Source organism: Hypanus sabinus, unplaced genomic scaffold, assembly GCF_030144855.1.
Source record: "Hypanus sabinus isolate sHypSab1 unplaced genomic scaffold, sHypSab1.hap1 scaffold_687, whole genome shotgun sequence".
NCBI classification, from domain to species: domain Eukaryota; kingdom Metazoa; phylum Chordata; class Chondrichthyes; order Myliobatiformes; family Dasyatidae; genus Hypanus; species Hypanus sabinus.
Genome location: NW_026781540.1, coordinates 18,793 through 90,881, shown reverse-complemented (window position 1 = coordinate 90,881; position 72,089 = coordinate 18,793).

Here is a 72,089-nt window from a genome sequence, read left to right as displayed (position 1 = left end):
GTACCGCGTGACGCATTTGGACAGACCGCAGTTTCCCCGGCTGAGAATGATGATCGCCACAAGGTTAACTGCAGTGAGACAAAAAAGACCAAAATTAAGAATTTATTAAAAAAATCAACCACATTTTGCGTGGAGATACAACCATGATCTGTTCGCTGGAAATAAAATCTGTTGTTCATCTCTGCTGGACATTATCAGTGGAAGAAAAGAATATCTATGTTTTTGCGGTTTGTTTGAAAGCCTGACCGCAGCACAAAGCGCTTTACAGGAGCACCTGCTGCTTTGTCTCCTCACGTTCACCGATGCAGCAGCGATGAGTAGAGTCCAAGAATGATAGATCACAGAAACGCTCCCTTCGGCCCATATCTCCATGCTGACCGGCACGGCCATCTGAGCTGCTCGCGTTCGTTCGCGTTTGGATCACATCTCTCTAAGGCTTTCGCATTTCTCAAACTGTCCAGGTGTATCTTAAATATTGTTAACGACTCTGTATCGCCCATTTCCTTTGTCAGGCTGTTCAAAACACAGAGCAACTTCTGTGTGAGAAAACGTCGCTCGGAATCCAGCTACATTTCTGCCCTCTGATCTTAAATCTACCCCCCTTTGTTCACGATTACCCAACCACACGGAGATGAATGACTGTATCTGTACATTATCATAGCTTTATGCATCTTCAATAAGCCATCCGCGAATTGCCTGCCTCAAAGAATAAAATGCCACTCGGCCGAAACTTTCCATGAAACTCAAGCCCTGGAGTTCCGGCAGCATCTTTGTAAATATTCTTTACATTCCGTTCAGCGTACAACTGCCTTTCCTATAACAGGGCGACCAAGACTGTTCACAGAACTACAAGCGAGGTATCTCCATGGAGAGGGGTAGTGTAATTGAAGTGCGCATCTACGTTTCTTTCTGGAGGCTTTAGTTATTATTCGATTGCAAGGTCAGATTCTGAAACCAAGATCTCGCACCCCAGCAACCTTCTATCTATTTTCTTTTACTGATTCGGGGACAAACCATTGCTCTGAGCAGAATATTTTTACACGGTTTGCAAAGTGCACGGCACTTTAAATGTATTTTTATATATGTAATATCCATGTGGAACAATGATAAAACACAACACAACACAGGTAAATGCTGTCAGCACCGCTAACAAGGAGCATGCATAAGTGAAATGTTCTGACTGAACGGCGTAGGTGGTTTCTGTCTTTATTGTGACCATTTTTGACAGTGTTGCAACCTGAAACAATGACAACGCAAATACGTTGAAGCTCAAAAACGTTCCAACGTAAATATGGTACTTTTAGTATTTAGCACATTTATGGATTATATTGTGTAATACAGTTAATTTCACGGCATTTCATAATTATGTTAACGATGATTTCAAAAATAATATTTACAAAGTGACCCATTTCAGTTCTGGCGCAGCTGCGTACCCGCGCATCTGCGAGGGAACAATGCTGACACCAAGAAATATAGATCAGAATTTGTGAATGGAAAAACCTAGGAATTGTCCAAGAGTAGAAAATGGATCGTCCTTTAATTGAACAGCTCTGGGAGGGGAAAAGTAGAAGGGGAAAAGATTAGTTTCCCTTTCAGAAAGAGGGAAGAGAATTTTTTTTAGTGGAAATGGGTAAATTTCCAGTTGGGCGCTAGACGCTGGAAGATGCGTGCGCGAGTGTTTGAGGAGCGACAAGAGTCTCTGGATCACAGCCGTGGCGGCGGATCGCTTGTGGAGAAATGGAGCCCGACCGCACGGCCGCGCCGTTGGAATTCCTGTCTTTAGACGAGTCCCTTCCACCCTTCCCTAACAAGCTGGCCTCGGTGACGAAGCACACGGCACTACCAAGTTGCTGTAAAATCTCATTTGTTTCACAAATGTCCTTTAGGGATGGAGAATATATTCGGCTTTATCTGGATCTTATGTGACTGTAGACCCAAGAATCCTGTGTATTGTTACATTAATCCTCAGATTGGGAAAACTGGAGAGCCAGTAATAATATCAGAATTGCCTGTGATGCTCACTTCCCGTGAGTCCGAACAGGAAAAGGGAACAGAATTCCACAAGCTGATATCAAAGCTATTTCATGTGCGTATAAGCGCTAATCTACTGCTCACGTGACAGGGTTGGAAGGAATGCGGTCCGCTCATGACGGGAGGTTTCGATAGACATGGACTGTGTGTGTTACGTCCGTGCAGCTCGAGGTCTCACGTCACAACTGAGAAGACTACGGGCTGTTCCAGTGACAAGTCTGCATGAACCAGGTTAAAGTATTAACAGGGCAGGAGACTGAGAGGAACGAGACGGCATATTTGGGATGTTTAATAAACACCGATTAAAATCACATCAGCTGTAGCTGAGAGCGGCGGGAGGTCTCTGTTTCTGTATAAGTAATCGAAAGGCACTTACCCGGGATACCGACAATTACAATCACTGTGTAATAAATAGCACTCTCTTCAAGCATTGTTAATCCAAGGCTGTTAGTATTTACAGTTCTGTTCGGAATGTTCCCAATTTCTAAATGTCATAAAAGTTGTAAAAAGCCAGTAAATGAATTCAAGCAGTTATAACAAAGCCCAGAGAGGACATTTCTTTTGCGCCTACTGGGTAAAACTCTTCACGGATCACACGTTGTTGAGAGTCCACCGCGTCTGGATGTTTCCGTCCTCAATGTAGCTGAAGCACAGAATGACATTCTTTTATAGACTAATCGGTTACCAGTAATGATAACAATTTGTACATTGACGGGTGGCAATTACTGCTAATTAGCAATTACTTCTCTGATTTAGCGAACCGTAATGCCAATGGGGAAATAACAAGCCTTATTTCATTGAACTGAACGCAACACCAGTCTTGAAGCCACAAGAGACGGCCGATGCTGAAATTATAACTCCAAATGCGATGTTGTCAAACTACTCCGTGCCCACCTCATCAGCGCTGATTCCACTCTCACATTGAGCACAACCAAAACCAGTTTCTCCCTGGATTGAATTCCGGCAAAATTTAAAAAAATATTTTCTGCCATCTATAGATTCCATTCCGATTCCCCTCATGGTTGAACATAAAAATGCCTGTGTTATTGGTATTACCTTCGCAGTACCCTGCAAAAATAAATGTAGGACCGACAATTAGGACCACAGCATCACAGAAAGCGATACTAAAAACCATTATTAGCAGACGCACACACAAACACACACACACACACGCACACACACACACACACACACACACGCACACAGCACACACTCGCACAATACATACACGCACAAACATACTCTCTCTCCCTCACACACGCGCGCGCACAAACACGGGCACGCAGGCAAATGAACGTCAGTACATGTATTAAATTCTTTATTAAATTCATGTCGTAAATTCTTTGTCGATCTCCCAGTTCATGGCTTTCTCTTCCCAACGCGTTGAACACGATATTTCACGGTGGAGTCAGCGTATCGATTAAGGGGTTGAAGAAACAAAGGCGACATTGTGAGTGTGTGGGTTTCATTCTGTATCTGTCAGTCTCTGTTACAGTGTGAGAGTGTGGATTTCTTTCTATTTCTGTCAGTCTCTGCTGCAGTCTGAGAGGGTGGGTGTTACGTATTCAGGCCTCAATGAATATATGAGTTAGGCGGGGGTTTATATAACAAATAACACGTTCATGAATCACTGAAAACAAACTCCCCAAAAGTAAATAAACACTAACGTAACCGGAAACAGCTGCTGTGCGGTAGCTCAAACAGTTCTTAAAGCGATGTTGCAAAAACAGTTCTTTAAAGTAGTATTGTCAAAAGTTCGATTTGCTCACAGTTCATTTAAAAGGAGAGACTTTATAAGACGATTTAATTTCTCTTTCACGTCACTTTACTTCGATCCCCGACGTCGAACTTTTCCCACGACGATTTTAACGAAACGGCTTAAAGGCACTGACCTTTCCTTTATCACACTGTCCTCAATCTCCTGCTATCCCGCAGAGATTAACACCAGGGCAGTCCACGAATTCCTTTCGGATAAGGATCACATAAAGTCGAAACCCGTTTCACCGTCGTAAATAGATTCTCCTCGATCTTTAACTCCCAATCTCCGATCTTCTCTCTCCACTGATTCCTCAAACTAGCAGCATTGTTAAGAACCTGCTGGCAATGACCTTTTAAACTTTAGGCATTAGATAAATCTTCACCCTTCAACTAAACTCCGTCATCACATTAAATCACGCAGTGGCATGAATTCAACTTGCCAAATCCAGCCACGAACTGCTCCACCTCACAGGGTGGGGTCTTCCTTTCATAACCTGTTAAAAAAACCTGTCACATGATCTCTACTGGTGGGAATATGACATCGTTCCACCATCACAAGACCATTACCTCAAGTCCAGTATAGCTTCAACCCCAGTCACGTGTCAAGGGTACCACTGTCATGTCACGAGTACGTAACAGTGGGTTTCATTCTGTATCTGTCGGTCTCCGCTACAATGTGAGAGTGTCGGTTTCATTCTATATCTGTCAGTGTCTGTTACAGTGTGAGAGTGTGGGTTTCATTCTGTATCTGTCAGTCTCTGTTACAGTGTGAGACTGTGGGTATCATTCTGTATCTGTCAGTGTCTGTTACAGTGTGAGAGTGTGGGTTTCATTCTGTATCTGTCAGTCTCTGTTACAGTGTGAGAGTGTGGGTATCATGCTGTATCTGTCAGTGTCTGTTACAGTGTGAGAGTGTGGGTTTCATTCTGTATCTGTCAGTCTCTGTCTCAGTGTGCGAATGTGGGTTTCATTCTGTATCTGTCAGTCTCTGTTACCCTGTGAGAGTGTGGGTTTCATTCTGTATCTGTCAGTCTCTGTTACAGTGTGAGAGTGTGGGTTTCATTCTGTATCTGTCAGTCTCTGTCTCAGTGTGCGAATGTGGGTTTCATTCTGTATCTGTCAGTCTCTGTTACACTGTGAGAGTGTGGGTTTCATTCTGTATCTGTCAGTCTCTGTTACAGTGTGAGAGTGTGGGTTTCATTCTGTATCTGTCAGTCACTGCTACAGTGTGAGAGTGTGGGTTTCATTCTGTATCTGTCAGTCTCTGTTACACTGTGAGAGTGTGGGTTTCATTCTGTGTCTGTCAGTCTCTGTTGCACTGTGAGAGTGTGGGTTTCATTCTGTATCAGCAGTCTCTGTTACAGTGTGAGAGTGTGGGTTTCATTCTGTATCTGTCAGTCTCTGCTGAAGTGTGAGAGTGTGGGTTCATTCCGTAACTGTCAGTCTCTGCTGCAGGGTGAGAGTGTGGGGTTCATTCTGTAACTGTCAGTCTCTGCTACAGTGTGAGAGTGTAGTTTTCATTCTGTGTCTGCCAGTTTCTGTTACAGCGAGAGAGTGTAGGTTTCATTCTGTACCTATCAGGCTCTGTTACAGTGTGAGAGTGTGGGTTTCATTCTGTATCAGTCAGTCTGTGTTACAGTGTGAGAGTGTGGGTTTCATTCTGTATCTGTCGGTCTCTGCTACAGTGTGAAAGTGTGGGTTCATTCTGTATCTGTCAGTCTCTGTTACACTGTGAGAGTGTGGGTTCATTCTGTATCTGTCAGTCTCTGTTACACTGTGAGAATGTGGGTTTCATTCCGTATCTGTCAGTCTCTGTTTCAGTGTGAGAGTGTGGGTTTCATTCTGTATCTGTCAGTGTCTGTTTCAGTGTGAGAGTGTGGGTTCATTCTGTATCAGTCAGTCTCTACTACAGTGTGAGATTGTGGGTTTCATTCTGTATCTGTCGGTCTCTGCTACAGTGTGAAAGTGTGGGTTCATTCTGTATCTGTCAGTCTCTGTTACACTGTGAGAGTGTGGGTTCATTCTGTATCTGTCAGTCTCTGTTTCAGTGTGAGAGTGTGGATTTCATTCTATTTCTGTCAGTCTCTGCTGCAGTCTGAGAGGGTGGGTGTTACGTATTCAGGCCTCAATGAATATATGAGTTAGGCGGGGGTTTATATAACAAATAACACGTTCATTAATCACTGAAAACAAACCCCCCAAAAGTAAATAAACACTAACGTAACCGGAAACAGCTGCTGTGCGGTAGCTCAAACAGTTCTTAAAGCGATGTTGCAAAAACAGTTATTTAAAGTAGTATTGTCAAAAGTTCGATTTGCTCACAGTTCATTTAAAAGGAGAGACTTTATAAGACGATTTAATTTCTCTTTCACGTCACTTTACTTCGATCCCCGACGTCAAACTTTTCCCACGACGATTTTAACGAAACGGCTTAAAGGCACTGACCTTTCCTTTATCACACTGTCCTCAATCTCCTGCTATCCCGCAGAGATTAACACCAGGGCAGTCCACGAATTCCTTTCGGATAAGGATCACATAAAGTCGAAACCCGTTTCACCGTCGTAAATAGATTCTCCTCGATCTTTAACTCCCAATCTCCGATCTTCTCTCTCCACTGATTCCTCAAACTAGCAGCATTGTTAAGAACCTGCTGGCAATGACCTTTTAAACTTTAGGCATTAGATAAATCTTCACCCTTCAACTAAACTCCGTCATCACATTAAATCACGCAGTGGCATGAATTCAACTTGCCAAATCCAGCCACGAACTGCTCCACCTCACAGGGTGGGGTCTTCCTTTCATAACCTGTTAAAAAAACCTGTCACATGATCTCTACTGGTGGGAATATGACATCGTTCCACCATCACAAGACCATTACCTCAAGTCCAGTATAGCTTCAACCCCAGTCACGTGTCAAGGGTACCACTGTCATGTCACGAGTACGTAACAGTGGGTTTCATTCTGTATCTGTCGGTCTCCGCTACAATGTGAGAGTGTCGGTTTCATTCTATATCTGTCAGTGTCTGTTACAGTGTGAGAGTGTGGGTTTCATTCTGTATCTGTCAGTCTCTGTTACAGTGTGAGACTGTGGGTATCATTCTGTATCTGTCAGTGTCTGTTACAGTGTGAGAGTGTGGGTTTCATTCTGTATCTGTCAGTCTCTGTTACAGTGTGAGAGTGTGGGTATCATGCTGTATCTGTCAGTGTCTGTTACAGTGTGAGAGTGTGGGTTTCATTCTGTATCTGTCAGTCTCTGTCTCAGTGTGCGAATGTGGGTTTCATTCTGTATCTGTCAGTCTCTGTTACCCTGTGAGAGTGTGGGTTTCATTCTGTATCTGTCAGTCTCTGTTACAGTGTGAGAGTGTGGGTTTCATTCTGTATCTGTCAGTCTCTGTCTCAGTGTGCGAATGTGGGTTTCATTCTGTATCTGTCAGTCTCTGTTACACTGTGAGAGTGTGGGTTTCATTCTGTATCTGTCAGTCTCTGTTACAGTGTGAGAGTGTGGGTTTCATTCTGTATCTGTCAGTCACTGCTACAGTGTGAGAGTGTGGGTTTCATTCTGTATCTGTCAGTCTCTGTTACACTGTGAGAGTGTGGGTTTCATTCTGTATCTGTCAGTCTCTGTTGCACTGTGAGAGTGTGGGTTTCATTCTGTATCAGCAGTCTCTGTTACAGTGTGAGAGTGTGGGTTTCATTCTGTATCTGTCAGTCTCTGCTGAAGTGTGAGAGTGTGGGTTCATTCCGTAACTGTCAGTCTCTGCTGCAGGGTGAGAGTGTGGGGTTCATTCTGTAACTGTCAGTCTCTGCTACAGTGTGAGAGTGTAGTTTTCATTCTGTGTCTGCCAGTTTCTGTTACAGCGAGAGAGTGTAGGTTTCATTCTGTACCTATCAGGCTCTGTTACAGTGTGAGAGTGTGGGTTTCATTCTGTATCAGTCAGTCTGTGTTACAGTGTGAGAGTGTGGGTTTCATTCTGTATCTGTCGGTCTCTGCTACAGTGTGAAAGTGTGGGTTCATTCTGTATCTGTCAGTCTCTGTTACACTGTGAGAGTGTGGGTTCATTCTGTATCTGTCAGTCTCTGTTACACTGTGAGAATGTGGGTTTCATTCCGTATCTGTCAGTCTCTGTTTCAGTGTGAGAGTGTGGGTTTCATTCTGTATCTGTCAGTGTCTGTTTCAGTGTGAGAGTGTGGGTTCATTCTGTATCAGTCAGTCTCTACTACAGTGTGAGATTGTGGGTTTCATTCTGTATCTGTCGGTCTCTGCTACAGTGTGAAAGTGTGGGTTCATTCTGTATCTGTCAGTCTCTGTTACACTGTGAGAGTGTGGGTTCATTCTGTATCTGTCAGTCTCTGTTTCAGTGTGAGAGTGTGGATTTCATTCTATTTCTGTCAGTCTCTGCTGCAGTCTGAGAGGGTGGGTGTTACGTATTCAGGCCTCAATGAATATATGAGTTAGGCGGGGGTTTATATAACAAATAACACGTTCATTAATCACTGAAAACAAACCCCCCAAAAGTAAATAAACACTAACGTAACCGGAAACAGCTGCTGTGCGGTAGCTCAAACAGTTCTTAAAGCGATGTTGCAAAAACAGTTATTTAAAGTAGTATTGTCAAAAGTTCGATTTGCTCACAGTTCATTTAAAAGGAGAGACTTTATAAGACGATTTAATTTCTCTTTCACGTCACTTTACTTCGATCCCCGACGTCAAACTTTTCCCACGACGATTTTAACGTAACGGCTTAAAGGCACTGACCTTTCCTTTATCACACTGTCCTCAATCTCCTGCTATCCCGCAGAGATTAACACCAGGGCAGTCCACGAATTCCTTTCGGATAAGGATCACATAAAGTCGAAACCCGTTTCACCGTCGTAAATAGATTCTCCTCGATCTTTAACTCCCAATCTCCGATCTTCTCTCTCCACTGATTCCTCAAACTAGCAGCATTGTTAAGAACCTGCTGGCAATGACCTTTTAAACTTTAGGCATTAGATGAATCTTCACCCTTCAACTAAACTCCGTCATCACATTAAATCACGCAGTGGCATGAATTCAACTTGCCAAATCCAGCCACGAACTGCTCCTCCTCACAGGGTGGGGTCTTCCTTTTATAACCTGTTAAAAAAACCTGTCACATGATCTCTACTGGTGGGAATATGACATCGTTCCACCATCACAAGACCATTACCTCAAGTCCAGTATAGCTTCAACTCCAGTCACGTGTCAAGGGTACCACTGTCATGTCACGAGTACGTAACAGTGGGTTTCATTCTGTATCTGTCGGTCTCCGCTACAGTGTGAGAGTGTGGGTTTCATTCTATATCTGTCAGTTTATGCTACAGTGTGACAATGTGGGTTTCATTCTGTATCTGTCAGTCTCTGTTATAGTGTGAGATTGTGGAGTTCATTCTGTATGTGTCAGTCTCTGTTACAGTGTGGGAGTGTGGGCTTCATTCTGTATCTGTCAGTCTTTGCTATAGTGTGAGACTGTGGGTTTCATTCTGTATGTGTCAGTCTCTGTTACAGTGTGAGAGTGTGGGCATCATTCAGTATCTGTCAGTCTCTGCTGCAGTGTGAGACTGTGGGTTTCATTCTGTGTCTGCCAGTCTCTTTTACACTGTGAGAGTGTGGGTTTCATTCTGTACCTGAGTCTCTGCCACAGTCTGAGAGGTTGGGTTTCAATCTGTATCTGTCAGTCTCTCCTACAGTGTGAGAGTGTAGGTTTCATTCTTTATCAGTCAGTCTCTGTTCGAGTATTTCGTGTGGCGTCTCAGTCCTGCACCCGTGAGACTCTAATTCAATGTGAGCGGGTCTATTTTTCCTCCTTCTTTCTCGCTGTTCCTCAAATTCAGAAAATACTCTGAAAATAGATATTGTATTCCCAGAGCTATTTTTAGAACAAGAGTCTCCGGCATTTGGTTTATGTTAAAATTGTGAGAAAGACAGTGAACTGATGAATGATCACGGCTGTATGGAGCAGTACATCCTGTTTAATAGAGTCATACGGCAAACAGACCGTTCGGCCCAGCATTACTCGGCATGCGATTCTTGCTAAAACACATAGAGCCAATGGAATAGCACTCGATCTGTAAAATGGTCCCCTCCTACATTTACACACTTAGTCCAGCGGTCGTGAAGCATCCGGATTCCTTCTTTGTAGAAGTTGCCGTCCTGGACCTCCAGAAGTGGTCCACAGCAGGGGTGATTGATAAGTTCGAAGGAGATGAATTATACAGTTCATGTTACATGCACGTGCATTTCAGCACTTTGAGTGATTATTCAGAAAGTTTGAAGTTGATAACTCATCATAACTCATTGAAAAATAAATGCTCCAGGTTTGTAAAGTTGACGGCTTCGACCTCAGGCGACGAATTTATCAATCACCCCCCCGCTATAGTCATTTCTCTCACAGTTCTAAATTGCTCCTTCACCGTGTATTCGCAACTCTTATGCTTGCCGATTCTGTCACAGATTCCTCAATGTGCACCAGACCATGAATTATCCAGAGTTACTTTCCACTGATAAATAATATAATATTCATTTCGATTTACTTATGACAGCCTCAGACTGCTCTGCAGTATGCCATGCATTTTTCATTGATAAAATTGTGACAGCCTTGTTCCGTGCAGCACTGAAAGTGTTTGTGAGTGGGAATGCGAGGGGAGATCAAGATTCTCATTCGGATTCATCCAAAGCTGCTCATTGCAGCACGCGGTTGATGGAAGAATCTTGAGAATTTGGCGTCACTGATTACGTCACTGCACAGACGGGAATGTTCCCCCCGTCAGGGACATGATGCGCGGAAGAGTTGCTCCTGTGTTGCCGGATGCAGTGTCCTATATTACACCCATCAGTGCAGAAGACCGAGACGAATGAGGGTGAATGGACTTAAGATGCTGAACAGACTGATGTCACAATGTAAACACATGACCTGGACATGTTGGGATCATGGAACAGCAGAGAACAGGAACAAGCCCTGTGACTACTGCTCCTGTGCTGAACACGATACCGAATGAGACTAAACTCTGATGACCGTACCTGACCCATCTCCATTCATTCACTGCATTTTCTTGTGCTACGCCAACAACGTCGTAAACAACAATGTATTACCGACTGCCACAATTGACAGATTTCACAGGCACCCAGCATTATCAGTGAAACAAACAAACTTGTCCCGCGCATCTGAGCTACTCTCCTCTCGTGTTAAATACAGAACTTCGCCCACTAGATATTTCTACCTTTGTGTGAAAGAATTTAAAACTCTCTAGACATGCGGGGGTTAACCTAATCGCATAGGAATGCTCCTAAGATTTACCTGAGGTCTGAGTTGCAAGTCATAGAATCTAATCCTTGCTAAAGTCTAAACTAGAATGCTACGGCATCATATTGACGTCATGCTCTTATTTGTTGAAAATTTGTCCGAAGTTGAAAGTCACGTTATTATCTAGTACTAATTTCCCAGTCAAGCAACGTTATTCTTCAGTGTTTTTAGTTACCTACGCTGGGTCTATATAATGAAGCGGGTCTGCAGGATAAGCAGAGACCCTGAGCACCGCTTTTAGGTGTCCGAGCTCTCCATAATATCATGCAATAAAGTCCTTTAGTCTGAAACAATTCTCTGAGTCGGCCTGATTTAATCTGTCTGCTGCTCCTGAGATTTATCCGCAGCACTTGTCCGCAACAATTCACCTTCTAGGCCTCTCATAACTCTATCAGGTTCTGCCGGATCTCCCCCTCAGCCTCTGTGCCCAGGAAGGGGAGGTAGAGGGACCATCCGACAGTCCTCTTTTTGACGGACCGGAAGTGGAAGGAGTGAGCAGTTTCAATTTCATTGGTGTTAACTTCTTTGAGGATCCATCCCGGGCCCAATATATTGATGCAATCTCAAAGAGAGCACCACTGTGGCGATTCGTCATTCAGAGTTTAAGAGGAATCTGTCTGTCACGCAGGACTCTCGCACATTTCGACAGATGTACCGTGGAGAGCATTCTAACTGAAAGCATCACCGTCCGCCATGGAGGGGCCACGGCACAGGATCAGAACAGTCTGCTGGAAGATGTTTTCTCAGAAGGCTGCATCATATGCGCTAGCCTCCCAAGCACCCAAGACACCTTCAAAAGACGATGCCTCAAAATGCTGCGTCCATCAGTAAAGAGCTCACCCCACCCACCTCGATCGCCGAGAGGGCACAGGGGCCCGACCACACACACTCAGGGTTTCGGAAGCAGCTTCTTCACATCCGCAATCAGATATGAGAATGGAGATCGATCCGCTGATGAAATCTCCCTTTGTATTTTTCCCTTTCGTTCTGCACGATATATTTAATTTATTTCTGTACAGCCTGCAGTCATTGTAATTTGTAGCTGTATTATTCTGTAATGCAATGTGCGGTTACCGCATGACGACAAAAGCACGTGACACGCATACGGGTCCTGTCTGACTGCAGCTGTGACAGACGGAATGACCTGAGTGACGGGACCTTTGATGACGACGTTGCTTTTTTGAGGAGGCGCCTGCAGTAGATACATCTCACTCCGAGAAGCGACGTGATTGTGATGCGTTGGCAGCTTCACTGCTTCCTTGAGAGAGTGGGGAGTGAGGGACATCGGACACTTCGAAGCCCAGAGGCAGAAGCAGGAAGATGTTGGAGCAGGGCAGGGTACTGCTGGACTGTGGCTCCTAATCCTGGTCCCGTCAATTTAGGATAGATGTGGACGTCTCCATCATGTAGCCGAGAATATTCCTGGGAATACTTCCTTGGGTAAGGATGCTCAGACCCAGGTGAGACTGGAAAAGCTGTTATTACTCGTCCTGGAGCAGAGAAGCCGAAGAAGTGTACAAAGGCTCTGGTAAATCTAGTCAAAAAGAAAAGAAGAGATGACGAAAGGTTTAAAAAGCTAGGTACTGATAGAGAGCTGGAAGGTTATAAGGCCAGCAGGAAGGAGCTCAAGAAAGAAATTAGGAGAGCTGGATGTGGCCTTGAGAAGGCCTTGGCGGGCAGGATTAAGGAAAACCGCAAGGCATGCTACAGGTATGTGAAGTGGAAGAGGATAGGAAGTGAGAGAATAGGACCAATCAAGTGTGACAGTGGAAAAGAGTGTACAGAACCGGGGGTGATAGCGGAGGTACTTAATGAGTACTTCGCTTCAGTATACATTACGGAGAAAGGATGTTGGCAATTGTAGGCATAACCTACAGCGGACGGAAAAGCTTGAGCATGTAGATATTACGGAAGTGGATGTGCCGGAGCTTTGGGGAACACATCAGTTTGGGTAAGTCACCGTGTATTGCACAGAGCCTACAGCAGCAAAAAATCACTGGATATTGTTCAAAGCCGACAGCAGCAACGTTCCCCATATCATCCAATGCTACATCGACGATTGTTGCTGCTCCCTGCATGGTGCTGACCTCCTCGATTTATTCAACTTTGCCTCCAACTTCCACCCTGCCCTCAGATTTCGCTGGTCCATTTCCGACTCCTCCCTTCTCTTTTTCCATCTCTGTCTCCATCTCCGGAGACAGTCTATCCACTGGTATATTTAATAAACCTAATGCCTCACGGCAGTCCGGACGGTGCCACTTTCCACTCTTTCATTTGTAAATAATGCCACCCCTTCAATCAGATTCTCCGTCCTGTCTGTTTCTGCTCTCAGGCTGAGGCTTTTTCATTCCAGAGCAACTGATTCTACTTCCGGTTCCCATTCTGACATGTCAGTCCGTGTCCTCCTCTACAGCCAAGGCGGCGACACACAGGATCGTGTACTGACACCTTGTATTCCGTCAGGGTAGCCTCCAGTATCCTGGCATGAACATAGATTTCTCTAATGGCTGGTCATTGCCCACACTCACCCCCACAACCTCTTCACCATTCCGCATTCATGTCTTCCTTTCACAACTTCTCTTCTCACCTGATTTTCCGCACCCTCTGGTGCTCTACCCTAACCAATCCCACCTCCCCTCCCCACACTCTTCCCTTTTTTCTGTGGACTTGATTCTGATTCAACCTTCTCCAGACATTTATTTCTTTCATCAATCAGCTTCCCATCTTTTTATTTCACCCCTCCCTCTACCACAGTTGCATCTATCAACTTCCACCTAAACTTATCTTCCCCTGTCAGAGGTTTCTAACCACACTTCTTACATTCTTTTCCGGTACCGATGAAGGGTCTCGGCCCGAAAAACAATGATTGTTTACTCTTTTCCGGAGATGCTGCCTGGCCTGCTTAGTTACTCTAGCATTTTGCGTGCGTTGCTTTGGATTTCCAGTATCTGCAGACTTTCTGGTGTTTGGTATATCTGTCCGAATTTATTTACCCGCGCCTCCACGGAGCCGGCAAAAAGGCAGGCATAGCTGGGCCGCCTTGCGAGTGCTCATGGGTTAGGTTTTGTCTGAGGAAGTGGGAGGATATAAAGGAGAAAGTATTGAGAGTGAGGACAAGCTACGCCAGTCGGAGGAGAGTGATGGTGGAATGCAACTCGTTGGGTTTGGTGTCCAGATAGAAACGGGAAGCTTTGGGAAATTCTTGCTCAGGGATGGGGGTGTATAGGGACTGGGCATGGATGTTATGTACAATATGATATGTGTCAGGGCACCAGACAATATTGAAAAGATGCAAAGCGTGTGTGCTGTCATGGATGTGTATGGGAAGGGAATGAACCATGGCGAATGAAACGGAGTCAAAGAATACAAATATGATTTTAGTGGGGCAGAACAATCTGTAACGAAGTATTTACCTGAACAAGGACGACTGTGGGAATTGGGTATGAGGTAGAAACGGGAGACGCCGGTTGCGGGAACTATGAGGGTGCTGCAGTGGAATTTGATCCCCAGAGCTAGTCGTGTTGGGGACAAAGGTCTGATGCTCCGTGGTGGGTCCTTTTCGAGGAGTAAGAAGGAGAAGATGTCTGAGAGCTGACGCTGGGCCTCCGGAAGGTAGTTCTGTCTGAGCGCAAATTAATCTGTCTGGACTTTAGAGCAATAATCAAGCACTGATTGCACCTAAAATTAGTGGTGAATTCCTGATTTCGCTACTTAAGTTATAAACATTCTAATCGCGAAAAGTAAACTGAAACTACAGCTAACCTAACTGTTATGAAACTTTATTTTTGGAGAGGGCAACGTGAAGCAAATCGGCACGGCATATTGAGGAATTTCGAGATAAGTTTTCTATTCAGGAAATTGCTACCGACTTGTTACTAGCTCAATGTTTCTGAAGTGAGATAGCCACTCTGTATTGCACAGTGTGTTTCCAGAAATTCCGAATTACACACAGGGGCAATTTTACCGTCGGGGCTCGATCATAATATGTTGCTCTACTGATTGGGATGTTTATGAAAAGTGATTTGGAATGGCATTAAATTGTCCGTTTAAGTGGGCACTGTTCACTGTCAGCGCGTCACTTTAATTTTGAGAATACTGGGTAGACAGCCTTAAGAAAAGTTAACTGAATTGAATTGAATATATTTTTGACATCCTTCATATAATGAGCAAAAATCTCTACTTTTTCCGTCTAAATGTGCAAAGTGCAGTTACAGTAATTTATGATAAATCGTGTTTAGTACTACTTCTTAGACAATTTGTACCGCTCTTTCTTATTTTAATATAACGGCAGTCAGTATCTTACCGGAACAAGGACAGACGTCTGGATTTCCAGACATATTACGCTCTTTTCACCATAGCCTGATCAGACATGCAGCGTGACAGAGAGTGACCGGAGTGAATGTGATCGGATGAGAAACAGGCATAGATCTTTTGGCAATACAATGTGAATTTCGTGTCACGCACGAGCACAAAGAAATATTTCAATAACTTGTTAAGGAAAATTCGGATAAGAAAAAAACAATTGGGAATGAGGTCTTTGATTATACATTTACAGTTTAAAATCTAAGAGCAGGTGTTGCGGACTTGACAAACTGACGTCATGTGACGTGGGGTCAAAACAAGTTCCAGTGGATCATCAGACTACAGGAGCAGAATTAGCCACTCAGTCAATCGAGTCACTTATATCGTGAGCTTCTCCGTTTGCTGAAACTGGAAAGATTCAGCCAGACAGAGAATAGATCGAAAAATCTCCCGATCACATGCTGGTAAAGGAGGCACACTGGAACATTAAATAAAATGAAAACTCCAAACAAAATGTAAAGAGAATGGATGTCGGGATGGCAAACACGGCCGGGTCACTGCACAGATTTAGATAAGGACAATTCGAGAATAAATCACTTTGTTTTCAACACCGGATATTAGAGGGACTGATGTGCAAGTTAAAATTCATTTTACTGAACGGAAATATCTAAGCAATCTGATCTATATAAACCAATGCTTCACTTCCTGAAATAATGGAAAGGCAGAACTGCTGGGACAACGACGTTTTCAGGAAGTTCAATTTATTAATACGCTTGTAGAGCAGGTGTAGATTTATTTTCGAAATGGGAGAACGACTTGACCCTTTCAGCTGAGCGGTATAGACATCTAAAATGTTTCCAAACTGAAATAGCGGGGGAGATCAAATGAACTTTCAACTGTTCTCTGAATCTGGTCTGGGTCATTCCATCAATAAATTTATTCGTGCAGCTGCTGAAATTCTGAAACACAGAACCCCAAAACGGTGCCTGAAAAAGCCGAATGGACGTTTCCATGTCGGTGTAGAGGCATCGCATGAGAATGAAGACCAGAGTGGTTATCACCCAACACAGAAGGAAACTCGCCGTCAGGCTGAAGAGTAGATTGATGGATTGTCTCCGACTCTCCATCTCCGGATCTCGCTGTTTCCCGCAATTTCTCCGCCCCTTCAGCCCCCTGCGGACTCTGCTCGCCGCCAGTATCTGTCTGACGGTCAGAGCATTGAGAGTCAAAATGAGGAAGAAAGGAAGTAGCGGATTCAACAGACGGTCCACCCAATAAAACCACTCAAACGATTCTGTGAAAGGAAGTGCGGGCCTATTGGTACAGACCCAGTTACCATTTTCCAACAACGCGGCTCCATTCATATACAGGAAATAAAATGGAATGTTTCTTGAAAGGAAACCGACAGATACTGTGCCTATCACCAATCCTGCAACTTTGGATATGCAGCACTTCGCTTTAAATTCAGCGGAGCAAATGACCACAAAGCGATCGAAAGTGAAAGCGACAGTAAACTACACGGAACAGTCAACGGCCACGTGACACAGGACATAGTGGACAAGGCAGAACGGAGCGTTGTACAGGACTCCGTAGTGAATCCGTATGAAGTATCCGTAGAACTTAAAGTTTCGAAAGTGATATAGCTATTCCGGATTGCGCAATGTGTTTCCAGAAATTCCGAATAAGAGGAAAGGGCAAATTCAAAGTGGGGGCTCAATCAATAGATGAAGTTGCTCCACTGGGGCGTTTTCCGTAAAGTGTTTTTCAACGCTATTACATCATTCAGTTAACTGGGCAGAGTTTACAAGCAGCAGGTCAGTTTTATTTTGAGATAATTCTGGGCAGGTCGATATAAGAACAGTTAATTGATTACTATTTCTCAGATCCATTGTGCTGTACAAGCATATTTTGATGTAATGGTGGTCAATGTCTGACGAGGACGCGGGCAGACGGCTGGTTTTCCAGTCGTATTCGCGATAGCCTGTTGATGCATGGAACATGATGCACAGTGATCGGAGAGAATGTGATTGGTTGAGCGGGAGGAATAGGGCCTTGGAACACGCATAATGTTGTTTATGTGTCACACTAGCATACATGGATATTTAGTTAATTTGTTAACGAAAAAATCGTGCAAGAATTGGAGTATGTGTATCTTCAGTTCAGGTGGAACGTCAGATCGAAGGACACCAGGCGTTTGTGATTTTGGATTTACAGCTTTACCTGCTCCAGTGCTGAAGCCTCGAGAAACTGGTGATATGTTGTTAAGTGAGAACGAATTCCATAAACCAGAAGACGCTAGAAGAGGAATTAGGTCATTCGGTCAGTCGAAGCCGCCATCATGGCTGATTTATTAACCCTTTCAACGCTATTCTCCTGCTCTTCCAGAACCTTTGAAGCCCTGATTAACCAGAATGCTCTAAAACTTGGCCTTAACTGTAGTCAGTGACTTGACCTACACAACCGACTGTGCCTGTCGTGTCCACGGATTTACCGACCTCTGGTTAAAGATACTTTCCCCTCTCGCCTGTGTTCAAAGGGGAGTCGCTTAATTCTGAGGCTGTCATCTCTGGTTCTACACTCCTTCACTGCAGGAAACGTCCGCTCTACATCTTCTTTATGCAGACCTTCCGAATTTTTAGATCTCCTCTCATTATCATAAACTGCCGCGATTACAGATTCGGAGCTATCATTTCACAGTCATTGGTCACAACGCAGCTCCTTGCGACACGTGACACCGCAGAGAGGCCGCAGTTCAATCCCATCACGCGCAACATCTTGGAAAAATTAATAAAAAAACGGAAATGTATAAAACAGGAATACAGCTTCCATGACCGGCATTATAATGGCTCGCACTCAATGTAGGAATTGAGAAAATATATTCTATGAAATTAGTTGAATGTATAAAATGGCGAATCTAAATTGCTTATAGCTTTCCTCATGTTCGACATTATTACCGTGAAGGGGCTGAAATCGTGCTATTTCAAGGGCAATTTGTATTTACTTTATGAAGTTGGGAAGGTGAACTTACGCGACGTCAAAACAGAGCGAAGTTTTGCCGAAACAAAATTATAATTCATTTATATTGTGGGCTTCCATTTGCGCTGAAACCAGTAAGCTTCCGCCAGACAGAACAAGGACAACAAACTTCCTAGTAGCATGCTGGTAGAGCAGCCGAACTGGAACATTAATTACAGTGAAAGCACGGGCCAAGAGGGAAAGAGAATGGATGTCGGGATCGGCCGCCATTGTATCATCGCTCCAAATGTGGAGGTAATGGACAATTAGAGAATGGATCGATCAGTTCTCTGTATTGGATACCCGGGTGATTTAAAGTGCGAGGTAAAACACATTTGACAGAAGGAAAATTACCAAACAATTTTACAGGAAAGCAGAGTATTTTACTGAAATAAAGGCAAAGCACATCTGTTAGAAACACAGGTACTGCTTGAAAATGGAAACGTTTTCAGGGAGTTTCGTTTATTAATTTTCTCCGCAAAGCAATTGTGGGTTTATCTCCATAATTGTAAATTTATTCGACGCTTTCATCTGAGCAGAGTAGTTTTCTAAAACAGTTCAAAACTAAGGTCGGGGGGAGAGCAGAAGAACTTTCACCTGCTCTCTGAATCTGGTCTGGGTCACTCCGTAGATAAAAGTATTTGTGCAGCTGCTGAAATTCTGAATCACAGAACCCGCAAACTGTGCCTGAAAAAGCCGAATGGACGTTTCCAGGTCTGTGTAGAGGCATCGCATGAGAATGAAGATCAGAGTGGTTGTCGCCCAACAGAGAAGGAAACTCGCCGACAGGCTGAAGAGCAGAATGATGTATTATCTCCGACTCTCCATCTCCGGATCTCGCTGTTTCCCGCAATTTCCCTGTCCCTTCAGTCCCCTGCGGACTCTGCTCGCCGCCAGTATCTGTCTGACGGTCAGAACATTGAGGGTCAAAATGAGGAAGAAAGGAAGTAGCGGATTCAACAGACGGTCCACCCAATAAAACCCCTCAAACGATGGCGAGAAAGGCACTACAGGTCTACTGAAACAAATCCAATTACCCCTCACCAACAACGCTATTCTTTCCATATACATGAAATAAAATGGTATGTTTTTAAAAAAGAAGCCGAGAGATAGTGCGCCCATCACCGTACCCGCAATTCTGGGGGTGCAGTATTTTGCTTTAAAAGTAGGCGAGCAAATGGCCACAAAGCGATCGAAAGTGAAAGCGACAGTAAACCACACGGAACAGTCAACGGCCACGTGACACAGGGCGTAGTGGACAAGGCAGAACGGAGCGTTGCCCAGGACTCCGTAATTAAATCCGTATGCTCGACCCATCTGGTAGAACAGGACTTCGATAATCACCACCATTAGATCCGCCGCGGCCATCGCCACCAGGTACCGCGTGACGCATTTGGAAAGACCACAGTTTCCCCGGCTGAGAATGATGATCGCCACAAGGTTAACTGCAGTGACAAAAAAGACCAAAAATTAGAATTTTAAAAAATCTAACACATTTTACGTGGAGATACAGCCATGATCTGTTCCCTTGAAGTAAAATCCGTTGTTCGTCTCTGCTGGACATTATCAGTGGAAGTAAAGAATACCTGTGTTTTTGCGGTTTGTTTGAAAGCCTGACCGCAGCACAGAGCGCTTTACAGGAGCACCTGCTGCTTTGTCTCCTCACGTTCACCGATGCAGTAGCGATGAGTAGAGTCCAAGAATGAGAGATCACAGAAACGCTCCCTTCGGCCCATATCTCCATGCCGACCGGCACGGCCATTTGAGCTGCTCGCGTTCGTTAGCGTTTGGATCACATCTCTCTGAGGCTTCCGCATTTCTCAAACTGTCCACGTGTATTTTAAATACTGTTAACGACTCTGTATCGGCCAATTCCTTTCTCAGGCTCTTCAACACACAGAGTAACTTCTGTGTGAGAAAATGTCGCTCGGAATCCAGCTGCATTTCTGCCCTCTGATCTTAAATCTACCCCCTCTTGTTCACGATTACCCAACCACGTGGAGATGAATGACTGTATCTATACATTATCATGGCTTTCTGCACCTCTATTAAGCCATCCGCGAATTGCGTGCCTCAAGGAGTAAAATGCCTTCTGCCGAACCTTTCCCTGTAACTCAAGCCCTGGAGTTCCGGCAGCATCTTTGTAAATATTTTTACATTCCGTTCAGCGTACATCTGCCTTTCCTATAACAGGGCGACCAAGACTGTTCACAGAACTAGAAGCGCGGTATCTTCAAGGAGAGGGGTAGTGTAATTGAATTGCAATTATTCGATTGCAAGGTCAGATTCTGAAACCAAAGTCTCGCACCCTAGCAACCTCTGTTTTATTTTACTGATTCAGGGACAAACCATTTCTCTGAGCAGAACATAGTTAACCGGTTCGAAAAGTGCTCGGCACTTGTAATGTTTGTTTTATATGTAATATCCATGTCAAACAATGAGAAAACGCAACACAACACAGGTAAAGGCTGTCAGGCAGTCACCTCTGACAGGGGGTATGTCAAAGTGAAATGTTCTGACTGAACGGCGTTGGTGGTTTCTGTCTTTATTGTGACCATTTTTGACAGTGTTGCAACCTGAAATAATGACAATGCAAATAGGTTGAAGCTCTAAAATGTTCCGATGTAAATGTGTTACGTTTAGTATTTAGCACATTTATAGATTATATTCAGTAATACAGTTAATTTCACGGTGTTTCATAATTACATCAACAATGATTTCAAAAAAAAATATTTACAGAGTGACCCATTTCAGTTCTGGCGCAGCTGCGTACACGCACATCTGCGAGGGAACAGTGCTGACTCCGAGGAACACAGATCAGAATTTGAGACTGGAAAAACTTGGGAATTGTCAAAGAGTATAAAATGGAGCGTCCTTTAATTGAACAGCGCTGGGAGGGGAAAATAGAAGGGGAAAATGAGTTTACCTTTCAGAAAGATGGAAGAGAAATTTTTGGTGGAAATTGGTAAATTTGAAACTGGGCGCTCAGTTGCTGGAAGATGCGTGCGGGAGTGTTTGAGGAGCGACAAGAGTCTCTGGATCACAGCCGTGGCGGCGCATCGTTTATGGTGAAATGAAATCCTACCGCACGGCCGCGCCGTTGGAATCCCTGTCTTTAGACGAGTCTCTTTCACCCTTCCCTAACAAGCCGGCCTCGGAGACGAAGCACACGACACTACTGACTTGCTGTAAAGCCTCATTTGTTTCACAAATGTCCTTTAGGGATGGAGAATATTCGCCTTTATCTGGATCTTATGTGACTGTAGACCCAAGATTGCGGTGGATTGTTACGTTAATCATCCTTTGATCGGGAAAATTAGAGAGACGGTAATAATATCAGAATTGCCTGTGATGCTCACTTCCCGTGAACCTGAACCAGAAAAGGGAACAGAATTTCACAATTTGAAATCAAAGATATTTACTGCCAGTGTAAACTTTAATCCACTGCTCACGTGACAGGGTTGGAATGAATGAGGTCCGCTAATGACGGGAGGTTTTGCTGGACATGGGTTGTTTGTGTTGTGTCTGTACAGTTCGAGGTCTCACGTCACAAATCAGAAGACTACAGGCAGTTACAGTGACAAGACTGCATGAACCAGGCTAACATATTAACAGGACAGGAGATTGAGAGGAACGAGACAGCATTTTAGGGATTTTTATTAAACACCGATTAAAATCAAATCAGCAGTAGCTGAGAGCGGCGGGAGGTCTCTGTTTCTGTATAAGTAACGAAAGGCACTTACCCGGGATACCGACAATTATAATCACTGTGTAACGAATAGCCCTCTCTTCAAGCATTGTTAATCCAAGGGTGTTAGTATTTGCAATTCTTTTCGGAATATTTCCAATTTCTAAATATCATAAAAGTTGTAAATAGCCACTAAGTAAACTCAAACAGCTAAAAACAACGCCCAGAGAGGAAATTTCTTTTACGCCTGCAGAGTAAAACTCTTCACCGATCACACGTTGTTGAGAGTCCACCGCGTCTGGATATTTCCGTCCTCAATGTAGCTGAAGCACAGAATGACATTCTTTTATAGAATAATAGGTTACTAATGATGAAAACAACTTGTACATTACTGCTATTTACTACTAATAATTGCTACTAATTAGCAATTATTTCTCTGTTTTAGCGAACCGTAATGCCAATGGGGAAATAATACGCCTTATTTCATTGAACTGAAAACAACACCAGTCTTGTAGTCTCAAGGGACGGCTAACGCTGGGACCACATCACCTTTGCCCAGTAACTCGTTTTATTGCACATGTTAAATACAGCAAAATAATACAGAAAGACGTGGCAAAAGTAAAGGCAAACAAAATGAGGTAACAGTAAATTTCACTTTTGCCCAGTAACAAGTCTTATTGCATTTCGTTGTAGCTGTCGTCCCTTTCATCGGTGAAGACACAGTGGATGTAGGAACTGTTTCCAGCGTCACCTCTCTGTGGGAGTGGGGAAGATGTTGTGCAGTGGTGCACTGAGGCCACCCTGTGGTCTGTGTGTCCGTATGTGTTGCTATTGGAGTGGCTGTGAAGCTGGTATTGTGGCGGTGAAAAGTACTCGGGGTGAGCCATCATATTACTCATCATTGCAGATCCCTCTGCAACAGAGTTAGTCAGCTTTTCAATGTTCGTCATCAGTCGGGTCATACTATCCGTGAACTCCCTGTCAGGTGCCTCCATACGCTCCAGTGTTTGCTTTTTTTAACTCCTCCTGCGCGAGAGCCAACAGCTGTCCATCGTTTGGCAATTTCCTTTTAGGTTTTTCTAGTCGGACCAACGCGCAGCAAATCCTTCACGGCGAGGTTCGACACCAAACATGTCGCTGGATTTCGGTAAATGTGGCCTGCGCATGCCCAGTAGGAGGAGATTCGCCTGAATAACCATTTTAATGTTGACGGAGGTACTTTCAAATACGCCTGGTGTGGACGCCTATCGTTTTTACGCGAAAAAGGCGTTTTCAAAATTATCCAGTATAATGTGGACGTAGCCTATGATTCACTTACTTTGCTCCAGTGACTTTTTCCCGGATATGACACATTGACATTAATGTTTTGTTTTTTGCCGCAAAACCTCACTGTTTTCATTGTTACAGAATCAGTCACAAACACAGATGTTGGCAAGTATGCGGCGCGAAATGTAAACCAATGACACCAGCATTACAGACATTATCCGCTGCTGTACCAGAGATAGAGAAAAAACAGAACATATTGTGTCAACACCGGTTTTAATGCAAATAAGCACCAATAACGATATTACAGAGTCACCAGGTTGGATTTCAGAAGGAGATTGTTTGAGGGGAAAAGTGCGTATTAAGCGGCTAAAGTTACGTATATAAGTGTGTACCTCCAATATATCTTAAAATGTATCTGTATAAAATTTCCCACTCGTTCTCTGGATTTTCAAACGGTGAAGTAACGGACAAAGCCGATGATGAATCCACCCGAGAAACAGTGAGATGCTGAACTTCTGCGGCGCGCAATTCGCTGTAGGAATACAATGAGCTGATAAGGCTGCCATTCACTGCCCTGTGGGTTACGAGCACAACCATCCATCCCTGGTGTGAATACGGGCATAATTTAACAAACTACGTTCAGCCAACCCGATTCTTCTCATGGTTGAACGTAAAAATGCCCGTATTCTTGGCATTACCTTCGCAATGCCGTGCGGAAATAAATGCAGGACCGACAAGTAGGGCCACACGATCACATAAAGTCATATTAAAAGCGATCATTAACAGACAGACAGACACACACACACACACACACACACAGACACACGCACACACACACACACACACACACACACACACACACACACGTACTCAGTACACACACACAGACACAACACACACACAAACACACACGTTCTCCATCTCAGCGTGAGAGTGTGGGTTTCATTCTGTATCTGTCAGTCTCTGTTACAGTGTCAGAGTGTGGGTTTCATTCTGTACCTGTCAGTCTCTGTTACAGTACGAGAGTGTGGGTTTCATTCTGTACCTGTCAGTCTCTGTTACAGTGTGAGAGTGTGGCGTTCATTCTGTATCTGTCAGTCTCTGTTACAGTGTCAGAGTGTGGGTTTCATTCTGTACCTGTCAGTCTCTGTTACAGTACGAGAGTGTGAGGTTCATTCTGTATCTGTCAGTCTCTGTTACAGGGTGAGAGTGTGGGTTTAATTCTGTATCTGTCAGTCTCTGTTACAGTGTGAGAGTGTGGGTTTCATTCTGTATCTGTCAGTATCTGTTACAGTGTGAGAGTCCGTGTTTAATTCTGTATCTGTCAGTCTCTGCTACAGTGTGAGAGTGTGGGTATCATTCTGTATCTGTCAGTCTCTGTACAGCGTGAGAGTGAGGGTTTCATTCTGTATCTGTCTGTCTCTGTCACAGCGTGAGAGTGTGGGTTTCATTCTGTATCTGTTAGTCTCTGTTACAGTGTGAGAGTGTGGGTTTCATTCTGTATCTATCAGTCTCTGCTACAGTGTCAGAGTGTAGGTTTCATTCTGTATCTGTCAGTCTCTGCTACAGTGTGAGAGAATGGGTTCAATTCTGTATCTGTCAGTCTCTGCTACAGTGTGAGAGTGTGGGTTTCATTCTGTATCTGTCAGTCTCTGCTACAGTGTGAGAGAATGGATTCAATTCTCTATCTGTCAGTCTCTGTTACAGTGTGAGAGTGTGGGTTTCATTCTGTATCAGTCAGTCTCTGTTACAATGTGAGAGTGTGGGATTCATTCTGTATCAGTCAGTCTCTGTTACAGTGCGAGAGTGTGTGTTTCATTCTGTATCTGTCAGTCTCTGTTACAGTGTGAGAGTGTGGGGTTAATTCTGCATCTGTCAGTCTCCGGTACAGTGTGAAAGTGTAGTTTTCAGTGACGGGCTAATTATTGGAGAACATTCTTAGAAACAGCATTGAAGGGAATTTCCTGAAGCAGTTTTCAGTTAGATTTGGGAGTATCAGCGTGGCTTTTTGAGGGGCAGATCATCTCTCACGGCCCAGGTTCAATTCTGTGAGGATCTGACGATCATCCTTCGGTTACCCATGCTACGACCTTCCAGAAGGCTTGGTATCCTGCAAAAGTTGGCTTGTGGATTCAGGACTGACGCCCAAGAAGGCAGAGAATAAATGTGGATTGAGTGTTTTCCCCTTGGATGCTGGTGCCAGTGGTGTCCTGTGCGATCTGTTCTGTGTTCCCCGGATTTAAAATGATGTGAATAAGGAAGTGGAATGGTGAGTTATTGTACTTTTAATGATGTTGAAGTTGGTGGAATTATGGATAGTATAGAAGAGAGTGAGAGTTTATAACAGGACAGTGACAGGACACAGAGCAGCGCTAAGATGTTACAGATGGTGCTCAACCCGGATGTCATAAAGGGACCTGGAATGGACCCAAATGCATGACGCAGGCACTGAAGTATTAGGGGAATGACGGGGACGACTAAAGGATAGAACATGGTGAGGTGACCGTGGAGTGAAGGAAGTGGCATTCAAAGGTGATCCTGGGGTTTAGAGGGAGTTCATGGCAAGGCAGGGTCTTGGAGATCATGGGAAGGCAGGGTCTTTGCTAGGCTAGAGGATGGGTCTTGGGGACAAGGAATGCAGGGCAGACAACCCGCTGAGCGGACCGCATAATTGCTTGGCAGGGCCGCGTCCCAGGCATGAACTAGACCTGGGCAAAACGCGGGACACCTGGGCAGTTGTGATACTTTTTCGAGCCAACCGAGGGCCTCACATTAGTACGAGTTCCACAATGGAATCAGAGTGATGAGACTCAATCCAATAAACCGAGGGCCGCTCATCAGTACGAGAACCACAATCAGCACAGAGCGGTGCACAACAGGAGCAGAAGGAAGTGTGATTGACAGGTGAGCTTGAACACTTCCGCTGTTCTGCACATACTGATAGTGACGCTCGAAAGGCAATATACCTGACAGTAAATCAGGGGGAAAAATACAACTTCGTTACAAGTAATAGAACAGCTTAGGAACCTGCGGATAGTTTACTGATTTCACTTGCTACTTTTGTTCAAAGACCGAATGGATGGAGAAATAGTGGCAGAATTATTGTTGGTTTGAGATTAACTTTAAAGTGAAATATACTGCATGGCACGTCACGGGTGTGGGGTGTCAAGTCATTCACTGACAGAGGTCATGTTCCCAAAAGCCCCATGTGTGTGCTGGGACAGCCCTCGCTAATTTCCTGAAGAAACGCTCCCTTTTTGATCAAAGGTCTCTGGAATATCGCTGTGGTACTTTCAAAGTGTTTGGAGGAATATGTGCAGTGTGTTTTACTGTAACCCATGTCAGCTGTCACTGTGATCCCCCGGAATGACTGGAACGTACGAAACAAAAGAATGAACGAATGCTCCCCTTTAATAAAGAAGTGTTCTCCATTTCACCCGCCAGAACAAACTCCTTCCCTCAATTTCAGAAGAGAAGGTGCAGGGTCAAATATTACAAAATGACTCGACTTCAATATGAATGCCTGTTTTAAAGCAACAATGATATAAAATATGCGAATTAAATAGCTGAAGACACGTATCATGGGAAATAACAGGGGAAAAAAGCACATCATATTTTGCTTTAAATTAATAGACTCCCTTGAGGAGTCAAATTCATGACAAGGTGATAGAGTGAATATAAATAGTTTAACGTAAGTGTTTGTGCAGTTGGTTGTCACTAATGTCCCTGACGTGATCGCCACGCTAATTGCCTCAGTGGAATTGCTCTCACCTCAATAAAAGTCTGCTAAACCGATCACCAGTCCATCTGAGCAGCTGAAACGTTTCGTACAACTGAACGCTGCTTCTGACGGAGTATGGGATATCCGGCGATTTATTACATCGCGGGAATTTTCTATCCCACACTTGTAGCGGTTGGTGTCCCCGGTAAGATGCCGGAGCTGGTTACTTTATGTATGGTGCCGTCGTTACTCTGCTGCGGTATCCGCTCTGTTTCTAAGCACAGAGGCTACCGTCAACTGAAACGTGTACCCGGAATGTAGAATTCAGGCATGTTTTTATTTCCATTTTTCTTATTTTGATGGAAGTGTTTTCCTCTTTTGTCAATTCAGTTGGTACCGATATCATCACTGTTTCATAATTTCACCTCGCTGGGGTTTCTGAAGTGACGCTGGTCTCTGCTTTTCTAGGTCCGAGTCTCTATCAGTGCCGACACTCCGACCTTAGGACAACTTGGCAGCTTATTTAAATGACTGTTCAGTCTATTTTCGACACGTAGGTCTGTTCTTCTGTAAGTCAGTAAATGAGAACTCGTTCTTTATATCTCCTTGACTGCACTTTGTCGCCGCTACAAACAATCCCTTCAGTTATTTCGCCTCTAACAATGGAAATGGTGTTTACAGGAGCGATCGACTGCTCACCCGTACCTGAGTCGTTGAACTCGGATGCCTCGCTCTAAACTGTGGGAAGGTCGCCAATCCACTGACACTCACATCCGTCATTGTCCTCCAGCCGGAGTGCAGCGACCGAGACCGCACACACTGGATTCCCGCTTTCCACTTCCAAACAGACCATACCCTGCGTAGCATCGGTAGATTGGGGGCATTCAGGGAGCTGACCATATTTCTATTTTGTTTCCAAATTTCCTGCAGTTAATTTAACGGCGATTGTGATCCTATCTCGGGGAAAATGCGGACTCTCCAAATGCATCACCCGTTACCTGGTTGGAATGGCAGCAGCGGATCTGATGGTGGTTATCGTTGTTGCTTTAGTGGAACAGACAAACAATATCTACATTTATTCCAGATCCCTGCTCATCACTCCTGTGTGCGCTCTGACACTTGTATTTGCGGCTGTGACGCAGGACTGCTCTGTTTGGTTCACAGTCAGTTTTACCTTCGATCGCTTCATCGCAATATGCTGCCGAAAGCTGCGGGAGCGATACTGCACCGAGAGATCAGCAACGGTGATTATGGTGACCGTGGTTATGGTGAGCTGCGGGAAATGTGTCCCGTTATTCTTTGCCATTGAACCTTACGTCATCATTGACAACACGCCGTGGCGGTGCGCCGGCTCATATGAATACGCTACTTCACCCGTGTGGAGAGGGTACGCATTACTGCAGAGCATTTTAACACCATTGATACCAATCGGTTTAATCCTGGTGTTTAACGGGTTAACCGTAAGACATATCGTTGTAGCAAATAGAGTCCGCAGAAGGCTTCAGCACAGTAGCGACAATCAGAAAGATGCCGAGGTGGAAAAACGCAGAAAATCGATGATTTTGCTGTTTTCTATTTCAGCTAATTTCATATTTTTGTGGATGCCCTATGTAGCACGTTCTTTAAAATGGCAAGTGCAAAACTATTTTTACGAGGACAGATATTTGAGTACCCCGGTATACATCCTGCAACAATTTGGGTACATGTTACAATTTCTCAGCATGTGCACTAACACTTGTATCTATACACTGACACAGAGGAAATTCAGAGAAGAGCTGAGGAATGGAACCAAATATATGTTTACATTAAATGGCCATATGTGTAGATAACGCCCGCGTCTAATGACAATTCAGCGGAGTTTTCAAATAAAGCCGTTTTACAATGAACAGTTTTGGCAAATATGTCATAAATCCAAACAATCATATGCCTGGTCGCCCGGAAATTGCAGAATTTGCGGAAGACTGCTGACTTCATACAGTTCAGGCAGGTAGCAATACAAACGCTCATCGCTGCTGGCAGGATTGTCACTTTACTTGAAGATTGTTCCGAACTATCACAGACACTCGACTGTCACAAATGGCAGGGATGGTTTCAGGACTTAACGGGTTTTAGACGTTTAAAATCGACAGGGAGTGCGATGGGAAACCAGGGATAGTATCGCAGCTGCAGAAAGGGAGGAAAACGTGGAGCGCTCGTTTGTTCATACACTGGGCGACGAGCACAGAGACGTGAAGGGAGCGATGACCCCATTTAGAGTATTCTGTATAGCCGCCGACCTGTTTACCCCCCCAAAAAATCAATATCTGCAACGGGAACGGTGAGGAACCGGTCGGGAAGCAGATCTTGGACACTAGCAATGTTATTGTCACAGGTAAGTGAAACTTCCACAATATTCTTTGGCACCTTCCCAGGGTAAAGGTTCTGGCATAATCTCTCAGTTGTGTGCCGGAAGGATTCATTTCAATATAAAAAGAAAGGCAGTCTAGCGAACAGTCCAGACCGGATCTAATATTAGAAAAGAGAACGGATCAGGTGACAGATCTCTCCGCGGGTAAGCAGTTCAGAACGATAGGACAGAACTCCTCTCCATTTACCTTACACGTGGATATGACCGAGGAGCATGGGATGTATTTAACTGGAGATCTGCGATGTGTTGTGCTTTCTGGCCAAAACTTGGGAAGTTAAATAAGGAAATGATGTACTCAAGGAAATGCGATATGTGGAGATTGTTCAGAAAACACTTACATGGTTTTCAGTATAAGCTTGTCTCATTGAGGCAGGCAAATGATGATTGCGTAAAGTAACCCTTGCTGACATGAAATATAGAACAGCTCGTCGAGAGGAAGAAAGGAAGAGACTTAAGGTTTAGGAAGAACGGATCAGTTAGGATTTTGGCGAGTCACCATGTAGACAGAAACATAATTTTACAGTGGACTTCAAAGTCAGAAGGAGATTAGAGATGCACTAAGATAAGAGAAGAACGGAAGGATGACTAGAGAATTTGAGGGCAGATCACAGGTAAAAGAGGAAAACCTTTATCTTGAGTCCAAGGAGGCGGTGAGGCTCCTCACTGAATACGTTGATCAATGTGAACAGGGCGGCAAAAGGCAGATATGCACGATCAAGCCGACGCTGGGAAAAAGGATGCGCTGGGAACTTGGAAAACATTATGATAGATGATTCCCCGATACCGGAACGGATATAGTGCAGGTCATAGATGAATCCCGATACCGGAACGGATATAGTGCAGGTCATAGATGATTCCCGATAACGGAACGGATATAGTGCAGGTCATAGATGATTCCCGATACCGGAACGGATATAGTGCAGGTCATAGATGATTGCCCGATACCGGAACGGATATAGTGCAGGTCATAGATGATTCGCCGATACCGGAACGGATATAGTGCAGGTCATAGATGATTCCGGATACCGGAACGGATATAGTGCAGGTCATAGATGATTTCCCGATATCGGAACGGATATAGTGCAGGTCATAGATGATTCCCCTATAGCGGAACGGATATAGTGCAGGTCATAGATGATTTCCGATACCGGAACGGATATAGTGCAGGTCATAGATGATTCCCCGATACCGGAACGGATATAGTGCAGGTCATAGATGATTTCCCGATACCGGAACGGATATAGTGCAGGTCATAGATGATTCCCCGATACCGGAACGGATATAGTGCAGGTCATAGATGATTCCCGATACCGGAACGGATATAGTGCAGGTCATAGATGATTCTCCGATACCGGAACGGATATAGTGCAGGTCATAGATGATTTCCCGATACCGGAACGGATATAGTGCAGGTCATAGATGATTCTGGATACCGGAACGGATATAGTGCAGGTCATAGATGATTTCCCGATATCGGAACCGATATAGTGCAGGTCATAGATGATTCCCCTATAGCGGAACGGATATAGTGCAGGTCATAGATGATTTCCCGATACCGGAACGGATATAGTGCAGGTCATAGATGATTTACAGATACCGGAACGGATATAGTGCAGGTCATAGATGATTCCCCGATACCGGAACGTATATAGTGCAGGTCATAGATGATTCCCCGATACCGGGACGGATATACTGCAGGTCATAGATGATTTCCCGATACCGGAACGGATAAAGTGCAGGTCATAGATGAGTTCCCGATACCGGAACGGGTATAGTGCAGGTCATAGATGATTCCCGATAACGGAACGGATATAGTGCAGGTCATAGATGATTCCCGATACGGGAACGGATAGAGTGCAGGTCATAGATGATTCCCCGATACCGGAACGGATATAGTGCAGGTCATGGATGATTTCCCGATATCGGAACGGATATAGTGCAGGTCATAGATGATTCCCCGATACCGGAACGGATATAGTGCAGGTCATAGATGGTTCCCGATACCGGACGGATATAGTGCAGGTCATAGATGATTCTCCGATACCGGAACGGATATAGTGCAGGTCATAGATGATTTCCCGATACCGGAACGGATATAGTGCAGATCATAGATGATTCCGGATATCGGAACGGATATAGTGCAGGTCATAGATGATTTCCCGATATCGGAACGGATATAGTGCAGGTCATAGATGATTCCCCTATAGCGGAACGGATATAGTGCAGGTCATAGATGATTTCCCGATACCGGAACGGATATAGTGCAGGTCATAGATGATTTCCCGATACCGGAACGGATATAGTGCAGGTCATAGATGATTCCCCGATACCGGAACGGATATAGTGCAGGTCATAGATGATTCCCGATACCGGAACGGATATAGTGCAGGTCATAGATGATTCTCCGATACCGGAACGGATATAGTGCAGGTCATAGATGATTTCCCGATACCGGAACGGATATAGTGCAGGTCATAGATGATTCCGGATACCGGAACGGATATAGTGCAGGTCATAGATGATTTCCCGATATCGGAACGGATATAGTGCAGGTCATAGATGATTCCCCTATAGCGGAACGGATATAGTGCAGGTCATAGATGATTTCCCGATACCGGAACGGATATAGTGCAGGTCATAGATGAATCCCGATACCGGAACGGATATAGTGCAGGTCATAGATGATTTCCAGATACCGGAACGGATATAGTGCAGGTCATAGATGATTCCCCGATACCGGAACGTATATAGTGCAGGTCATAGAAGATTCAACGATACCGGGAAGGATATACTGCAGGTCATAGATGATTTCCCGATACCGGAACGGATAAAGTGCAGGTCATAGATGAGTTCCCGATACCGGAACGGGTATAGTGCAGGTCATAGATGATTCCCGATACCGGAACGGATATAGTGCAGGTCATAGATGATTTCCCGATACCGGAACGGATATAGTGCAGATCATAGATGATTCCGGATATCGGAACGGATATAGTGCAGGTCATAGATGATTCCCCTATAGCGGAACGGATATAGTGCAGGTCATAGATGATTTCCCGATACCGGAACGGATATAGTGCAGGTCATAGATGATTTCCCGATACCGGAACGGATATAGTGCAGGTCATAGATGATTCCCCGATACCGGAACGGATATAGTGCAGGTCATAGATGATTTCCCGATACCGGAACGGATATAGTGCAGGTCATAGAAGATTCCCCGATACCGGAACGGGTTTAGTGCAGGTCATAGATGATTGCCGATACCGGAACGGATATAGTGCAGGTCATAGATGATTCCCCGATACCGGAACGGATATAGTGCAGGTCATAGATGATTTCCCGATACCGGAACGGATATAGTGCAGGTCATAGATGATTCCGGTTACCGGAACGGATATAGTGCAGGTCATAGATGATTCCCCGATACCGGAACGGATATAGTGCAGGTCATAGATGATTTCCCGATACCGGAACGGATATAGTGCAGGTCATAGATGATTCTGGATACCGGAATGGATATAGTGCAGGTCATAGATGATTTCCCGATACCGGAACGGATATAGTGCAGGTCATAGATTATTCCCCTATAGCGGAACGGATATAGTGCAGGTCATAGATGATTTCCGATACCGGAACTGATATAGTGCAGGTCATAGATGATTCCCCTATAGCGGAACGTATATAGTGCAGGTCATAGATGATTTCCCGATACCGGAACGGATATAGTGCAGGTCATAGATGAATCCCGATACCGGAACGGATATAGTGCAGGTCATAGATGATTTCCAGATACCGGAACGGATATAGTGCAGGTCATAGATGATTCCCCGATACCGGAACGTATATAGTGCAGGTCATAGATGATTCCCCGATACCGGGACGGATATACTGCAGGTCATAGATGATTTCCCGATACCGGAACGGATAAAGTGCAGGTCATAGATGAGTTCCCGATACCGGAACGGGTATAGTGCAGGTCATAGATGATTCCCGATTCCGGACGGATATAGTGCAGGTCATAGATGATTCTCCGATACCGGAACGGATATAGTGCAGGTCATAGATGATTTCCCGATACCGGAACGGATATAGTGCAGATCATAGATGATTCCGGATATCGGAACGGATATAGTGCAGGTCATAGATGATTCCCCTATAGCGGAACGGATATAGTGCAGGTCATAGATGATTTCCCGATACCGGAACGGATATAGTGCAGGTCATAGATGATTTTCCGATAACGGAACGGATATAGTGCAGGTCATAGATGATTCGCCGATACCGGAACGGATATAGTGCAGGTCATAGATGAGTTCCCGATACCGGAACGGATATAGTGCAGGTCATAGATGATTGCCCGATACCGGGACGGATATAGTGCAGGTCATAGATGATTTCCCGATACCGGATCGGATAAAGTGCAGGTCATAGATGAGTTCCCGATACCGGAACGGATATAGTGCAGGTCATAGATGATTCCCGATAACGGAACGGATATAGTGCAGGTCATAGATGATTCCCGATACCGGAACGGATATAGTGCAGGTCATAGATGATTCCCAGATACCGGAACGGATATAGTGCAGGTCATAGATGATTTCCCGATATCGGAACGGATATAGTGCAGGTCATAGATGATTCCCCTATAGCGGAACGGATATAGTGCAGGTCATAGATGATTTCCGATACCGGAACTGATATAGTGCAGGTCATAGATGATTCCCCGATACCGGAACGGATATAGTGCAGGTCATAGATGATTTCCAGATACCGGAACGGATATAGTGCAGGTCATAGATGATTCCCCGATACCGGAACGGATATAGTGCAGGTCATAGATGATTCCCGATACCGGAACGGATATAGTGCAGGTCATAGATGATTCTCCGATACCGGAACGGATATAGTGCAGGTCATAGATGATTTCCCGATACCGGAACGGATATAGTGCAGGTCAAAGATGATTCCGGATACCGGAACGGATATAGTGCAGGTCATAGATGATTTCCCGATATCGGAACGGATATAGTGCAGGTCATAGATGATTCCCCTATAGCGGAACGGATATAGTGCAGGTCATAGATGATTTCCCGATATCGGAACGGATATAGTGCAGGTCATAGATGATTCCCCTATAGCGGAACGGATATAGTGCAGGTCATAGATGATTTCCCGATACCGGAACGGATATAGTGCAGGTCATAGAAGAATCCCGATACCGGAACGGATATAGTGCAGTTCATAGATGAGTTCCCGATACCGGAACGGATAAAGTGCAGGTCATAGATGATTCCCCGATACCGGAACGGATATAGTGCAGGTCATAGATGATTGCCCGATACCGGGACGGATATAGTGCAGGTCATAGATGATTTCCCGATACCGGAACGGATATAGTGCAGGTCAAAGATGATTCCGGATACCGGAACGGATATAGTGCAGGTCATTGATGATTTCCCGATATCGGAACGGATATAGTGCAGGTCATAGATGATTCCCCTATAGCGGAACGGATATAGTGCAGGTCATAGATGATTTCCCGATACCGGAACGGATATAGTGCAGGTCATAGAAGAATCCCGATACCGGAACGGATATAGTGCAGGTCATAGATGAGTTCCCGATACCGGAACGGATAAAGTGCAGGTCATAGATGATTCCCCGATACCGGAACGGATATATTGCAGGTCATAGATGATTGCCCGATACCGGGACGGATATAGTGCAGGTCATAGATGATTTCCCGATACCGGATCGGATAAAGTGCAGATCATAGATGAGTTCCCGATACCGGAACGGATATAGTGCAGGTCATAGATGATTCCCGATAACGGAACGGATATAGTGCAGGTCATAGATGATTCCCGATACCGGAACGGATATAGTGCAGGTCATAGATGATTCCCCGATACCGGAACGGATATAGTGCAGGTCATAGATGATTTCCCGATATCGGAACGGATATAGTGCAGGTCATAGATGATTCCCCTATAGCGGAACGGATATAGTGCAGGTCATAGATGATTTCCGATACCGGAACTGATATAGTGCAGGTCATAGATGATTCCCCGATACCGGAACGGATATAGTGCAGGTCATAGATGATTTCCCGATACCGGAACGGATATAGTGCAGGTCATAGATGATTCCCCGATACCGGAACGGATATAGTGCAGGTCATAGATCATTCCCGATACCGGAACGGATATAGTGCAGGTCATAGATGATTCTCCGATACCGGAACGGATATAGTGCAGGTCATAGATGATTTCCCGATACCGGAACGGATATAGTGCAGGTCAAAGATGATTCCGGATACCGGAACGGATATAGTGCAGGTCATAGATGATTTCCCGATATCGGAACGGATATAGTGCAGGTCATAGATGATTCCCCTATAGCGGAACGGATATAGTGCAGGTCATAGATGATTTCCCGATATCGGAACGGATATAGTGCAGGTCATAGATGATTCCCCTATAGCGGAACGGATATAGTGCAGGTCATAGATGATTTCCCGATACCGGAACGGATATAGTGCAGGTCATAGATGAGTTCCCGATACCGGAACGGATAAAGTGCAGGTCATAGATGATTCCCCGATACCGGAACGGATATAGTGCAGGTCATAGATGATTGCCCGATACCGGGACGGATATAGTGCAGGTCATAGATGATTTCCCGATACCGGAACGGATATAGTGCAGGTCAAAGATGATTCCGGATACCGGAACGGATATAGTGCAGGTCATAGATGATTTCCCGATATCGGAACGGATATAGTGCAGGTCATAGATGATTCCCCTATAGCGGAACGGATATAGTGCAGGTCATAGATGATTTCCCGATACCGGAACGGATATAGTGCAGGTCATAGAAGAATCCCGATACCGGAACGGATATAGTGCAGGTCATAGATGAATTTCCGATACCGGAACGGATAAAGTGCAGGTCATAGATGATTGCCCGATACCGGGACGGATATAGTGCAGGTCATAGATGATTTCCCGATACCGGATCGGATAAAGTGCAGGTCATAGATGAGTTTTCGATACCGGAACGGATATAGTGCAGGTCATAGATGATTCCCGATATCGGAACGGATATAGTGCAGGTCATAGATGATTCCCGATACCGGAACGGATATAGTGCAGGTCATAGATGATTCCCCGATACCGGAACGGATATAGTGCAGGTCATAGATGATTTCCCGATATCGGAACGGATATAGTGCAGGTCATAGATGATTCCCCTATAGCGGAACGGATATAGTGCAGGTCATAGATGATTTCCGATACCGGAACTGATATAGTGCAGGTCATAGATGATTTCCCGATACCGGAACGGATATAGTGCAGGTCATAGATGATTTCCCGATACCGGAACGGATATAGTGCAGGTCATAGATGATTCCCCGATACCGGAACGGATATAGTGCAGGTCATAGATGATTCCCGATACCGGAACGGATATAGTGCAGGTCATAGATGATTCTCCGATACCGGAACGGATATAGTGCAGGTCATAGATGATTTCCCGATACCGGAACGGATATAGTGCAGGTCAAAGATGATTCCGGATACCGGAACGGATATAGTGCAGGTCATAGATGATTTCCCGATATCGGAACGGATATAGTGCAGGTCATAGATGATTCCCCTATAGCGGAACGGATATAGTGCAGGTCATAGATGATTTCCCGATATCGGAACGGATATAGTGCAGGTCATAGATGATTTCCCGATACCGGAACGGATATAGTGCAGGTCATAGAAGAATCCCGATACCGGAACGGATATAGTGCAGGTCATAGATGAGTTCCCGATACCGGAACGGATAAAGTGCAGGTCATAGATGATTCCCCGATACCGGAACGGATATAGTGCAGGTCATAGATGATTTCCCGATACCGGAACGGATATAGTGTAGGTCATAGATGATTCCCCGATATCGGAACGGATATAGTGCAGGTCATAGATGATTTCCCGATACCGGAACGGATATAGTGCAGGTCATAGATGATTTCCCGATACCGGAACGGATAAAGTGCAGGTCATAGATGATTTCCCGATACCGGAAGGGATATTGTCATTGTAATAGATGATTCCCCATACCGAAAAGGATATAGTCCAGGTAATTTGCAAGGCGAGTGAAGACATTGCTGCGCTCTCGGACAGGATATTTGTGTCTTCGCTGGCCACGGAAGTAGAACTAGATAATTGGAGGGCGGAGAATGTTATTCATTAGTTGACGAAAGATAATAGGGATTGTTTTTTCGAATTCTAGACCAGGAAGTCTTACATCAGTAGTGGGTAAACTACTGGAGAGGATTAATGAAGAAGGAACTTATGAGTATTTGGAGAAACGTATTCTGTCTGCGGAGTGTCAACATGTTGTACTTAATGAGTCAGATTGAATTTTTTAAAAAGTGAAAATTAAAAAAACTGAAGAATCAGGACAGTCGATGTGGGTGCATTAATTATGGTCAGGTGTTTGATCAGTTCCCCATGTGGACTCATTCAGAAAGTCAGGAGGCCTGGTATACAGGGAGACCTGGTTGCGATGATTCAGAATTGGCTTCCTGGCTGAAGGCAGATGGATGTCGGAGACAGAGTGAATTCTGGCCGGAAGACAAAGGGCAGCCGTGTTCAGCATGGAGAGTCGAAACTTCGGTACACTTTACAACTCTATTGCGAGTCCGCAGTTACAGTGCTACAAGAAATAAGGCTGAGGAAATAATCGATTTAATCTGATCACCCAGCAGCACCTGGTTAATTAGTGGAATTAGGGCTGATGACGTAAGCAAATCGCTGAGCGACTGACTGCCCCAGCGCGTTTTCTAAACTGACCTGTCATTTACATATTACATGGCAAATGCTGTAATGACTTCAAAGCATCTTTTCCAGTGGATGCTTACAACTTAAAAACAGCATTTCAAAGTGTTCAGCAGCAGCTTCTTGTGCTCATTAAAAGAACCAACCTTCCAAAATGCCAATTCCAATTTCCCACTTCAAGTACACACCATTTTATCCTAATATCAATTTACCTCTGAATCGTGGTTTTATCGTATCAGGTGTAGATACGCTCATATTTCGATCCATGTAACCCTGAATTCACACGGCCGGTGTGGAATCCGTGTCTCCCTCTGAAATCAATTTTAAATGAAACATACAAAACTACACAAACTAACAACGCAGCGAAAGCAAAGCAAATACCCGGTCTCACACTTGTCTTCCTTGAAAACCATCGCAGACTGTTGGAGAATGCAGAATAAACAATTTCCAAAGCTTCCATATTTTCATGCTATAACCATCCATTAACTCAGTCTCCTTGCTTCAGTGTGTGCAAGGACAGAGGGATCGAACAGTATCAGCGATTGGTCGGTGCTGAGAGACACTGAAGTTCTAACACAGATATACAGTCAGACAGGCATGGGAAACCACTGCACAGAAACAGGGTCTTCAGCCCGTCAGGGCAATGAGGAATTGTTTACACTGCCTACTGAACATCGGCCTCATCCGGACCGTGGCCATCCATATCCCTCTCATCCGTGTACTTCGGCAATCATCTCTTAAACTTTGACATCGGAATCTCAACTACCATTTGCGTTGACAGCACTCTCTAAACTCCGTCGACTCTTCGGGTGAAGAAGTTCCTCCTCATGTTTCCCTTAAACATTTCACATTTCACCATTCGCCCATGATCTCTAGTTGTATTCTCACCCAACATCAGGGGAGAAAGCCCGCTTGCATTTACACTCTCTATACGTCTCATAATATGGTATACCTCTATCAAATCTCCCCTCAATCTTCTACCCGCTCGGAAATAAAGTGCTGACATACGTGATCTTTCCTTTTAATTAAAAACATTCAGTCCCGGCAATAGCCGTGTAATTTTTTTTCTGCATTTTTTCAATCTTATTTGCCTTTGCTGCAGGTGGTTGAGCCCAACCGGACAGAATTTTCCAAATTGGGCCCCAATAAGTCCTTAAACCACAGCAACGTAACGTCCCAACTCCTGTACTCCGTACTTTGGTCTCTGAAGGCTAATGTGCGGAAAGCTTTATGACCCTGTGTAACTGCGCCACAACTTTCATTGAATTATGGTCCTGCATTCCCAGATTCGTTTGTTCTATCGTACTCCTCAGTGCCCTAATTCTCATTGTGTCAGACCCACCCTGGCTGGTCCGCCCAACGGGCAATATCTAACAGTTGTGTGTGTTAAATCCGATCTTACATTTCAACCCATTTTTCCAGCTGGTCCAGGTCCCGCTTCATGCTCTGCTATTGTTCCTCGCTGTGAACTACACCCGTGATGTTGCTGTCATAGGCAAATTTGCTGACCTAGCTAACTGCATCATTATCCAGATCATTGCTATAGATGACAAACAACAACGGACGCAGCAACGATCCCTTGGGCACTCCGCTCATCACAGGTCCCCTGTCAGAGAGACAACCATCCATTACTGCACTCCAGCTTCTCCAACGTACCCGATGGACAATCCCATTTACTTCCTCATTGTGAGAACCAAGCAACTGAACCTTCCCGAGCAGCTTCCCACACGGAAACCTGACAAATTTCTTTAACAGCATTGCAGGTAACTACCTGGTAAAGATCTGTGAGATTGGTCAGGTATGACCTACTAAACACTGGCCCAGACTGACTATCGCTAATGTTCCTGTTTGTCCAGATATTTCTCTTCATGCCCCATGACCAGGGTAGTCCGAAAACTGAGAGCAGCAGGAGCTCAGCGGTATATTTGAGGCGGTACTTGATATTTTTCCTGATTGGACAGGGCATCAAACGATATGGTGAGAAGGAATGTTTATAGGTTTGAGTGAGATCCCGGATCAGCCATGATGGAAAGGCAAAGCAGACTCGATGGTTTGAGTGGCCTGTTCTGCTCCTGTGTCGTCTGGTCTTAGGTGTTCAACGGTGGCAAGGGATTTTTCGAACTGTTGGCTTGGGTGTTTCCTGTGATGGAATGGGCTGTATCCAAGGCTTTTATAGACAAAATGCTGGAGGAACTCAGCAGGCCAGGCAACATCTATGGAAAAGAGTACATTCGACGTTTCGGGCTGAAAGCCTTCTGTAGGACTGGAGAAATAAAAGCAGCTGAGCAGTCGGGTCAAAAGATAGAGAGAGGGCAAAGAGAAACTCAAGGTGGTAGGTGAAACATGAAGGGGAAGGGATATGATGGGCGGACAAGGGGATAAGGTGAGTGAGGGAAAGAGGGGTGTTAAGTGGTGAAATGGGTGGTATGGGGCATTACCGGAAGTTAGAGAAAACGATGTTGATTCCATCAGTTTGGATGCTACCTACACGGCATATCGGTAGGGTAAATATGAGCGGACATTTTCCATGGGGTTTGATTAGAGAAAAACGAAGGCACATAATAGTGAAAGGTGAAATATTTCGGGGCGATATGCGGCGGAACATCCTCATACGGCGGTGAGAGTGTTGAACGAGCTTCCGGAGGAAGTGGTGGATGAGGTCCGATTTCAACATTTAATAGGAAATTTGATTCAACATGGATGCGGGGGTGGGCTTATGGACGGCATGTTCCAGGTGCAATCTCCATGGGACTAGGGAGGGTGTTAATTCGACGCTCTCGGATGATCAGAAGAGCCTGTTTCAGTGCCGTACTGTTCTATGATTCTCTGTTCTGTGACTCTGTGACCAAACGCAACTGCGAAATGATCTCCAGAGCGATAAAGATCATCTAAATTGGCAAAAACTACCTACGTCTTTCCAAATACGAAGTAGGAATTACCTACTGAAGGAAACTAACATGCCGGGCAGCATCTGTGGGGGAATATCGACCTTTCGGGTGGAGACACTTTATCTTGATTAGTCACACAATCCATGATATACAGATCCTCGCGGAGGGGATCGCTGCAGACAATTAATCATTTTATTCTCATGCCCACACAAAGGGGCTCGACAGCTAGCGCCAGACTGCTCCCTGATATACCATGAACCCCCTTTCTTCGACACGCAGATATTTGAACAGCTATAATTTCAGGCCACTGCAGAGCCAAAAAGCTGAAGTTATTGATACCGGTTTCAGAATGCTGCGTTGTTGCGAAAGCGTCTCTCCTTGCACCTCCACTCTGTTCCTAATGTCCGGTGGCTGAATGGAGGCAGAATTCCTGTGGTATTCTGATGTTTCATGAAATGTCAAAGAACCCCCGCCCCCAGCTTCTCCTTGTTTCTCTGTCTGAACACGAGAGGAGTATGCTCCAGGAATAGCTCGTTTATATATCCTGATACTTTACTGTGCACGTGAATTGTGTCCCATTACGCGGTTCATCTCTGTTTAGCAGCTTAATACGCACGTTATCTTCTTCCCTCGGTTACTTTCTCAAGTCCAACTTTCCAAATGTTCTGCTAACTCAATAACATATTAAATATCGTTACTAGCATTGTTATGCATTAAAACCAAAGTTGTAGAATGTTTTCTGTTATTTTTTTCCCTGTCTCTGGGAGTAAACGCGACAGCACCGGTGGAGGATCGGGTCTGTAATACAGGGTATGTGTTTTCTACCTCGGGCCGCATACTTGCCGGCATCTGTGTTTTCGGCTGACTCCGGAAACAGCGCAGACAGCGACGGTTTGCGCCAATAACGTTAATGTTGATGTGTCATATCGTGAGAAATTTATCACCGGCACAATGTAACAGTGAATCATATTAAGGATGCGTGATCACAGAGAAACAACAAGGGAGTGCTGACTTTATTGTTCAATTAAAGTTTCGATCATTTGCACCGGAGCAGAGTCTCCACTCGCAAGGTTAGAGTGGAATCAGCGCTGAGGACTCACCCACAGGATTACACACTACTACCTGCTCAGATAACGTCCTGTCATTACACCGAGTAGTTTGAAAACATCGTACTTGGTGTTACGGTCTCACCATCGACCGTCCTCAGAGACTTCATGACAGATGCTGCGTTTGCAATAACGAACTAAATTGAGTTATTTCCCCATTGGCATTGCGGTTCGCTACAGCAGAGAAAAAATTGTTAGGATTAGTGGTAATTGATGCCAGTCACTGTACAGGTTGTTGCCATTGTTTATACCAGATTATTCTAGAAAAGAATGTCATTCCGTGCTTCGACACCACTCAGGACGGAAACATCCAGACGCGGTGGAATTTCAACGTCTGATCTATGGAGAATTTCACCCGGCAGACACAGTATATTGTTTCTGTGAGCCGCTTTGTGCGTTAAAACAGCTGCTGAGTTTTCTATATACAAAAAAATACTGAGGTATGGACTTGGAACCAGTGCTTGCATAAACTGTTAATGGCACTGTGATTACCCTTAATGCCGTGCATTAACAATTTCGCCGGCGCTGAAGCATCGATCATATGCGCAGGCGTCAAGGTTGATGACGTTACCGAATATCACGCATGCGCGCCGTTCACAAACGGTCTCGGAAGCACGGCCCTGGACTCGGGCGCAGGTCAGCGATCATCTCGGGGCGACTGTCTTAAAAACCGAGTGAGGGGCAATTGCTATCAACTGCGTGCATCATGGCCCTCAAACCCGGTACAGTCCTGCTCTCTTCCCTGTCTCTCAGCCCCACGATCCTTACACGGACCCCGGGGAGCTTCTGGCTGATGAGGGAATGGGAACCGATGGATCTCTCAGACAGAGCTGAGCTCCAGCTATCTAAATGCAAGGATTAGGAACTCAGAGAAAGGGAGCAAAATCTTTTACATCACCAGTTGAGAAAATCACTTTTGTTCCAGGTCCAATCACAAACGAGAAAACCTGCAGATGCTGAAAATCCAAGCAACACAGACAAAATGCTGGAGGAACTCAGCATGAGGACTCTTTTCCATCGATGCTGCCGGCCCTGCTGAGTTCCTCCAGCATTTTGTGTGTGTTACTTGTTTTACGTCCTTTTCTCCTGGACTTTTCTACCCGTGACGACATGACTTGACCCATTCTCTCTGGGTACATAATGACATCAAAAACCTTTGTCCTGCGCAGCTAGAAGCTTCCACATCACAAATGTGCCAGAGCTGTTGGTCCTTTCGCTGAGATGCCGTTTTCTGGATGGTAGCAGCAGGAACAGTTTGTGGTTATGGTAAACTGCGTCCCCAATATCTTTTGGGCATTTTTACACACCTGTCTCTGTAAATTGATTGAATAGCGAGACGTTCACATCTGCAGATGTGCTGGGCTGTCCGCACCACTCTCTGCAGGTTCCTGCAATTGAGGGAAGTACAGTTCCCATACCAGGCAGTGATGCAGCCAGTCAGGATGCTCTCAATTGTGTTCCTGTAGAAAATTCTTTGTATTTGAGGCCCCAACCCAAGCTTCTTAAGCCATCTGAGGTGAACGAGGTGCCGTTAGGCTTTTTTCACAACACAGCTGGTAGGTAAACACGAGCAAATCTGCAGATGCTGGAAATTCAAGCAACACACACAAAATACTGGTGGAACACAGCAGACCTGGTAGCATCTATAGGAAGAAGCACTGTCGGCGTTTCTGGCCGAGACCTTTCATCAGGGTACCATGTGATATCCTCGGTGTTTATGCCAAGGAACTTAAAGCTCTTCACCTTCTTAACCACAGATTCATTAATAGGAGTTTGCCTGTCTCCATTCCTTCTGTCGTCCACAATCAGCTCCTTTGTTTTTGTGACAATGAAGGAGAGTTTGTTTTCTTGACACCAGTCAGATGTTGTTCGGATCACAGATAAGAGTCAGCAATCAAATGGTTGAGAATGGTGCGATGAATGTGCTGAGCTGTGTATATCACAATGCAAGAAGCAACGTAGGAAAGCCAGATGAGCTCAGGATGGTATCAGAAAGGATCTAACAAGTGTGGTTTGGGACAGGCTGTTTCCTGGCATTGGAATATTTGTAAGTGGGAGGCCTACAGAAATGAAATTTTGAGGGTGTGGTGTCCCTATGTGCCTGCCAAGATAAAAGTTGAGAGATAGCTGGTGCAGGGAGCCTTGGTTTTCAAGAGATAGTGAGATCCCAGATATTTTGTTCCTCTAAATCCCTCAGACGGTTGGGAGCTACCAAGACCCATTAATGACAACAATATCAGGATTCCACGCACTGAGCTCATCTGAGTTTTTTTAGTTGTCTGCTGTTGGTGTCTAAAAGTTTTTACTCTATTATGTGCCCTCTCTCTGGCTTTATATTGGCTTTGGCTTCTCATTTTAGCCACGGTTGTGACCTCCTGTCTTTCTAATATTTCCACTTCTGTGGAATCACGCTGCTCCCGAATTGCTCCCAGAAACTCGAGCCATTGTTGCTCCATTGTCACTCCTATCTTTCCCTTCCAAACAAGTTTGGCCAGCTTCTCATAGAAACATGGAGAATTCAGTATGGAAATGGGCTATTTGGCCCATCTAGTCAATGCTGAAAAAAACATTTAAGCTGTTTAATGCAACTACCTGCACTGGGACCCTCGCCCTTCATACCCCTACCATCCAGGCTCCCATCCAAAATTCTTTTAAATGGTAAAACCAAGCTCATATTCACTACCTGTGCTGGCATCGCATTCCACACTCTCACAACCATTTCAGTAAAGAGCTTTTCCACAGGTTCCCATTAAATATTCACCTTCTCCACTTACCCATGACCTCTGGTCGTAGTGCCACCGAACCTCCGTGGAAAAAGCTGCTTGCATTTAACCTATCTATACTCTCATAATTTTCTATACTTCTAACAAATCCCCAATCCAATGTATAATTTCCTTCTTTATGTTTAGAGCCTCTGTTAGGTGTATAAGATGATGAGGGGCATTGAGCGTGTGCGCAGCCAGAGGTTTTTTTCCCCCCAGGGTTGAAATGTCTAACACGAGGGGTCATATTTTTAATGTGCTTGGAAATAGATACTGAGGGATGTCAGGGGGAAGATTTTTACACAGAGAGTGGTGCGTGCGTGGAATGCACAGTCAGCAGCGGTGGTCCAGGCAGATACAATGGGGTCTTTTAACAGCCTCTTAGATAGGTACATGGAGCTGTGAAAAACAAGCGTGCTGTGTGCAAGGGAAATTCTAGGCAGATTCTAGAGTTGGTTACATGGTTGGCACAACATTTTAGGCTGAATGGCCTGGAATATGCTGTAGATTTCTATCTTTTATTTTGAACTGTGAAGTAACTACTATTCTTTAATCTGTACAGGGTCCATGATTTTAATGCCACTTTTTCACACTCCCATAGACTCTTTGTCCATCTCCTGAGTAAATAGAGATGGAAAAGTATTTAAGATTTAAGATATCCACCATCTGCTTTGGTTCCACACGTGGATTGCCATTCAGGTCTTCCAGAGGACCAACTTTGTGCCTTGCAATCCTTTTGATCTTAAACTCTCTCTAGAATCTCAGAGAATTATCCTTCATCATTTCTGCGACGGCAAACTCGTGCCTACTTTTAGCCATACTGGTTTAATTCTTAGGTGTTCTCTTGCATTTCTTATACTCCATAAGATTCTGCCTGCCTATACCTTGCCATAAAGCAGACTGTCCCAATCCACAGTTGCCAGATCCTAGTACTTTAATTCCAAGTGTTGATCCATGCACTGAACACATCCCCCTTTCGAACGCTGCTCCTTGTATTGAAATATACTGGGCTCAGCATATTCACTGCACTATGCTCAACTTTTTCATTCCTGACTTTGTCTGAGGTCTGAACAACAACTATCTCCACAACCACTCCAATCTCTGTTCTGTTACTCAGGCACCCATTCCCCCTGCAACTTTAGTTTAACCCTCCTTACCCCCACCTCCCACCATGCAGATCTATCACCCCTTTGGCTTTCCTCTCCCAGATCAAAAAAAAGGAGACGCATACCAGGTACAGGCAGACAGGAACAAATATGAAATATGAAATACAGGTAATTCAAGTGAACAATTATAAATGAAATAAAAGAAGGCATGAGGTTGCCCCAGCAGACGAAGTGAAGGAGAATCAGTAGTGGGAAAGTTATTAGAACATATCTGCAGGAATCGGACATATAAGTATTTGGATAGTTGTGGACTCATTAAGGATAGACAGCATGGCTTTGTGCATGGTAGGTCATCTCTAACCAGTCTTACAGAGTCTCTCGAGGAAGTTATCAGGGAAATGGATGAAGGCAACGCAGTAGATGTTGTCCACATGGACCTTAGCAAGGCACTTGACAAAGTCTCAGAAGGGAGGTTGGCAAAGAAGGTTCCATCATTCTGCATTCAAGATGAGATAGTAAATTGGATGATCAAACCTTGGTAACTCAAGTGATCTCACCTGAAATGTTGTCCTACACCCATTGATGTATTTTATCAATCTTTTTACAGGTTAAGAATAAGAAGGAATTTGCCTCCAGGAATCTCAAACACAGCACGCCAGTTTTGCTGTCTCTGTCTTGATGATTAAGAAGTGGAGCGAGGGATTCAATCGACCATCCTTCCTGGTCAGACTGTGGGGAGGGATTCACTCGTGCATTTGACCAACTGGCACGCAAGTCATTTTACACAGGAGAAAGGCCGTTCACCTGCTCAGACAGTGGGAGTGGATTCACACGGTCATCTCAACTGAAGGTAAGTTCACACTGGGCACGGCCATTCACATGTTCTGTGTGTGAGAAAGGATTCAGTCAGTCTTCCTACCTGTGGACACACCAGTCAGTTCACACCGGGCAGAGGCTGTCGTCTGCTCAATTTCTGGGAAAGAATGCCCGCAGTCATCTGAAATAATGGCACACCAGTGAGCTCACTCTGGGGAAAAGCCGTTCACTTGCTCAGTCTGTGGGAAGGGATTCACACAGTTATCCAATCTGCAGTCATCAGCGAATTCACACTGGAGAGAGGCCATTCAGCTGCTCAGTCTGCAGGAAGCTATTCACTCATTCATCTCAACTACAGAGTCACCAGTGAGTTCACACTGGGGAGAAGCCATTCACATGCTCAGTCTGTTGGAAGGGATTCACACAGTCATCCACACTACAGAGTCGTCAGCAAGTTCACACTGGGGAGAAGCCATTCACCTGCTCAGAATGTGGGAAGGGATTGTCACTGGCATCTCACCTACAAAGACACCAATCAGTTCACACTGGGAAGATGTCATTCCTCTGCTCAGACTGTGGGAAGGGATTCACTAAATCATCACATCTGAAGGTACATCAGCAAGTTCATGCTGGAGACAGGCCGTTCACCTGCTCAGACTGTGGGAAGGGATTCACTCAGTCATCCCATCTACTGAGTCATCAGTAAGTTCACAATGGAGAGAGGCCATTCACCTGCTCAGAATGTGGGAAAGGATTCACTCAGTCATCCCAACTACTGGCACACCAGTCAGTTCACAATGGGGAGTGGCCATTGTTATGAATCCCTAGGTTTTGTTTGCTGTGGACTTTCATTTTAAGAGAGAGAAATTAAGAAGGCAAATCAGTCTTGATTGCATCTTGTTTGCATCGCTCGCAGCTTGGTTAGTTTTAAATGAGGACACAGACACAGAGTCAGACGGAGATGACGGAAGAAAAATAAGATCGAAACCAGGGAACTAATGGCCAAGGGTCACTGATTGGAACTTTCCTATGCCCATAAGGGTGGGTTAATTAACGATTCAGCATACATCGAATGTTTGGATGTCATCTCGTTTGATCCATAGGAGTGCTTCTGATTTGGGGTATCTGGTGAAGACCACTGATGTGTTAACCCTTGCCTGGGCGTGGTGTGGTAATTCACTTTTAGACGATACCCTTTGTGGCAAGTCACTTTCGGTGATAATTTGTATGTGGATTTGGAACGAAGACGGATAAAATCTGCAGCAACTGATGTCTCGTTTTACCACCATGGAACCTGTGGAATACGACATAATTGCCTTCTCTCAACATTTACGCTGGATTACAAATATCTCTCTCATCACCTATTCCATGGTTGAAATGAACTTTCATACTTTGCCATCTCAAGACTCCAAGCCTTGTTTCTCCCGAGCTCAATAGTTTTGGAGTTATATTTACACACACACACACACACACACACACACACACACACACACACACACACACACATATATATATATATATATATATATATATATATATATATATATACACACATAACAATGTTAACTTTTGTTTATCTTGCTTGTTACTATATTATAAGTAGATTCTAATAAAGGTAGTTTTAACTTCAAAAAGATTAAAAATTCCAGGTGTAGTCTATTGCTGCAGGTTCATTTCTAAAGCATCATGATTCATAACAAAATTGGGCCTGTGTCCGAATATTAACATTTTTCGGAGCATTTTCATTAATTATCGACTTCATTGAGGAGGTCCCTTTGATTTATTTGTGTGTTGAAAATCAGCAGCAATGGATGTTGATAGATGTCAGGAAGCGCCAACCTCTGAGGTATTAGAGGACATCAGAAGGATTGAGTTGTTGAGTCTTGCTAAAAGGTTAAAACTTGCTAAGGTGAAATCGACAATAAGGAGGGCACAGATGCAAAGGATAATAGCTGAACATTATGTATCTGAAGGAGTGTTTAAAATGGAGGAGTTGGAGGTGTTTACTGAAAGTAATCCTCGTGAGCTTTTGCTCCAGTACAAGTGAGAAAAATTAAAGATAATGGCTGCAGAAGGCAGAGGCAGTTTGAGGCTACGGAGGCAGAAAAACAGAGGGACGAAGCAGAAAGACAGAGGCTGTTTGAGCTCGAAAAGATAGAGAGATTGCAGCAAAAGGATCTAGAGTTAGACTGTAGTGATAAGCTAAAGATCAGTCGGGAAGTTAAATTGGTACCTCCATTTGACGAGGCAGAGGTTGATAAATACTTTCAGCATTTTGAGAAGGTTTCTGAAAGTTTGAAGTGGCCAAAAGTGCGTTGGCCTTTTCTCTTACAAAGTGTAATTAAGGGGAAGGCTCAGCAAGACTATTCTGCTTTGACAGCTGATGAAGCACCTGATTATGACAAAGTGACACAGGCTGTGTTCAAAGCTTACGAGTTGGTCCCAGAATCATACAGGGAAAAGTTTGGAAATTTGAGGAAATCTGTGAAACAGACATATGGAACTTGCTTATGAGAGGTTTGTGTGTTTTGACCGCCAGCGCACATGTAAGAATATAAATGATGATTGTAACAGCATGTAAGTTTTGCTTTTAATTGAAGAATTTAAAAGCTACATTCCTGATGACATAAAGACCTCCTTAGATGAAAAGGATGCTGCCACTTTGCAGGAGTCAGATAGAGTAGCAGATGAGTTTGTTTTTACTCATAAGGTTAAGATTATCCCGAATAAGAGCTTCCAAAAGAGTAGCAGGGATCACCAGGGTAAACCAGAAATTAAAGATGGGACTAGTGACAAGAGTAAGGATGAATGAGAAATATTCTGGTCTCACCTGTTACTATTGTATGAAAGCTGGTTGTATGATGGCTAATTGTACCATCCTGAAGAAGAAAAAAGGAAAAGGAGTCAGTCCCAAATACCTGTGTTCAGTATGTTGAAGCAGCTATCAACCCACAGGGTTCTGAACATTCTGTTTCAGGCTCAGTTAAGGTCTGAGAGGTCTGACCGAGTTAAGAAGGGATTCGATCACATTATGTCAGATGGGTTTGTATTAGTAAAGGAAGTGTCAACCCCGGTAGCAGGGAAAATTCTTTGAGTTACTGGGGCTTCTCAGTCACTTATATCAGACAGCGTTTTAAAGTTTGGTGATGAGACTAACACTGATGAGGTAAATCTTATTAATGTCATTGGGGGCGACATGGTTTCCCTGCCACTGCACACGGTAATTTTACTGTCAGGGTTGGTTTCAGGACCTGTTAAGATCAGAGTATACTACCAGAGGAAGATGTTACTTTGCTGTTAGTGAATGACCTGTCAGGTGGAAAAGTTTTTCCTGCAGTGCAGTTAACAGTTAACCCAACTACTGATGACCCACAGATGGATTTTAACATTTATCCTCCCTGCGCAGGATCTCGAAGTATGGCTAAAATGTCTGCTGACGCAGACGAGTTTATAGCAGAACAGAACAGAACCAAGTTTGAAGCTTTAAAAGAAACAGCTTTCTCAGATGATGAAATTAACAAAGTGCCAGTAGGGTATTATCACAAGCATGGAGTGATAATGAGGACATGGAGGCCACCTGCTATACCAGGGAGAGAGGAATGGGCAATTGTTCACCAAGGTGTAGTTCCTAAAGTTTATAGGACTGAAATTTTAACTTTGGCCCACAGTCTGCCCTCAGGTGGCCATTTTGGAGTGAATAAAACAGTAAACAGGGTTATGAAATAATTCTACTGGCCTAATCTGAGGAAAGATGTGACCTTTTGCAGAAACTGTCACATTGGTCAAGTTGTGGGTAAACCTAATCAGGTCTCCTCAGTGCCCCACTGCAGTCTTTATATAACTGCATTTGGTGAATCCTTTTCAAAATATATAGTGGATTGTGTTAGCCCATTGCCAAAGTCTAAAGCTGGCCATCAGTATCTGCTAACTATTATGCGTACTGCATTCAGATTCCCAGAGGCAATACCTCTCAGAAATATTTAAGCTAAAACTGTGGCGAAGGCTCTTACCAAGTTTTTTTTTTACTTTATTTGATTTGCCTAAAGAAATCCAGCCTGATCAAGGAAGCAATTTTACATCTGGATTATTCCAGCAGGTATTTTATGAACTGGGAGATAAACAAATTACATCGTCTGCGTACCATCCAGAATTACGATGGGTTCTAGAAAGATTTCATTCTACCCTCAAAATAATGATTAAGACATAATGTGTTCCACACTGTCACTGTCTCTCACTCCGTGCCTTGTAAAGGCCTGAAAAATACATAATCGGATGCACGCACTCACACGCCAAAAAAAGACATACTGTGTTGAAAATGGAAAAGAGTGAGATGAAGGAATATATTTGCTTTTGTTCGCAGTAAGAAAGTTGGTACAGGAATCACTGGGCTTTAGTCCATTTGAATTTGTATTTGGTCATAGAGTGAGGGGACCTTTGACCTTGTTAAAGGTACAGTGATTTGATGGGGATGTGCATGTTAGCTTGTTAGACTAAGTTTTGAAGTTCAACAATGAACTACTCCAGGCCTGTAGTCTAGCGAGACAAAACTTAAAGATTTCTCAAAACAAAATGAAGTGTTGGTTTGATAAGTTGGCTTGTGAAAGAAAATACCAGGTGGGGGATAAGCTGCTTAACTTATCTCCAATGTTGACAAATCCACTTCAGGCAAAACTCAATGGACGTTATGACGTAGTCTCTCAAATTAATAATGTGAATTATGTTATCTAAACACCCGACCGATGTAAACTAACACAGGTGGTACAGATAAATATAATATAGCCTTATTTTAACAAGCAGGCACCATCTGTGAGTGTTGTTGTCAAATAATATGAATCTGGCAACCCTGAGAATGAAGCAATTGACTCGTCTGAGACTTTTCACAAGCCATTGTCCTTGTTAGGCTAATGAACTCAGTTGTTCCAGAAAACATTGATAACAGGTTGGCTCACCTGCAGCCAAAGCAACAACAACAGCTGAAGGAATTAATTCTGCAGTTTAAAGATTTATTTCCCGATGTTCCCAAGCAAACCACGGTCGCAATACATGATGTAGATATTGGTTAAACCGATTAAACAACACCCATACGCATGAACGTAGAAAAGTGTAAATAGGCTGAGCAAGAAATTGAAAATATGCTAGAAAATGGTATTATTAATCCTTCAGCATCAGATTGGATCTCACCCTGCATTATTGTGCCCAAACCTGATAGTAGTGTTAGATTTTACACTGATTATAGGAAGGCAAATGCAGTAACAAAAACAGATGCCTATTCCATCCCTAGGATGGATGTTTGCATCAATAAGGTGGTAAAAGCTGAATTTCTTACAAAGATTGATCTGTTGACAGGGTATTGGTGTGTTCCTTTGACGGACAGAGGTAGAAAAAATTCTGCATTTGTGATACCATCTGGGTTGTATGAATATAATGTTTTGCTGTTTGGAATGAAAACTGGTCCAGGAACATTCCGGAGAATGAATGATTCTGTAATTCGAGGGTGAGAACACACAGATGCCTATATTGATAACTTAGTCACAGGGAGTGACACTTGGGAAGAGCATATCTCTGCAGTGGAGAAGCTGTTTGACAGGTTTTCCCAGGCCAGCCTGACAGTTAACTTAGCTAAGAGTGAATTTGGCCATGCCATTCTGACCTGTCTTGGTTATGTTGTTGGTCAATGCAATTTGTCCCCTGTTCAGACAAAAGTCCAGGCAATTTCTCAAGTTCCTATTCTGACTGCTGAGAAGGCTCTCAGAAGGTTTCTGGGAATGGATGGTTATTACCGTAAGTTCTGTAATAACTTTACTGATATTGCTCTTCCTCTGACTAACCTGAAGAAGGGTGAAAAGTTTGCTTGGACCGAGCCTTGTCAGGAGGCATTTGATTGATTGAAAGATATTATTTGAGATTAGGCCAATCAATGTAGTGTTGTCATCAAATTTAATTAGCAGATTGGAGCTGTGGGTGCCAACACAAGTCATGGGTGCACAGAATGTAAAGGAGAGGGCCAAAGAGACAACCCTGTGGCTTATGTGTGCTGAGGGTCAGAGGAGACAGAGGAGATGGAGCCCACTCTTACCACCTGCCGGCGATCTGACAGGAAGTCCAGGATGCAGCTACACAAGGCAGGGTGAAGGCCGAGGTCTCTGAGCTCCTTGTCGATACCTCACGCCTTTGTATGGCTACTGCTCTGCCCATGACTGCAAGGAACTGCAGAGAACTTTGGAGAGCAGAGAACATCAGAGAAACAAGCCTCCATCCATGGACTCTTCCTACATTCCCCTCCCTCGTAAAAGCAGGCCATCTACACAAAAAACCTCTTGTTGCAAACCCGCACCCACATTGGCAGAGAGATACAAAAGCCTTAAAGTGCGTAACACCAGGCTGAAGGACGGCTTCCTGTCTGCAGTTATAAGCCAAATGAATGATAAAATGGACTGGACCTCACAATGTAACTCGACGTGACCCTACGCCATATGTCTATCTGCACTGCACTTTCTCTGCAGCCACAATGCTTTGTTACAGTTATTGTTTTGTTGTATATCAGCTCGATGTACCGTCGTAATGTAACGATCTGTGTGGATGGTACATCAGGCAAGATTTTCACTGTAGCTCAGTACGTGATGATAATAAACAAATTCCCATTTTAACTGTGTGGAAATATTAGACAGACTGAACCTCTGCTCTGGAACCTCAAAAGGAAACTGAACTGTTGTCATTTCTGTGGAAAGCAAATATCTGGAAAAGGCTTCAATCTCACATTGCGATCTGCGGTAACTGGGATCAGGTGACCGGTGGTGGGTCTCCCATATCAATATCAGAATCAGGTTTAATAGCACCGGCATATGCCATGAAATTCGTTGTTAATTGTTAAATCTTAACAAAAGATTTTAACAATTGTGATTTAAAATGAGAATATATATAGTACAAAAGTAGAAAAAATAAAAATGTCGTAAACTATTTTAATTGTGTGGAACTATTTGACTGACTGGGTTGTTGCTTTGTAAATTCTGAAGTGAAGCTGAATTAAACTTTACACATTTATAAGAAGCTCAGAGAACTACAAATGGCTAAATTCTCACATAAATGGGTCAGACACCCAGAAACATTGGCAGCACTTCAGCACGTCGAAACAGTGAAAGAAACATGCAGAAAATATTACAGAAAAAAAAAACATTGTCCACCCTCAATGAGAGGACGTGACAGATCCGGATCTCACTGCCTTGTCTGAAGGGGCAAAAGGTGAAGCTACACGTACACGTAGAGCAGTGACCCGCAGATGCTGCAGATCTGCAGACAAACGTGAACAGGAAACGGGATCAGGTCACGGGTGGAGGGTCTCTCTCCTGAACCGGTGACTCTGCTCCTCGCCCCTCACACACTGCCCGACCCATCCGCCGCAGTCCCCACATTATTCCATATTTACACCAGGTACATGTCTACTCTTCCACACCATATCTACACCGATCCCTTTCCCTCCACCCCAGGTCACAGAGTCACGGGCTGGATTCCCATCCCGTTCGTAAACATAATTCAAGACCAAACAGGAAGTGTTCACGTTTCATTTAAATCAGTTCTGTGTTTATCTACACTAATTTCTATTCACATTCCTCCGGCTTTATTGGACAGGAACACTGAAACGTCAAGTGAGAAACAGCAGGAGGTGGCCATTCAACCCCTCTAACCATCAACAAATGGCGGCTGTTCTCGCATCTCAGCCACGTTTCTGTGCAATCTTCATTTCCTCGATCCCTTCGGTCTCCACACATCTCTAGGCCTCTTTTCTACGCGAGAACGATCACTGTGTCTTCACCGCCCTCTGTGAAAGGTATTTACAGACATTCACTACCCTCGGAATGGAGACATTTCCCCTCATCATAGTCCCGGACAGTCCACCCCCTTTTTCAGAGACTGGGATCCCTGGTTGAACCGGTAATGATGTTGTGCATTTCAATGTGTTCAGCTCTCAGTCCTCGACTCTCTAAATGACATTTAGAGTTTTCACATTTGATCTTTCTTCAGGTTATGAACCCACCACTCTAGGGATCAGTCAGTTGAATCTTCATTGCACTGTCTATAATAAATACTCTCTAACCTCTTTGTTCATCCTCTATGGAATTAATTTCCATCTTCTGCAGCCCCGTGTTGCCCCAACTACTCACCTCCCAGCCTTGTCAGTATTTTCAGCTTCCACCTCCCCCCTCACATTGATACACCTCTCACTCCCCAGCTCTTGCTCCATCCCCACCCCTCAACCCTTTTCCGTGACTATTTTCCATCCACTCACAGTCCAGAGGGATGGTCTCGGCCCGAAATGTTGACGGTCCATTTCCCTCCACAGATGCTGCCCGACCCACTGAGTTCTTCCAGCAGTTTGTTCTTTGGTCTGTATAACCCATGTTAGTATGGGGAGCGGGATTTTACACCATATTCCAGGTAAAATCTCAACAAAGCACAAATAATTGTCACTTCCCCGGACCATTGGCCCCGTTTGGCCAGTCTGCCGGTTTTTGCCCCCCAATGTGGTGAATCCCTGTGCTCGAAACCATCGTGGGCTCACCGTGAATCCCTCCCCTGTTATGTGTCCGGCGGTGCCTTGTTGTTGCTGGAGTGGGCAGCGTGGTGTTTGTCTCGATTCGGGTCACAACACCAGAATTGCCAGCGGGGTTCACACACAGTGTATTAGTGAACAGAAAACCTCTCGTCCCTGCAGTCTTTGTCTCCTGGTAAACTCAACCCCCTGACAGTGTGGACCATAGATACCCCTTCCTCTCAGAGTCAGGGAATCATTCAGACAGCTGATCGCTGAGAGGAATTATATTTATTGGTCATTAAAGTTCGCCCAGATTCGTTTGGACGGATTTGATGTGGAGTTCGGGGTGTCACAGTGCCGAACTCTCTCCATTGTCCAAACATCCTTCCAGGTGAGGCTACACTTCACCTGTGAATCTTCCGGGGTCGCCCGTTGTATTCGCTGCTCCCGTTGCGGCCGCCTCCACACTGGTGACACAGGCTTCTCCGCAGTTGAGTCGGGTAGGAATGTTTTTAACGGGTGTCGATATTTTTCTACCCTTTTGTGCGGGAGGGGTGGGTTTTGGGGGTTGATGATCGGGATGCCGTCCTTTTTGATTCAGGGGGTGGGGAGGGAGTTTCATTTTTTTTCTCTCTGAACGACTTTCATGTTTTCTTTGTTTGTTTCTCTGGAGAAGAAGAAAAAGAACTCAGCGTTATTTATGAATTCCTGCTTTGATAATAAATTAACCTTTGAACTATCCACTCCGAGCGGGACTTACTTAGTTAGTCACTCAGACAGGAACAGTCTGTGAATGTTCCCACCCAATTCAGCAATTCCCCTTACACCACAGATACATCTGTCCAGATACTCCTCACACAAGACAGGCTGGAGCCAAAAATATTTACTACATGATAGACCCTAAAGACAAATTACAAAATAGTGTTAATGACTTACACACAGAGAACAGACAGAAGCTGTCCTATCTCTACACATGAGTGCACAAGGAGATAAGCATCCTGAAACCCAAGCTAGCTACCCTCAAGAAGAAATATGGCTCAGCATGGCTTAGCACAATGGTTGATCATCAGAAGTTTCTTTCAGAAAAACAGGCTGCTATTGTTTAATGTAGTGTTAACCCTTTTTCATACTTTATCATTCCCTCCTTTACATCATTACATGATCAACAAAGCAGTAACTTTTTACAGAGAAAGCAACCAGGGAAAGCTTTGACTTCTCAGTGGGTAAAAACGGAATGCATCAGTAATTATTACAATGATATGTACAACCATTTGGACATAATGCGATATCATGCCCCACACATTACCGACAGGTCTTCGAAGATCACCATTTCGACCCTTCGGTGAACCCGTGTAAATCCTGCCCTACTCCCTTGATGCTGTCAGTCTCCTTGGCAGTGTGCTTGGAGAGGGATGTAACGTTAGTAGACTCATCAGGGATATAGGTGCAGCATTCTGTGTCAATAATAGCACAGGTTCCCCCTTTCTCAGCTGGGATAAAATCTGAGGCCGTACAATTCTGTACGACTGTTTGCCGGATTGCAATCATTTCAGTGGATATTTCTGTTACTTGGGCCTGTGTTTCTGTCAGGGCCCCTGCAGTATTGTGGCCAGCTCCTCAAGTGCTTGTTAGCCAAATTGATTATCTCTCGTGAATTCCTGGCTACTCCATAGGAGAGAAAAGCGTTCATCCAAAATCACTCAGTCTCAGTTATTCCTCTCGGCTGCTGGGCACCTGCAAGTATGGCCAGGATGCAGGTTTCCCATTTTAGGAAGTTCAGTTTGGTGGGGGCCTGCGAACCCGTCCCTCAAAACACCGACAGCCACAGTCATCTCTGACTGGACCACAGTTCCTCACTCTCTTCCACAGGTGTTATTTGAGGAAGCCCAGGCTGAGAGTTTCTCACTCTGGTTGAGCAGGATTACAGACATTGGAATCATAGTTTTAACCAGCAGGACCCTCGTTCTACCTGTTTGGCAAGAGAGACAGAAAGGTGGTAACATGGGGGCCCCCAGAAAGATATAAACACGAACACCTCTGTTACATTCCCGTAATGGTTTAAATGAACCGGCAGCAATAGACCACACCTGGAGTGTGGTTTTGATGTTAAAATCATTGTTTTTATTCGTACCTACTTATAATATAACAAATGAAGCAAAATAATCAAAAGATAAAAGTGTTATGAGTACACATATGTGTAAATATAACTCCCAAACCACTGAGCTCAGGGAATATCAAGCTTAAAGTCTTGAGATGGTAAAGTATGAAATTCAGTTCATCTACGAAATCAATGACGAGAGAGAGATATTTGTAATCCAAGGTGAATGTCAAGAGAAGGCAATTACGTTGAATTCTACAAATTCCACAGTGTTAAAACAGGATAACAGTCGCTGTTGGTGTTATTCGTCGTTGTTCTAAATCCACATACGAATTATCACCAAAAGTAGCTTATCACAGGAGTACTGTCTTCAGAAGCAACCACCACCCAGGCAAGGGTTAACACACAGGTAGATTCCGCAAGGTACTCCCAATCCAGATCCAACACACAAAGTATTACCGACAGTGATTTCCACAGAATATCCCTTCTCACAAGTGTTTACCACATAACACTCCCGAATCCAGCTGAGGTTTAACAAAAGTGGTAGCCACGGATACTCCAACAAATCCCCAGATGGATTATACGAATTATCACCAACAGTGATTAATCACAGAGGTATCCTCTTCAAGTGAATTACCACACCCAGGCAAGGGTTAGCACAAGTGGTCCTCACAGGAAACTCCCAAACCAACAGATCCACTCCAAGTGACAATCACATATTCGGTATAGGCTGGATCAATAGTCAACCCAACTTGTGGGCAAAGGAGAGTCCAAACAGTGACCTTTGGCCACTAGGCCCTTTGTTTCGAACTTTCCATCTTCTTTCTTTCTCTCTGGCTGACTGTGTTTGTGACTGTCCTTGCTTAAATAAAACAAACTGCGAGCTATGTAAACACAAGCTGCGAGCAAGTGTAAACACGCTGCATAGTCAACTAGTTCCGCCTCTCTCTCTCTCTCTCTCTCTCTCTCTCTCTCTCTCTCTCTCTCTCTCTCTCTCTCTCTCTCTCTCTCTCTCTCCTCTCTCTCAGAATCAAACAGGAGCTGGGAAAGCCAGGCTTGTAGACACAGGAATTTAGAAGGAGAATTTAGAATTTAACATTATCTCCCCGTATTGCTTTTTTAGTTATCCTCTGTTGCACTTTCAATGTTTTCTAATCCTTTGGCTTCCCTCTCATCTTTGCTATGTTATATATCTTCTCTTTTATTTTTATACTGTCCTTAACTTCCCTTGTCAGCCATGGCCGCCCCCTACTCCCCGTAGCTGGCTTTTACCACTGTAATATTGTGGGACTACAACAAGAGTCCATGGGTTAAGGGTGAAAGGTGAAATGTTAAGGGGAACATGAGGGGAAACCTCTTCACACAGACGGTCATCCGGGTGTGGAATCCAGGTATCTGGATGGTAGGGATGTGGGAGTGGGCAGTTTAATTAGTTCAGCACAAACCAGATGGCCCAAATGGCCTGTTTCTGTATTGTAATTTTCCACAAGAACCTGAAGTAACACTAATATTCACTCTAAGTCATTTTAACAGCTGTGCAGACCAACCATTCACCTCAGCAGGGATTTTTTATATGGCGTTAAAATTGTGGAACTTTAAATTAATAATACGTAAAAGAAAATCACAGATGCACGTCAAGAAAGAGAATTTGCGTGAGAGTGTTTCAGTTACTGTGGGGCCAGGCACCCATGCAGCTCAGCAAGAAGAGGAAATAATACCAATGGAGAGAGTCAAACTGAGCCAGGGTACAAATTGCAGATGGCAGAATTGCCCCATTCTGATAGAAATAGGAAGAGCATCGGGGAATAAATGGTCATTCCAGATACCAGAACTCTGCGCAGTCAGGAGATGATTTCTCTGTCCAACCTGGGTTCAACCTCATTGTAGCAGTGAAGAACAGCCAGATCAAAACTTGGCGACTGAAGCAATCTCATCTGCAATGTTGTCCAGCAGCCATTGATGGACTTTATAAATTATTTCGGAGGTTAAAACGAGAAGAAATTTGTCTCCAGGAATCTCAAACACTGCGCGCCAGTTTTGTTGTCTCTGTCCAGATATTTAAGAAGTGGAGCGAGGGATTCAATCGACCATCCTTCCTGCTCAGACTGTGGGGAGGGATTTATTCGGTCATCTGACCAACTGGCACGCCCGTCATTTTACAAAGGAGAAAGGCCGTTCACCTGCTCAGACAGTGGGAATAGATTCACTCGGTCATCTCAACTGAAGGCACATCAGCAAGTTCACACTGGACAAGGCCATTCACCTGTTCTGTGTGTGAGAAAGGATTCAATTGGTCTTCCCACATGCGGACACACCAGTCTGTTTGCACCGGGCAGAGGCTGGTGATCTGCTGAATTTGTGTGAAAGGATTTACTCAATCATCTGACGTAATGGCACACCAGCGGGTTCACACTGGGGAGAGGCCATTCGCCTGCTCAGAATGTGGGAAGAGATTCACTCACTCTTCCACCCTACAGATACATCAGCGAGTTCACACCGGGGAGAAGCCATTCACCTGCTCATTGTGTGGGAAGAGATTCACTCAGTCATCCAACCTACATATTCATCTGCGAGTTCACACTGTGGAGAAACCATTCACCTGCTCAGTCTGTGAGAAGAGATTCGCTCACTCATCCAGCCTACAGAGACACCAGCGAGTTCACACCGGGGAGAAGCCATTCATCTGCTCAGTCTGTGGGAAGGGATTCACTCAGTCATCCCAACTACTGGCACATCAGTCAGTTCACAATGGGGAGTTGCCGTTGTTATGAATCCCTAGGTTTTGTTTGCTGTGGGCTGTCATTTTAAGAGAGAGAGAGAGAGAGAGATTAGGAAGGTGAATCAGTCTGACTTGCAGCTTGTTTACATCGCTCGCGGCTTGTTTAGTTTTAACCGGGGACACAGACACTCAGAGTCAGACGGAGACGAAGGAGGAAAATTGGAAGGATTGAAGCCAGGGTACTCTTGGCCAAGGGTCACTGATTGCAACTTTCCTATGCACACAAGGGTATGTTAATTATCGATTCAGCGTACATCAAATGTGTGGTTGCAAACTCGTTTGATCCGTAGCAGTGTATCTGATTTGCGGTATCCTGTGAAGACCACTGATGTATTAACCCTTGCCTGGGTGTGGTGTGGTTATTCACTTGAAGACAATACCCCTTGTGACAAGTCACTTTCGGAGATAATTCGTATGTGGATTTGGAACGATGACGGATAAAATCTACAGCAACTGTTGTCTCGTTTTACCAGCATGAAACCTGTGGAATTGGACATAATTTCCTTCTCTCAACATTTACCCTGGATTACAAATACCTCTCTCATCACCTATTCTATGGTTGAACTGAACTTTCACACTTTGCCATCTCAAGACGCCAAACCTTGTTTCCCCGGAAATCAATAGTCTGGGAGTTATCCTTGCACACATATATACACATTACACATTTGTTTAACTTGTTTAAGTTACTATATTATAAGTAAATTCTAATAAAGATGGTTTTAACATTAAAAACAGAGTCCAGGTGTAGCCTATTGCTGGTGTTCGTTTCTAAAGCGTTACAATTCATAACAAAATTTGGTCCTGCGTCTGGGATATGAACAGATTTGGGGGCGTAGTCATTAATTATCGATTTCATTGGGGAAATCCTTTTTGATATATTTGTGTGTGGAAAAATCAGTAGCAATGGATGTTGATAGATGTCTCGAAGTGCCAGGCATTGGAGGACACCAGAAGGATTGATTTGTTATGTATTGCTAGAATGTTAAAACTTGCTAAGGGGAAATCGACAATGAGGAGGGCACAGATGCAGAGTGTAATAGCTGAACATTATGTATCTGAGGGTGTGTTTAAAGTTTTAAGAGTTGGAGGTGTTTCCTGAACGTAAACCCAGTGAGCTTGAACTCCAGTACAAGTGAAAAAAATTAAATGCGGAGGCTGTGGATTGTCAGAGGCAGTTTGAGGCTAGGGAGGCAGTAAAACAGAGAGAAGGCAGAAAAACAGAGTGGAAGAAGAAAAACAGAGGGAGGAAGCAGAAAGGCAGAGGCTGTTCGAGCTGGAAAAGATAGAGAGATTGCAGCGAAGGGGTCGAGAGTTAGACTCTAGTGATAAGTTTAAGGCTAGTCGGGAAGTTAAATTGATACCTCCATTTGACGAAGCAGAGGTTGATAAATACTTTCAGCATTTTGAGAAGGTTGCTCAGAGTTTAAAGTGGCCAAAAGAGGGTTGGCCTATTCTCTTACAAAATGTAAATAATGGAAAGGCTCAGCAAGCCTATTCTGCTTTGACAGTTGGTGAAGCAGCTGATTATGACATAGTGAAACAGGATGTGCTCAAAGCTTACGAGTTTTTCCCAGAATCATACAGGCAAAATATTAGAAATTTGAGTAAGTCTGTGAACCAAACTTATATGGAACTTGCTTATGATAAGTTTGTGTGTTCTGAACGCTGTTACACATATAAAAATATAAATGATGATTTTAACTGCTTGCAAGAGTTGGTTTTAATTGGAGAAATTTAGAGGGTGCGTGTCTTATGACAGAAAGACATATTTAGATGAAAAGAATGCTGCCACTTTGCAGGAGTCTGCTAGATTAGCATATGAGTTTGCTTTAACTCATAAGGTTAAGTTTACCCCGAATAAGAGCTTCCAAAAGAGTATCAGGGTTCACCAGTGTAATCCAGAAATTAACGCTGGGACTAGTGACAAGAGTAAGGATGAAGGGAAACATTTGAAGGAGAAATATTCTCATGTTACTTGTTACTATTGTAAGAAAGCTGGTCATATGATGGCTAAATGTTACCTCCTGGGGAAGAAGAAGGGAAAGGAGGCAGTCCCGAATGCCTGTGTTCAGTATGCTGAAGCACCAGTAAACCCAGAGGGTTCTGAACATTTTGTTGAGGCTCAGTTAGGAAAAAGGAAAAGGAGGCAGTCCCGAATGCCTGTGTTCAGTCTGTTGAAGCACCAGTAAACCCACTGGGTTCTGAACATTCTCTTGAGGCTCGGATAAGGATTTGAGAAGTCTGACCTAGTGAAGAAGCGATTCGATCATTTTATGTCAGATGGGATTGTATTATTAAAGGCAGGGACAACCCCTGTACCACTGAAAATTCTTCGAGATACAGGGGCTTCTCACTCACTGATATCAGAGAGCACTCAAAAGTTTGGTGATGAGACTAACTCTGGTGAGGTACATCTTATTAACGGCATTGGGGGCAGCATGGTTTCTGTTGTAAAAGTTAACTTTACAGACAGGGCAGTTTCAGGACCTGTTGAGATCGGATTGTTCTCCAGTTTACCGGTGGAAGATGTTACTTTGCTGTTAGGGAATGACCTGACAGATGGTAAATTTGTTCCTGCAGTGCTGTTGACAACTAAGCCGACCACTGACGACCCACAGATGGATTTTAACATTTATCCTTCCTGCGCAGTAACTCGAAATATGGCTAAAATGTCTGCCGACGCAGCCGGTTCTGTGCAGCATGATTCTGATACCCATGATGGCCAAAATCGGGATTCAGGTTATGATGACTTGTCAGGGACTTTTCCGCCTTCATTTTTTCAACAGGATTTAGGAAGTAAGTCTGATGAGAAAGATTTATCCCTGTCGCGGAAGGGGCTGATAGCAGAACGGAACCGAGACCCTGAGATTGAAGCTTTAAAAGCAACAGCTCTCTCAGATGATATGATTAAGAAAGTGCCAGTTGTGTATTATCCCAAGGATGGAGTGTTCATGAGGAGGTGGAGACCTCCTGCTGTACCAGCGAGAGAGCAATAGGTAATTGTTCACCAAGTTGAATTTCCTAAAGTTTAAAGGGCTGAAATTTGAACTTTGGCCCACAGTATGCCCTTAGGTGGCCATTTTGGAGGGAATATAACTGTATGCAGTCTTATGAAATAATTTTACTGGCCTAATTTGAGGAAATATGTAATATTTTCAAACCTGTCAGACTTGTCCAGTTGTGGGTAAACCCCACCAGGTCACCCCAGTGGCCCACTGGGGTCCATATCTGCATTCAGTGATCCCTTTTCTAAAGTTATAGTGGATTGTGTTGCCGATTGCTAAAGCCTAAAGCTGGCCATCAGTAAATACAAAGTATTATGTGTACTGCACCCAGATTCCCAGAGGCAATACCTCGCAGAAATATTAAAGCTAATACTGGGGTGAAAGTTCTTACCAAGTTGTTTTTTTAATTCACTTTTTCTGGATTGCCGAAAGAAATCCAGTCTGTTCAAGAAATTAATTTTACACCTGGATTATTTCCGTAGGTAGTTTATGAACTAGGAGCTGAACAAATAACATCACCTGCGTACCATGTGCAAACACAAGGGCTGTAGAAAGTTTTCATTCTACACTCAAAACAATGATTAAGACATACTGTGTTGAAAATGGAAAGACTGAGATGAAGGAATACATTTGCTTTCGTCCACAGAAAGAGAGTCAGTACAGGAATCACTGGGCTTTTGTCCATATGAACTTGTATTTGGTCAGAAAGTGAGGGGACCTTTGACCTTGTTAAAGGAACAGTGGATTGATGGGGATGTACATGTTAATTTGTTAGACTATGTTTTGAAGTTCAGAAATAAACTACACCAAGCGTGAAGTCTAGTGAGATAAAACATAATGATTTCTCAAAACAAAATGAAGTGTTGGTTTGATAAGCGGGCTTGCAAAAGAAAATACCAGGTGGGGGATATCTAACCTTATCTCCAATGTTGACGGATCCACTCCAGGTGAAATTCATTGGACCGTATGAAATAGGTTTACAAACTAATGATGTGAATTATGTTATTAAAACACCCGACTGACGTAACTAACACAAGTTGTACACATAAATATGATAAAGCTTTATTTTGACAAACAGGCACCATCTGTGAGTGTTGTTGTCAAAACATATGAATCTGGTAACCTTGGGAATGAAAGAATTGACTCGTCTGAGACTTTTCACAAGCCAAACATTGTTCCAGTTAGGCTAATGAACTCGGTTGTTCCAGAAAACATTGATAACAGGTTGGCTCATCTGCAGCCAATGCAACAACAACAGCTGAAGGAATTAATTCTGAAGTTTAAAGATTTATTTCCTGATGTTCCCAAGCCAACCACGGTCGCTGTACAAGATGTAGATCTTGGTCAAGATAAACCGATTAAACAACACCCATAGCGCATGAACGTAGAAGAGTGTAAATTGGATGAGCAAGAAATTGAAAATATTCTGGAAAATGGTAGTATTAGTCCTTCAGCATCTGATTGGAGCTCACCCTGCATTATTGTGCCCAAACCTGATGGTAGTGTTAGATTTTGCACTGATTATAAGAAGGTAAATGCAGCAACAAAAAGAGATGCCTATCCTATCCCTAGGGTGGATGATTGCATCGATAAAGTTGGAAAAGCTAATTTTCCAATAAAGATTGTCTGTTGAAAGGGTATTGGTTTGTTCCCTTGACGGACAGAGGTAGAGGAATTTCTGCGTCTGTGACACCTTCTGAGTTGTATGAATACAATGTTTTGCCGTTTGGACTGTAAAAATGGTCCAGGAACATTCCAGAGAACGTTTGATCCTGTAATTCGAGGGTTAGAACACACAGATGCCTATATTGATGACTTAGTCACAGGGAGTGACACTGGGGAAGAGCATATCGCTCCAGTGGAGAAGCTGTTTGACAGGCTTTCCCAGGCCAGACTTACAGTTTACTTGGCTAAGAGTGAATTTGGCCATGCCACTGTGACCTGTCTTGGCGATGTTGTAGGTCAAAGCAAGTTGGCTCCTGTACAGGCAAAAGTCCAGGCAATTTCTCAAGTTCCTATTCCGACTGGTAAGAAGGATCTTAGAAGTTTCTGGAACTAGTTGGATGAAAATTCTGCAAGAACTTTACTGATATCGCTCTTCCTCTGACTAATCTCCCGAAGAATGAAAACAATTTTGTTTGTACCGAGCCTTGTCAGGAGGCATTTGATCGATTGAAAGCCATTTTTATGTCATTAGCCTGTGCTCAGGGCACCTGACTTTACAAAGCCGTTTTCTATAGCTGTGGATGCCAGTGATGAAGCTGCCGGGGCAGTGTTATTACAGAAAGATGATGATTATGTTGAACATCCTGTATCTTACTTTTCGAGAAAATTCAATGAGCATCAAATAAATTATTCCTCCTTATCGGGCTCACTTTTGACATTTAAGAAAAACTTGTACAAATATATGGATGAGAGTGGCATGGAGGGATATGGCTCAGTTGCGGATCAGTGGAAATAGGCAGAAAAATGTTTCGGCAAAGCCAAGAAGGGGCAAAAGGCCTGTTTCTGATCTGTAATGTTCTATGGTTCTTAGAGAAAGAGTTGTTGTCACTCAGCTGGGCTTTGCGGCATTTTGATGTCGATGTTGTCCTGTGAAGAAACCACTTGTAGTTTATACTGATCATAATCTGTTGGTGTTTTTGATTCAGGTAAAGGGAAAACCAGATGATTGTTAAACTAGAGTCTGATTTTGCAAGAATATGATATTCTGATAATACATATGAAAAGCACGGACAATATCTTTGCCGATTGTCTTTCCACATGCTGAGCATACAGTTTTATTAGTGAAGCACAATCTGGTATTTGTATACGATTCTGCAATGTGTTACATGATAACCATACATGCATTATTTTACATACTGTAGCTGGCAGTTAATTTTTTTCTCTTTTAGAGCAAAAAGAAATGTTTTGGGGGAAGGGAAAGTGTTATGAATCCCTAAGTTTCGTTTGCTGTGGACTGTCACTTTAAGAAAGTGCCTGAGTGAGGTGGGGATTAACAATGACGTCAGACGCTGACTTTCTCAGCTCATTTTTTATTTTTACAGAGTGAGAGAGCTCAAGGAGGAGGGACTGTCTGACTTGCAGTTTGTTTACATTACTTGCAGTTTGTTTCGTTTTAAACGAGGACGCAGACACTCACAGTCAGAAGGACTCAAAGAAAGATAACAAAAGGTTTTAGACAAGGAAGCTAGTGGCCAAGGGTCACTGCTTGGAAATTTTCTGTACCTATAAAGGTGGTTTGATTATCGATCCAGTGCACTGCGAATGTGTGCCAGTCACCTCGAATAATTCATAGGAGTGGATTTTGTTTGGAATCCTGTGGAGACCACTTACGTGTTAACACTTACCTGGGTATGTGGTTTGGCGATTCACATGAACACGATATCCACTAGGAAATCTGAAATTCAACAACAACACAAACAAAATGCTGGTGCAACACAGCAGGCCAGGCAGCATCTACAGGGAGAAGCACTGTCGACGTTTCGGGCCGAGACCCTTCGTCAGGACTAACCGAAAGGAAAGGTAGTAAGAGATTTGAAAGTAGTGGGGGAAGGGGAAATGCGAAATTAAAAGAGAAGACCGAAGGTGGTGGGATGAAGCTAAAAGCTGGAAAGGTGATTGGTGAAAGTGATACAGAGCTGGAGAAGGGAAAGGGTCATGGGACGGGAGGCCTCGGGAGAAAGAAAGGGGTGGGGGGCAGGTGGAGAACAGGTAATCAACTAAATATGTCAGAGATGGGGTACGAAGGGGAGGAGGAGCATTAACGGAAGTTAGACATTTTAATTACACGTCCCATTCCCATTCTGATATGTCTATCCATGGCTTCCTCTATTATCAAAATGAATCCAAACTCAGGTTGAAGGAATAACACTTTATCTAACGGCTGGGTAGCCTCCAACCTGATGCCATGAACATTGACCTCTAACTTCCGTTAATGCCCCTCCTCCCCTTCTTACCCCATCCCTGAAATATTTAGTTGTTTGCATGTTCTCCATCTCCCTCTGGTACGCAAGTCAGTTCAATCGAGGGAGAGGCCGTTCTCCTGCTCCGTGTGTGGGAAGGGATTCACTTGCTCATCTCAACTGAAGGTACATCAGAGAGTTCACACTGGGGAGAAGCCGTTCACCTGTTCGACTGTGGGAATTGATTCACGGTCATCCGACCTACTGGTGCACTAACGAGATCACACCGGGTAGCGGCCGTTCACCAACTCCGACTGCGGGAAGGGATTCGAATAATAGGCAGGGGTGGATTTTGTTTGGGCTATCCTGTGGAGACCACTTATGTATTAACCCTTGCCTGTGTATGTGGTGTGGCGATTCACTTGAAGACGATATCCCGAAAAGCAAACATGAGGTTATCTCAACTACGGGGACACCAGCGAATTCACACTGGGTAGAGTCTGATCACCTGCTCGGAATTTGGGAAGAGATTGTCTCAGCCAAATCAACCAGATGTGCATCACTGTCTTGACACCGGGCAGAGGCTGTTCACCTACTGTGAATTTGGGAAGCGATTCACTTATTCATCTAACCTTATGTAACTCTCGCTTCGGCTAGCAGCTTAATATAGGAGGTGAAAGCACCCCCCCTCCTCCCCACCCGGCCAAACTTAAATCTCATTTGGGTGGATGCTCCGTGATGTGTTCCCTGTTACAGATCAGTACTGTACCCCGAAATAACAAACGGTACACAATATGTGATTAAACAATTGAGCTTTATCATTCTTACTTTGACCGAGGCAAAGATGTACCGTGTATCAGTAAAGTTTCCTGTAACATTTGACTTCATTGTGAAGTATTATCTTGCACCTTCTATCCCAATGAGTTTTCCAAGAATCAGTTTCTGTTCGCTAGAACGACAAGAGGTTTAATTGAATGCAGCACCTGGTGGGGTAAGAGTTATAAGCTACGATCACAGGGTATGGCAGGACAGATTCTAGCATTTTGTTACGAACAGTAACACTTTAGAAATGAACCAGCTGGAACAGCCTGCACCTGGAGTCTGGTTTTAGAAACATAGAAGAATAGAAAATTGTAGTAGGAGTAGGGAATTCTGCCCTTTGAGCCTGCACCGCCATTCAGTATGATCATGGCTAATCATCCAGCTCAGAACCCTGTACCTGCTTTCACTCCATACCCCCGATCCCTTTAGACACAAGGGCCATATCTAACTTCCTCTTAAATATCGCCAATGAACCGGCCTCAACTGTTTCCTGTGGCAGGGAATTCCACAGATTCACCACTCTCTGTGTGAAGAAGTTTTTCTTCATCTCGGTCCTAAAAGTCTTCCCCTTTATCCTTAAACTGTGACCACTCATTCTGGACTTCCCCAACATCGGAAACAATCTTCCTGCATTTAGCCTGTCCATTCCCTTTAGAATTTTATATGTTTCAATGAGATTCCCCCTCAGTCTTCTAAATTCCAGTGAGTATAAGCCTAGTCGATCCAGTCTTTCTGTATATGAAAGTGCTGCCATCACAGTAATCAATCTGGTGAACCTTCTCTGTACTCCCTCTATGGCAAGAATGTCTTTCCTCAGATTAGGGGACAAAAAATGCACACAATATTCTAGGTGTGGTCTCACCAAGGCCTTGTACAACTGCAGTTGAAACTCCCTGCTCCTGTACTCAAATCCTTTTGCTATGAATGCCAACATACCATTTGCCTTTTTCACTGCCTGCGGTACCTGCATGCCCACCTTCAATGACTGGTGTACAATGACACCCAGGTCTCGTTGCATCTCCCCTTTTCCTAATCGGCCACCGTTCAGATAATAATCTGTTTTCCTATTCTTGCAACCAAAGTGTATAAACTCACATTAATCCACATTCAATTGCATCTGCCATGAATTTTCCCACTCACCTAACCTATCCAAGAAACACTGCATCCGCTTAGCATCCTCCTCACAGCTAACACCGCCGCGCAGCTTTGTGTCATCTGCAACCTTGGAGTTGCTGCATTGAATTTCCTAGTCTAAATAAATAATATATATTGTAGACAACTGGGGTCCCAGCACTGAGCATTGCGGTACCCCACTAGTCCCTGTCTACCATTCTGAAAAGGTCCCGTTTACTCCCACTCTTTGTTTCCTGTCTGCCAACCAATTCTCTATCCTCATCAATATCATACCCCCAATACCGTCTGCTTTAAGTTTGCACATTAATCTCCTTGTGGGACCTTGTCAAAAGCCTTTGAAAATCTAAATATACCACATCCACTGGCTCTCTCCTATTCACTCTACGAGTTACATCTTCAAAAAATTTTACAGGATTCGTCAGATATGATTTCTCTTTCACAAATCCATGCTGACTTTGTCCGATGATTTCACCTCTTTCCAAATGTGCTGTTATCACATCTTTGAAAACCGATTCGAGCATTTTCCCCACCACCGACGTCAGACTAACCTGTCTATAATTCCCTGGTTTTTCTCTCCCTCCTTTTTTAAAAAGTGGGGTTACATTAGCCACCCTCCAATCCTCAGGAACTAATCCAGAATGTAAGGAGTTTTGAAAAATTATCACTACTACATTCACTATTTCTTGCGCTATTTCCTTAAGAACTCTGGGATGCAGACCAGCTGGCCGTGGGGATTTATCTGCCTTTAATCCCTTCAATTTACCTAACACCACTTACCTACTAACATGTATTTCCCTCAGTTCCTACATCTCACTGGACCCTTGGTCCCTTACTATTTCCGGAAAATTATTTATGTTCTTCTTAGTGAAGACAGAACCAAAGTAGTTTTTCAATTTGTCTGCCATGTCTTTGTTCCCTGTGATCAATTCACGTTTTTGACTGTAAAGGTCTTACATTTGTCTTGTCCAATCTTCTTCTTTTCACATATCTAAAAAAGCTTTTACAGTCAGTTTTTATGTTCCCTGCCAGCTTTCTCTCATAATCTTTTGTCCCTTTCATAATTCTTTGTCCTCCTCTGCTGGTCTCTGAATTTCTCCCAGTCCTCAGGTGCGCCGTTTTTTTTTTTTGCTAATTTATATATTTCTGCTTTGGACATGATACTATCCTTAATTTCCCTTGTCAGCCGCGGGTGCACTACCTTCCCTGCTTTATTCTTTTCCCAAACTGGGATGAACAGTTGTTGTATTTCATCCATGCGATCTTTAAATGCTTGCCATTGCATTACCATCGTCAAGCCTTTAAGTATCATTGGCCAGTCTATCTTAGCTAATTCACGTCTCATACCTTCAAAGTTACCCTTCTTTAAGTTCAGAACATTTGTTTCTGAGTTAACTATGTCACTCTTCAACTTAATGAAGAATTCCACCATATTATGGTCACTCTTACCCAAGGAGCCTTGCACAACAAGATTGCTAACTAACCCTTCCTCATTGCTCAATACCCAATCTAGAGTGGCCTGCTCTCTAGTTGGTTCCTCGACATGTTGGTTCAGAAAACCATCCCGCATACATTCCAAGAAATCCTCTTCCTCAGCACCCTTACCAATTTGGTTCACCCAATCTATATGTAGATTGAAGTCACCCATTATAAGTACTGTTCCTTTATTGCACGCATTTCTAATTTCCTGTTTAATGCCATCCCCAACCACACTACTACTGTTAGGTGGCCTGTACATAACTGCCACGAGCGTTTCTGCCCATTAGTGTTATGCAGCTCTACCCATATCGATTCCACATCTTCCAAGTTAATGTCCTTCCTTTCTATTGCGTTAATCTGCTCTCTAATCAGCAATGCTACCCCACCTCCTTTTCTTTCCGGTCTATCCCTCCTGAATATTGAATATCCCTGGATGTGAGCTCCCATCCGTGGTCACCCTGGAGCCATGTCTCTGTGATCCCAGCTATATCATATTCATTAATAACTATCTGCACATTCAATTCATCCACTTGTTCCGAATGCTTCTAACATTGACACACAAAGCCTTCAGGCTTGTTTTCACAACACTCTTAGCCCTTATACAATTATGTTGAAAAGTGGCTCTTTTTGCTTTTTGCCTTGAATTTGCCTGCCTGCCAGGTTTACTATTCGCCTTACTTACTTTTTGCTTCTACCCTCATTTTACCCCCTCTGTCTCTCTGCGCTTGTTCCCATCCCCCTGCCACATTAGTTTAAATCCTCCTGAACATCAGTAGCAAACGCTCCCCCTAGGACATTGGTTCCAGTCCAGCCCAGGTGCAAGCCATCCCGTTTATACCGGTCCCACCTGCCCCAGAACTCGTTCCAATGCCCCAGAAATTTGAATCCCTCCCCCTTGCACCACTTTTCAAGCCAAGTATTCATCGGAAATATCCTCCTATTTCGGCTCCGACTAGCACGTTTTTGATGTTAAAACCACTATCTTCATTAGTATCTACTTACAATATAGTAACTTAAGCAAGATATGTGTGTATATGTATGTGCAAATATAACTCCCAAACTATTGAGCTCAGTGGTGGTGGGGGGTGGGGCGAAATAAGGCTTAGCATCTTGAGATAGTGAAGTATGAAATAAGGGAAATATACTTCACGGAATAAGGGATGGGAGATAGATATTTGTAATCCAGGGCAAATACAGAGAGAAGGCAATTACGTTGAAGTCCATAGGTTCCACGGTGGTAAAATGAGATAACAGTCGCCGTAGATTTTATCCGTCACCGTTCCAAATCCACATTCGAATTATCACCGAAAGTGAC